General features: G+C 41.1%; 1 long non-coding RNA gene across 4 annotated transcripts; it reads left to right on the top strand.

Annotated features, from left to right (window-relative positions):
• Positions 1–39535: 39535 nt before the first annotated feature.
• LOC135180100 (uncharacterized) lies at positions 39536–71427 on the top strand. Of its 4 annotated transcripts, none has more exons than XR_010304272.1 (5): positions 39536–39600; positions 42752–42918; positions 53304–53365; positions 67656–67835; positions 70979–71427. It is a non-coding gene; the product is annotated as an uncharacterized LOC135180100 (long non-coding RNA). The 4 variants fall into 4 exon arrangements; XR_010304273.1 differs by lacking the exon at positions 70979–71427 and adding an exon at positions 68528–68616; XR_010304274.1 differs by lacking the exon at positions 67656–67835.
• Positions 71428–72089: the final 662 nt, after the last annotated feature.

Here is a 72089-nt window from a genome sequence, read left to right as displayed (position 1 = left end):
AATTAAACCATGTGAGAGTGTGGTATGACTAACCTCTTACTCACACTACCCATAGCATATAAAAGATGAATAGGGTCTCAGTGACAGATCACTGTCTTTTATGCCCCATCTGGCAAACAAGTGGTAGTTTTGCAGTTGGGTGATTGTTAACGTAGAGAAGGAAGCAGCAGCCAGCTTACAGTTAGTATTCTCTTCAGCTTTAAGAAGTGCTCAAGAAAGAGAACATTATATAAAATCTGATGACTGCTCTGGCTCCCCCTACATTTGAGGTTTGTTCCTTTCCTTATTTATTCCACCCTGCCTGTGTTGTGGATGTCTCCTTCTCTTCTGCAAGTGACAATAACATGAAGAAGGGCTAGGAATGACATGTAATACGTAGTATATAAAAAGATGAGCCCATAAGTACAGGAGCTAAAATTGTTCTTCGCTGGTGTCTTTGTTCCTTGACATACTTTATGCAGCAAATACAAGCATTTAATGTTTCTCAGCTCACAAGTAGTGAATTTAATAAAGATGCTGGAATCTGTTAACTTGATGTGCTGAGGTGCTGTGTGAAGAAGAAACACTTGGGGAAAAAAAAATCTTTTCCCTCTCTGTGCCACTTCCATAGAATCAACCAGATTGGAAGAGACCTCCAAGACCTATCACCCAACCCTATCCAATCAACTAGACCATGGCACTAAGTGCCCCATCCAGTCTTTTCTTGAACACCTCCAGGAATGGTGACTCCACCACCTCCCTGGGCAGCCCATTCCAATGCCAATCACTCTCTCTGCCAACAACTTCCTCCTAACATCCAGCCTAGACCTCCCCCAGCACAACTTGAGACTGTGTCCCCTTCTTCTGCTGCTGGTTGCCTGGGAGAAGAGACCAACCCCCACCTGGCTACAGCCTCTCTTCAGGTAGTTGTAGACAACAATGAGGTCACCCCTGAGCCTCCTCTTCTCCAGGCTAAACCACAGCTCCCTCAGCCTCTCATCCTAGCGCTTGTGCTCCAGGCTTCTCACCAGCTTCATCACCCTTCTCTGACTTTCATGTCATGTCCTTTACCTCTAAAATGTTTCAATATTCGTGTCATATTTTAATAATCAAAGTAGCTACCAATGATTTCTTATTAAGATGCAAATCAAGAATAGTCTCTGATCTTCTAGCAGAGCCTGAAAGCACTTTCTTAATTAGTCAGGCTCCATCTAACATCTGACAGGACTTCCCTCATTGTAGGGAAACTGACTTAAAAATTATCTTCTGTATTCACATTTGTGGTCAGCAATAAAAGGCTAGAATCACATATAACCCATCAAAATCATATGATGATTTTTAATTGTCACTAAAACTCAGCATGCATTCTCCTTAACAGAAAATGTAGATGTTTTGGTGTAGTTGTTTAAGCAGTATTTCATAAACTGATTCTGACACCTGAATTTCTTTAGATGCTAAAATGAAATGTCCAGCTGCTTATTAGGTGAATTTTTCTCCTTGCTTTCTCTCTCATCACATTGTAGGTTTTGCAGTGTCTCACTTCATCCTTGTGTATTTGCATTAGAAAATGTAAGGAATGCCTTACCCCAGTGGCACTTATGGACTGGAGGCAAAACAGGGATCAGACAGTGCAGTTCCTCCAGTAAAGGAAGAGAATGGTGCTTGCACCTTCCTTACACCCAGCTCCAAGTCCCACCACACCCACCAAGCACTTGCATAACTTCCGCAATCCACATCCCCACATCAGACCATGTTCTGCCCAGGTTCACCTCTCTGGTTGTTCAGCTCAAACCTTGGGCTTTGCAGTGACTGCAAAGCAGCTAAATCTTGGGGGGTTGATGGGTTTTGCTGATTTATGTTGTTGGTAGTGGGTTTGGGTTTTTTTATTCTGTTCAAGCTTCTTTATCTGTTTTTGTTCCTTGTGCTAGGAAGATTTATGCAACAACTACTTGCTATTTCTTCTCTGCCAAGTCTTGTTGAGATCCCAGTAGCCTTCAAGACAGAGTCCGACAGAGGGCTACAGGATGATGAAGGGATTGGAACACCTCTATTTTAGGAGGAAAGAGCCTGCAGTTGTTTAGTCTGGATAAAAGATATCTGAAGGGTGGGTGGGTGTCTAGAAGGGGACAGTCTCTTTTTCAGTGGTACCCTGTGATTGGACTAGGGCAATGGATACAAACCTGGAACACAGCAAGCACCAGCAACATCAGCATGAGGGAAAACTTTACTGTAAGAGTGACAGAGCACTGGGTGGGACAGGATGACCAGAAAGGTTTTGGAGTCTCCTTTTCTAGACGAAATTTCAAGAGCTATCTGGATGCACTCATGTGCGTCCTGGCCTAGGTGATCCTGCTCTGGAAAGGGAGTCGTGGATCTCCTGTCGTTCCTCCCGACACCTGCCATCCTGTGACTTTGTGGTTCAAAAATCTGCACGGACATGGAATCACAGAATGGTTTTGGCTGGAAGAGACCTTTAAGACCCTCACAAACACAGGCCACCGACAGGGCCACGCCGTGGGCACACTGACTCCTATCGCGTTGCCCCCCCCCGCCGCTATCCCGCTTACAGCCTTCTCACGACCCACCCCGCGGTGGTGCCACCTGCTGGGTCCGGCTGCAGCGCAGAGGCGCAGCCCGCGGCGTGGGGCTGGTCGGGACCGAGCTAAGAGGAGGTTGTCCACAGGAGGGCGCTGGAGTGCCTCTCCGTCGGCCGCTAGCGCTGGCGCTGCCGGGTTCAGGGGCGGGCAGCTGCCTGTGCCCGGCGGTGTCGAGCTGCGCTTGCAGCCCGTGTGGCTCCCCGGCACGCTCGGCCGAGGGAAGGGCGTCCCCACCGCCCTCCGAGTGCTCCTTCCCCCTCATTGCGAAGCCTGCCTGTCCGTGGCGGCCCGTCCGGCCCAGGGTGGCCCTGGCTGCTTGCGGCTACACGTGAGGAAATCCAGCACAGCGAAAGGGTGGCTGTTTTTTCGCAGAGCAGGGAAGCAGCCTAAGTGCCTGGTTGCATCGGTCCCTTTACGCTTTCAGTCAGGTCAAAGATACATAGGAGAGTCACTACCAGTTCAGAAGAGGCTACGGTTGGGTTTTGTTAGGAAGCATTCACCTAGCTGTTGCCATAATGTTTTCCAGGGAATGGAGACCCTCAAGAGTCAAACATGTTTATGGTTAATTCCACTGAGTGAATCCACCTATTCAAGGTTGAGGGAAAGTGCTTCCTACCACAGATTCAAGGCTTTCATAAATCAAATGGGATCTACAGATTTACAGCCAGCCTTGCAGAGTGTAAGGATGAATGTGATTGTTGATTGGTTCATCTCAGGTGAAAACATCCCGAACCTAAAGGGAAGAAGAGGGAAACACTTCTGTCCATGCCTTGCCACCCTTCCTTGGGGTTATGGTTACTAATGGCCTCCCCATGGTGCTCAGCGACAGGGGCAAGCACTGACAGCAGCTGTGCAAGGAGAGGTGACGAAAAGGCCAGTAAAGACAGAGCTGGGACTTTTTCTTCTGGCTATAGCAGTCTAGAGTTGTTCACTACACTTGTGCCCTGGCATCACATGTTAGAAATAGGAGTCTTGCCTTCATTATTGCTGCAGCACAGAGGCAAGCCACAGGTGTCCTGCCGGACCCGGTCAGTGTCCTGTGTGAGCTACCTCAAGCCACCTCTTCACGCTCCAGTGCAGCCCTGACCTTTGATCCTCTGCAGAACACACCTCTCAGGTTCTCATCCCAGTTATCTCTTCATAAAAGCACAGTTTCCATTCGAGGTAATATCCCGTATCAAAAAGGCTGAATTTCTGCTTGCTAATGGGAATCCTGAGTAAGGTGCTTTTCTTTCCATAAAGACTAGCAAAACAAACTCTTGGCTTCATTTATCTGTATGCAACTTCAGCAAAGTTTTCTCTGTGCAAGGTCAGCATATACTCAATGATAACAATTTCTCTTTCTTTCTTGGGCCTTTAGAGATCCACTGACATTCTCAGGGCTCTTCCCTGAGGCCTTCCCAAATTTTTCTGCATCTTTTCCAAAACACTAATGCTAGAATTTGGCATAGCATTCAGGAGCAATCTCATCACTGGTACAGAAAGAAAGGAAAACCAACCAAACAACACACTGCACACCACACTACACCCCCACTCCACCCATCACTTCCTGAGTAATAACCTCTTTCTTAGGACAGTGGAATGAATTTGCCTACTTCCTTACAGGACAGTTGTACTGACTATTTTCAGCTTTCTGACCAGAAGAGGACCCTTTCTCCTAACACCTTACCTATAGGCTTGGCATAGAATGTCCAGGTAATTTTTGCCACACTGACCTGTACATCAACCTTCTACTTGGATTCAGATTTGTATCCCTAACTTGCACTATTATACTGCAGTATAGTTTGCAGGTGTGCCCAAAACTCTTCAATATCTTCCTAACCCTTTTCTTCCCTGAGATGGTAGCAGTGGTGAGAGCCTTCACTCATTCTGATAGCTCTGTTTTTTGGAAAGGTAAACCAGAGTGTAGGTCTAAGATGAGCACACTGCAGCAGACCATTTTATGACTCTTTTTTTCCAGTCAAGCTGATGGCATTCTCAAAATATTACACAGTATTTGGCTGACTGGATTAAATTTGCAGGGCTAATCTAGGACTACGGTGAGCTTGTTGAGCATACGAATCTTGTAGCTCTTGTCCTCCTTCCTTAGTAAGCAATGCCTGGAGCTGTGTGATAAAACTTACCAGTCAATGTAACTCTTGTTGGGACTAACACAGACTAGCTCCTCATTTTCAGACATACAGTCAGTCACAAGAAAGAACCTAGTTCAATGCAATCATATCTAAGCAAAGAAGAAACACCAAGACTGCCTCCAAAGGCCAAGCTAGGAATATTTAATACATTGTTCTGAACAAAAACTAATGTGCCCAAGCTAGTGGGCAACAGCAGGGTATTCACATAATGAAAAAGAAGGTGACCCTATAGATCTGTGCATACACATGTGTATTGTTGCAGGCCAATGGCAAGAAAGTGTCCCCCGTGGGAAACTTTAAAGAACTGTGTCCATTTTCAGGAAGCCTAAAGTCACACCTTACAAGAGTGAATTTTCTGCTTTAACAGGAAAATAGGCTAGGGAATCCTCTCTTTCAGCTTAGTGGCAAGTATTTAGCAAGGAGCCCTTCCAGCACTTTGTATTTCTACAAACATCAAAATACAAAATGTGCTAGAAAATCCAAGGATTGCCTTGTTTATAAGCAGGAATGATCTAGCCTGAGTACTGTTTAACAAGAATCACAAGACGGAGAAAAGAAGGCAGACGAAAGAGGGTGGTAATAGTAATGAAAAATCTATAGCAAGAGGCAATACAATTCCGGTATTGGAAATATTTATTTCTTCTCTGTGTAAGAAACTGTACTATACTGTTTTATTTTTGTGTAGGAAACTATACTACACTATTTTGCTGTTCTCTTAAACTCTTTAGTAGGCACAATATTTTAAGGAAAATCTCCATCAGTTTCAATTATTTGTGAATGCTACAGGATTAAAAAAGGGCATGGAAGGCAGTCAGTAGGAACTCTAATATTTAGAGATGGGTTAGTTTTTCAGATTTTAATAAAGTATTTTCCTTGACAAATGTAAATGTATATCACTGTGCACTGGAGAGGCTAAACCAGGAACTATTAAATTCCTGATAATAAACACCACCTAAAGCAACTTCATAACAATCTTCATTTAACAACAGTCTGATTCAACTTCCTGATTGGGGAAAAAGCTAATATCAGAGCTCATATCTTTTCATTTTAATAATTTCTTTAAAGTATTTGAGAACAAGACACCTAATAAGGGCCATAAAGGTAATCTCATTTTTGTATTTTAGATAATGGTTTTTGTCATATGGGATGAGCTGTGCTGAAGGCAGCAGATTCAGGTCAGTGTTTTAACTTCCCATCCTCTTCTTCCTCTCAATGTTATTTAATAATTGTTTGCCTAGCTGATCTCTAACCTCTAGATTGAGCCAGCTTAAAAAAAACCCTTTCCCATAAACAGAGTTTTTCAGTTGAGTTGTTTCTGTGAACTGGTTTAGAACTTGCATAACTCAGCTTACTCAAAATGAAACAGACAAGTGGACTGAAACCCAATGGCAGGGATCGATGGCAGACGAGGCAGATAAAGGTGAGAACAAACAGCACTGTGTGTGTGTGTGTGGGAATGGTGCTGATTCAACTCACTGCTGACCAGAATAGTTCTTCTGACCACACCTGTACTCTGTATCTCCTATTCCATCATATTGCCTCTACATAACTGAAGTAATATGTCTTCTGGGTCACTTTTCTTATGTTGATACATGATGAAAAGCTTAACAGTCAAGTGGAGGAAGAGAAAGAAAGACACTTTGCATTCACCATACTAATACATGAGTGGAATAATCTGGAGGCATGTCTCAGGCAAACATCAAAACAGCTGTTGCACAAATATGTTAGAACATCAAAGCAAAAGCTCTCAGGTACCCGAGTTGATTTCCATTGCAAATACAAAGCTAACTCATTTACTTTCCTGTTTGTGCTCATGATTATTTTAATTTAACTTGTTTGTCCAGAGGCAGCCGTCATATAGATGCTGTGGTGCTGTGTCACACAAGCTGCAGTCCAAGACACCCCAGCTGGGCACCTCAGTATCAAGAGAATTTATTTGTGCCTCATACAAAATGTATTGTGCAGGAAAGCTTGCAGTGGTATTTTGCAAAACAGCAAATTTGTCGCTCTGGAATATTATAGATATTTTAAGAATGTCACATGGTCTTATCTGGTCTACTCTTTCTGAATATAGTCAGAATGTACCTTAGTGGCAGATAGAAGAGTGTCAAGATGCCCTTACTGGCATCACAGGTAGATTGTCTGCAGATACAGTTGTCCTGCCCTTCTGCATGATACAAGCTAAAGGGAAGCTGCTAGGTTAGTGGAACCTCCACTGGTGCCAGTGTTGACATCTACTTGCAGATTTATTATAAGATCAGTTACAGGTCTGTCACACAGCTGTAATTCCACTGAGTTTCGAAGAGGAGGTGTCAGCTGTAATTGTGAAGAGCCATACAAATATACCCTAGAGCCAAGTAGGATTTAAAAAAAGGAATTTTAGACTTGTAACCAGTGAATTTAACTTCAGGCTTTGGCTCTTGCAGGCATCTCAAGGGTTCATGGAAATTAAGGCTGGAAGGAGCCCTGAGGACAGGTTACAGTTTGGAAGTTTTCTTAATGATTATCCTGAATTTATCTTGCTGCATTTTTAGTAAGCCTTTGCTGTGTTTGTCAGGGAACAGTGACAGTGGGGCTTCAGGAGCCAAGAGTGATTCTATCACAGGCAATGCAACCTGGGTGCAGCCCTGTACATAGCACACACCCATTCAGTGGGGTCAGTTGCACTTTTGTGCTTATGGAAAGCAAAAGGAATTGTGAAAATGTACTTCAAAAAAGTCTTCCCAAAGCTACCAAATTTTCAACTTTTCCTCCAAACGTTAGCTATGAAAGGTTTAAGAGAAGATAGAGACACTCTCTAAAGGTTAAAAACTGAGTACGGAGGCACTCTCCAAAGGTTAAAAACTGAGTATGCTTGAGGCACATTGAATTGAATAGCAACATTAATAATATATTGGGTTGGGTGGGGGGTTTAAAAATCTATGTTAATTAAATGAAGGACTCCAGAGTTTCTAATTTGCAGTATGTTTTCTTGGAATTTCTGTTCCTCTTTCAAAGTGTACACAGAGCTATAGCTATACCCACTGTGGGATATTTCACACACGTTGTGTGAGCAGTGCAAACACTGAGTTATTTAAGAAAAAAGTAATTTGGCAATGAATAGCTGTGTACAGACAAAATGCACATATTTGAGAAATAGATCTATTTACAGTGCTAAAGCTTCACTTACTCGACTATTTCCCAGGTTTTCCGCTGTATGTTTTATTAAACCAGGAACTTTTGAACCTTTGTCCCTGTAGGGAATTTAATTTAATCAAGGCCCATTCACGGCAGTGACAGGTACTATATCTTGTCTCAAAGTGCAGTCTAATTCTGCCTTGATGCTGCTGCATAATGGATGCATACTTTACACTTATGTTCCAGAGTGCATAGAATCAACCAGGTTGGAAGAGACCTCCAAGATCATCCAGTCCAACCAAGCACCCAGCCCTGTCCAGTCAACTAGACCATGGCACTAAATGCCTCATCCAGTCTTTTCTTGAACACCTCCAGGAAGAGTGACTCCACCACCTCCCTGGGCAGCCCATTCCAATGGCAAATCACTCTCTCTGGCAAGAACTTCCTCCTAACATCCAGCCTATACTTCCCCCAGCACAGCTTGAGACTGTGTCCCCTTGTTCTGCTGCTGGTTGTCTGGGAGAAGAGACCAACCCCCACCTGGCTATAACTTCCCTTCAGGTAGTTGTAGACATACTCATACACTGTTCTAGAACTGTAGAAAAATCATCTGAAAATTGAAATGTGTGTCAGTCAAATGGCAGGGATTAATAAAAACTGCTGTCTGCATGGAAAAAAAATTAAACTAGCAAGAAGATATTTTATGAGTAGAAATATGTTCTTTTCTGAATTAATTCTCATATGATATATTAACTTCTCTTACAATACAGACATTAAATCATTCCAGGTTACCTTAACACTGTGTTCAATGTCCGTGTCCTTGCTGAGATTCCTTCAGTGCCCAGCAGCAGGAGCACTCGGCTAGCTGGAAATGAGAATGAGTTATTTGTGTGAAAACACTGAAAGACCTTTGAACCGATTAAAAGTCCCCCTGTACACTGACTGCATAAGGGATTGTCAGAGATTATTTGCTTTGTAAACCCCTCACCTCTCGTGCTTTCTGTCTCATAACCTTTAAGACCAATGACATTTTGCAGTGACACTTTTCAAGCCCAGATTCCTTACCTATGCATTTCATCTTTTTTTTTTCAAGACAAAGCATTTATATTTTGCCCAAAGCATTCATACCATTGAAATTTCCTTCATTTTTATAACTAAGGCAAAAAAGAAGTCAGAAAAGAAGATGATTGAATTAATCTTGCCTGCTTCAGAAGTTTCATTTTCATCAGCTGAGGGGGATAGGGAAGGGGGTGCTGGATGGGGCAGAACACATTTTGCGGAATCACAGAATGTTAAGAGTTGGAAGGGACCTCCAGAGATCATTGAGACCAACTCCCTTGCCAATGCAGGATCACCTAGGGCAGGCCACACAGGAGTGCATCCATGTGGGTTTTGAAAGTCTCCAGAGAAGGAGACTCCACAGTCTCTCTGAGGCACCTATTCCAGTGCTCCATCACCCTCACTGAAACAAAGTGTCTCCTTGTATTGAGGTGGAGCCTCCTGTGTTCTAGCTTGTACCCGTTGTTCCTTGTCCTATCACTGGGCACCACCAAAAAGAGACTGGAACCTTCATCTTGACACCTACCCCTCAGATATTTATATCTCCTCTCAACCTTCTCTTCTCAAAACAGCCCCAGCTCTCTCAGTCTCTCAGAGGAGAGATGTTCAAGTCCCACAGTCATCCTCGTGGCTCTCTGTTGGACTCTCTTCAGCAGATCCCTGTCTTGTTTCAACTGGGAAGCCCAAAACTGGACACAGTATTCCAGGTGTGGTCTCAGCAGGGCAGAGTAGAAAGGGAGGAGAACTTCCCATGCCAATGATGGACATGCTCTTTTTACTGCACCCCAGGAGACTCATTTGTTGCCAAAGAGTGAACTTTGAGTTTACTTCATTTGTCAACAAACAATCTTAGAACATTGTTATCCTGGTTTCTTTACTAAGTAATTTAGTAGTCAAACTATGGATGCTACATCTTCAGAAAACCATTCATAAGGCACTCATTTTCTTTACATATTCCAAGTAGTTGATGTACATGATACGATCTGATTATCTGTCAGATTTGCCTGATAGATGATTTTGTTTCTCGTGGTTTATACTTAATCTGGGTCAAACTGCACTGTTTGTGGATAATACCATTATACTGTGTTAGCATCCTGTTGTATACAGAGACTGGAATGCATCTTAATGAGAAGACAACTGAAAACCCCAGTATTTCATCCTCCAGTCTCAGTAGAAAAATAAATTGTAAGTGTTTATGAACAGTCAGACTAACAAGAACACAGAATGAAGACGATGCTGGTCAGCATAATTGCCAGTGGCCTGATACTTCAAGCCAGATTTGGCTGCTTTGCAAAAAAACCTCAATACTCTTAAAAGTGAGAGAAAGGTTTCTCATAACTACAACCTTCATCAGGGTTGCAAGTTTAGCCTCATCAGGGGTTGCAAGTCAAGAGGGTAAGAGCTAGCATGGGAATGACTTCCAGCCTGGTTGATTCTATTCTGTATCACAGGATCACAGGATGTTAGGGGTTGAAAGCGACCCAGAGGGATCATTCTACTTGTAATTGTTTAGAATGATCCAGCTCTGGTTTTGAAGCACAAAAATTACTGTATGGAACACCTGAGAAGCAAGTTCTCCCAGCATCAAGTATGGAAGCAAGTATTCAAATCATTCCTCGCTCTGAGCAACTCAGCTAGGACTGTCTTACGAAGAAAGATCAAAACCAACCAAAACATACATGACTGACCAAAAATGATTTGTCTACATATATAATTATGGGTTGTAAGTATTAAGGAAAGGCACTGTTTAGCCTAGCCAAAGAGGCAATGTGAGTATAGAGGTGATAACATGCTACTTAGGAGCTTTGCATTACTAATGAACTAACCTTTACCACTGTGCAATTCTTGCAAATGCTGTAACATAAAACACTATATAGTTTTAAAAATTGCATGAATATATGTGAGGTTTTATGTGCTTTATGTATTTTTTTTCTGGGTTTATGGGTCTGTTGGGATAAATAAAGTTTTATTAAGTCTCAGTGCTACATCAAGCACTTAAAGAATCTGCAGAAGTGAAGGTCATGGCAACACTAGACTACAACAGGAGTGATGAGATGTGTCACATCGTTAGCAGAGCTGCCACCAAAGCTCAGTCCTACAACTAGTTCTCCATACTGAAAATGGTTGTTTTTCCTTTCTAGGCCTCAGTCTAGGACTGCTGATAGAAAAGCTGTCATTCCAGGAGGTGATGGTGAGAGCAATCCAATGCATGAAAAGAGTGGTTTCTAGATTGGTTATCTCTGTGCTTCTAGGGCTCCAGCAGTCAAAGCTGAGGAGATAGTTGTTATTCTTCACCTCAGGAAAACCTTACTGTTAAAAAACAAAAAAAGAGGCCAGAAGTCAGCTTTTGTTTCTCAGGATGACTGTCTGCTGTGCTTCTAATGCTTTCTTTGTCAATGGTGGGTTCACAGCTCGCTCACTCTTGTCAAAACCTCTGACACCATGTAACAAGCACTCCCAGAACACCAAATGCAGGCTTCACTTTTCTGTAATCTAATTTCTCTGCTTTTTAGTGGTCAGGTCTTCAGAGAATCTGTGGGGAAAATTCTCAAAGTCTCTTAGAAGCTCAGAAAGATTCAAAATACATTTTCTACAACTTAAAGCATTTGAGATACTTTTCCCCCTCTCTGCTCATGTAAGTTAGGTGTACCTTCCATAGGTAATGAAGCATTAAGTTGGGCATAAGCTTAGTATATTAAACTACTGATGGGACAATGAAGAATTGCTGTTATTGCTGCTTTGAATGAGGAGATGAGGCCTGCTAGAGTAAAGACAGTGATTTTGGAATTGCTTGAGGAACAGAAAACTCACAAGTTGAAAACTCACTGAGAAGCCATGAGGATGATAGCGTAGATTGGTGCCAACTTAATATTTGAGAGGAATCAGGTTTCCATTCATAGAATCACAGAAACATCTAGGTTGGAAAAGACCCTCAGGATTGCCAAGTCCAACCCATGTTCCCTCATTTGATCAATTTAACCCTAGTGAAAATTCTCCTGACAACAAATGAAACTAAGCACAGGTTACTGCCAGAGCTCCATGTCTCCGCACATCCACCCAGGGATGTCATCTGCTAGAACAGAAGACTCAAAAAAAAGGATCCAAAATGTTGGGAATTGTGCTGGCTTGAGGCTAATTGGAATTTTCCTAAGATAGAAATCAGATCATTGGTTGTAAAAATAATACAAATGCTAAAGTCTGCAACATGCATTGGTTTGCTGGAAGGTACAGAAACTCAAAGTGTAAACAATTTGTTCTTTGCTCCTGAGCATTGAATCTATTCACTGCTCTCTCTAATCTCTCCCAGTAACCCCAGCTAACATTTCTAGATAACAAAATAAGCTTTGCTAGTTGTTTTATTTTTCTGTCTGGGAAAGAGAGAGGGAGAGAGAGAGTGGCTTTGAGCTCCTTCTGGGGTTCTTTGTTTGTTCAGGAGGGAATTTGGATTTCTGTATTGTTTCTCAATTGTATATAATTGTAAAAACCTGTAAATATATTCTGTGTATATGCTTGTAAATTTGGTTCTGATGTAAATACAGCTTTATCTTACTTCCAACCCATCTGAGCTGGTCTGGAAATTTTAGTACTGGGAAGGGGGGAGTTCCTTAACCCACTATAGGACTATAGTTGAAGGAAAACCATGTGAAGATTGTATTTATAATTTCATAGTTTTATATTTAACTCTTTAAAATAATCTTTAGTAGAAAATTCTGGCTTATATGTATTTTGTCTTTGTGTTTTCAGGTATTTTCGCTTGGATAAACAATTACAAAGAGCTAACCTGGAATGAAATGAAAGGGGAGATAGCACAGATACTAATACTAGAAAACAAACACATAGGAGTGCTGTTGCAGATTCTGTTCCTAGTACATCAGCATTTGAGGTGAGGAAGAAGATAAGAGTGCTGTGAGCATTACATCTTCCTACTCCTTTTTTTCTAACCAAACTGCCTTCCAACCAGTAAAACATCCTCCACACTGCAATTCAGTCCTAGTTTACTCACAAAGCATTTGAATGTAATGAATAAGGAGAGACATTTTAGTAAGTGTGATTGACGCACACAGACAGATCTTGCTGCCTGCCAAATTCACTTTGTGCCCTGTAACTCAGCTGGTCAGAGCTACATAGTGGAGAGAGAAGTCTCTGCATAAGACATTTTCACAGGCACAGAACTGCCAGCTCCATACATTCAGACATCACAGCTCAGGCCTCAAAAGAGTGCCATGAGGCTTTAAAAAGTATGAGTAGAGTAATACATTCTGGATTTCTGCATTTATGCTCTGGATTTGGAGACTTCCCCTTGGTTTTTGTTCCTATTTTTGTTTCTTTCTTATTTTTCCTTAAACAAAAGTTGATAGTCTCTTGAAATTTTACAGTCCAGCAGCTGTTCATTATGAATACTTCCATAAATTGCAAAGCTTGGGATAAAGTTGCAAGAGCTGGCAGTATGTCTGGCACAATAAAGACTGCATCCTGCACAGGAAATTCCCTATCACATGTAGAAGACTGGTAACAGGAATATCGGAACCCAGTGAAATATGTCAGAGAAGAATAAGGCAGTAGGTGAACTGAGCTACTTTGGCTCCTCTTATTGACATGAGCATGGGTTCTGTCTCTCAACCCTTATAACTCTCAGAGGGTTTTCACAGGGGGAGAGCCTTTCTCCACCCTATCAGGATCTTGCCATCTGTCTTGAGCTCTCTTTTCTCCATCTCTGTGCAGTCCAAATAGGAAAGAGGAACGTAAAAGCCCCTGGCATGTTATTAAATGAAAAATGTTCAGGAGAGGTCAGGAACAAAATCTCAGGGCTGTTTAAAGTTGCTTGATTGCTGCCTGTGTAGCAAATATGGCAACCATACAAAGGTCACTGTGTCTCATCCTATTACATCAGTGCCCTTTCAAAGTACATTGTGTCCCTTCAAGTTGTGTCACATCAAGAGCTGCTTGAGTGCTTCGTTGTGATTGATATTCCTTGCTAATTTAACTTTCTGCTCCTGGTACATTATTTGTGAGCTGATTCTTGTTCCTGGAAGCACATTTGCTATATGCAAGAGTATTTGAACAATTTGTAGATGCTCCATTTGATAGTTGTTAGGAGAGTCACATAGCAGAAGTGATTCTTTGTCTTTCTTGATCAGATAATACTTGATTTTAACAGCAGGATAAGATAACCGAAGTATGCATATATTTGTTCATTCCTAAATAGCTGTAGTCTTCTTAAAACAAACAAACAAAAGATAAATATGTGTGAGTAGAAAAGGCAAAAAGCTTTGTCAAAGAAGCTGACAATGAGCATGAACGCGGAGGATTTCAAATGCTGACTATGCTTTCAGTACAAGCCTGTAAGCTGAGGAATTCGTATTACAAAACCAGTTAAAAGTGGAATCCCTTGAAATGTTGCACTAAGAGTACAACTCAGAATTGTCCGCTAGAGGGCGCCCTCCTCTCTTAAATGACCCGCTCAGCTCTCGCGTAAGGAACGCAGGACACTGTCCCTTGGTCCTAGACACCGAGCGGTTAGTTTATCAAAATGTGTGAATGAGGTCAGTGCTGAGGGACTTGTGTGAAGTTCCAAATGTTCTGCCTTTAGCTTAAAACGGAAAAAGGGATTTTGAAAGCAGCATCCAAATCAGTTAGCCAAGCCGAGAGGGAGCTGAAGAGCGTCGAGGATCTCATTCTGTTTCGACACATGCGTAATGCTTTATACATACTGGTGTGCTCTCAAAAATATCTGCACCTTTTTCTATCATTCACACTCAAAAACTTATCAAACATGAGTCTCACCCATGACCAGGACACTTTGCTTCATCTTGACTGTAGGGAGTGTGGGAATATCACAGGCTCACAGGATGTTAGGGGTTGGAAGGGACCCAAGGAGATCATCCAGTCCAATCCCCTGCCAGAGCAGGACGATACTATCTAACACAGATCACAGAGGAACACATCCAGACAGGCCCTGAAAGTCTCCAGAGAAGGAGACTCCACAACCTCTCTGGGGAGCCTGTTCCAGTGCTCTGTGACCCTTACAGTAAAGAAATTCCCCTTGTGTTGAGACAGAACCTCTTGTGCTGCAACTTACACCCATTGCTCCTTGTTCTATCACAGGGAGCAAGTGAGCAGAGCCTGTCCCCCCTCTCCTGACCAGCCCTCAGATGTTTATAAACATTTATTAAATACCCTCTCCGGCTTATCTTCTCCAGACTGAAAAGTCCCAGGTCTCTCAGCCTCTGCTCATAAGCCATGCTCCCCCAGTCCCCTAATCATCCTAGCCCTCCCCTGGACCCTCTCCAGCAGATCCCTGTCCCTCTCAAACTGGGGAGCCCAAAACTGAACACAGTATTCAAGATGAGATCTCACCACGGCAGAGTAGAGGGGGAGGAGAACCTCCCTTGATCTGCTGGGCACACTCCTCCTAATGCACCCCAGAATCCCATTGGCCTTCTTGGTCACCAGGGCACATTGCTGTCCCATGGATAACTTGTTACCCACCAGGACTCCCATATGCTAATGCTTAATATAACCTATTGAAAGACCAGAGAAATAAAGTGTTGTTTTTTTCTTAGCATCCATTTTCATGTTAAGCCTGCCCCATATAATGGAAAAATGCTAATGAAAAGGGCTGAAGCCCCTAATCGATCTGCTTGTACCTGGCTGTGTGTGCCCTCTGCCTTTCCTCTAGCAGACCCGGTGATTGTGCAGCTGCAGGGTGAGCTGAATTAGTCGTCTGGCTCGACAGAAACAAACCCACTAAAACAGTCTGCTGGCCAAAGGAGGGCAGAGCACCAGGCCCTCGGCCAGGGAGCTGGAGGTATGGCACCGCTGTCAGAGGGCTGGCCCAGAGGGAAAGGCAAGAGCAGGAATTGCTTTCAACAGCAGTTTGCAGTCGCACCAGATGAGGTGCAACATGATACTCTACATTTTTCAGGCCACAAAAAATGTCATACAAACACCACTTTGTTTTTCATTTGTTTTCTTTCTGAAGCTGAAGTTAGGTCACATCCAGGCTTCTGATCTGTAATGTTAGATTCATGTACTTTCTTGGAGTTCACTGGGTTCACAGCTGCTTAGCTTTATGCAGCTACAGAACAGGTGGCCTGGCAAAATTAGACCAATAAAAGTTAAGTCAACCCAAGTAACCTGGGGTTTGCTTTTCTTTAATTCCTCCTCATGTGGCTGTTGTCTGTGACACTACAAAGTATAGTACTCAAGGGATGCAGTTAGTGAAAATTATGAAGACATTATATTGTGAGTGTGGTGTCTTGTGAAAACAGTCTCTATAGTGCTTATGGAATTCCACAGAGGTTTACTTGGACAATGTCTACTATATGCATTCAAGTTATAACTCATTCATATATACATATATGGTAGGCAAAGGCCAATGGGATGAGATTTAACAAGGCCAAGCGCAGGGTTGTACACTTTGGCCGCAACAACCCCAAGCAATGCTACAGGCTGGGGACAGAGTGGCTGGAGAGTAGTCAGGAAGAAAAGGACCTTGGAGTACTGGTAGATAATAGCTGAACATGAGCCAGCAGTGTGCCCAGGTGGCCAGGAGAGCCAATGGCATCCTGGCCTGTATCAGAACAGTGTGGCCAGTAGGACAAGGGAGGTTATTCTTCCCCTGTACTCAGCAGCGGTCAGGCCACATCTTGAGTGCTGTGTCCAGGTCTGGGCTCTTCAATTCAAGAGAGATGTTGAGATACAGTCTCAAGTTGTGCTGGGGGAAGTACAGGCTGGATGTTAGGAGGAAGTTCTTCACAGAGAGAGTGATTTGCTGCCCAGGGAGGTGGTGGAGTCGCCATCCCTGAAAATTTTCAAGAAGAGCCTGGATGAGGCACTTAGTGCCATAGTCTGGTTGATTGGCTAGGGCTGGGTGATAGGTTGGACTGGATGATCTTGGAGGTCTCTTCCAACCTGGTTGATTCTATGATTGTATGATTTATGGTAAAAGCCAGACCCTCTCTCAATAAGAATATGTGTGGAAGACACAAAACATGCTGCAATGATTTGATTATTTTCCTCTAACACATTTGTTACCATGCTCTAACCAAAATAAATAAGAGAGGAATAATAATTGCTGAAATAAAACAAATGAAGCAGTCACAGAAAACCTGATGGTTTAACATTCTCAATGTTGTTTTGTTGTTTGGGGTTTTGGTTTTGTCCTTTTTTTTTTTTTTCTGTCTTTCAGGGGTAATATTTTATATTAGCAAGCAACAACTTTACAGATGTTTGTGCCTTCACTAGCATAAAGAAATATGTTAACTATTTACTACTAAACATCATTTTCTGGCTCTTTTGTACTTGCCTTTGAAACATGCTGATAAAAAGTGAACAGACTTTCAGTATGCAGACCAGTATGCAGAGGAAGCAAAGTAGTAGCTACACCTTGTCTTCCCTTTCTTTTTGAGGGACTTAAGAGGATAGGTACCATATTAAAAATGTAGACTCACTATCTTAGTGTTAGTTACTTGATGCTGGATGACATGAATGGTTTACACAATAAGCACAGCTTTGTACAGGTAAAGTCTATCAAATCATGGAGTAAAAGAATGCACATTTCCACAGAACAATGCAGTCCAGCTGCAAGACTCTTTGAGATTAAAACCTGAAGAACTACAGGTAAGAAAACACAGTTCTCTTATCTCCCTACTTTGGTATCAGCAGGTAATTGTGTTATCTGAATTCAACACTCTCCATTTCTTTTCAAGACAGATGTCTCAAGGACCTAAACTATGACATGGGCCATGTTCTGTGCAAGGGTGTGGAAACTCTTTTATTTGTACTGGAGATGGCTGTCATGAACTTTAATCTGGACTGTTTGCTAGTTTGTGTGCTGCATGAGGAAGAAAAGGAGAAGGGGTTTGTGTGCTTCATGAGGAAGAAAAGGAGAAGGGTTTTGTGTGCTGCATGAGGAAGAAAAGGAGAAGGGAAAATCTGTGCTGTAAAATTCCATTTGCTCATGGACACAACTAATGCAGGGAAAGATTTTGGTGTACTGCTAATATAGGCCCACTGCAGGGGTATATCTGGATCTATTCTTGCTATGTGACTCAAGGCAAAGTTTAATTAATACTTCTTTACCTAGTGCCCTTCACCCTTCTTCTAGTTTTGAAGATTCAGACTTTGCTGTGGTAATCTGAAATTCTGAAAAAAATACCCAACCCCCCAGCCAAAACATTTCTGGTAGCAATTTTAGGTGGAATACTGGTGGAAATGTCCAAAGTTCCTGAAGACTAGATTAAGATAGCAACAATGAAAACAGATTAATATAGAGCAGGCTATAAAGACATAAGAAGCCATTCAGTGTTGTGAAGATACACTTTAATACTAGCTAGATAGCTTATACACAGATTCTCAGAGTCTCCTCAGGCAATTTCTGCCAGGTATGGATGGTAATTTTATTATGGAATAGAGATCAAATGGTTCAGCAAGTATAAAGGAATGACTGAAGTAAGAGAAGCAGGAGTAACTGCCAGTGGCTTAAGAGGAACCTCAAAAACTATGCATAGTCACAAAAAGACTTAAGTAGAGCTTAATGGCAGTATTTTGGAAGAAAGTGCATATTTTCAGACAAACTGATGAAGTTGGATAAAATGAAGATGCTTTCAGTCTTGGCATCCATTAATGCCAAATCCAAAAGCATAAAGCTTTCTCCAGTATATTAGCTGACTTAATCAATGATAGATTCTCTCTTTCCTCATTTAGATCATCATGGTTGTAAACAACAGTGGTTCTGTTTTGGCAAAATATTACAGAGCAGAAGAAAGTTGCTTTCTACAGTGACATGTAGCAGAATGTAAATGAGACTACACAGTCCTGTAACAAATAGTTCAGTCATGAAAATTTTAATTCATTGCCTGCAACTCCTTTCCTCTTACTTCTTGTGATGAAGGCATCTGTCTTTCTGCCAGGCAGGTGCCAATTGAAGTTCTTTCCTGATTGTGGTCAGTGGAAAGGTTTCAGTTTCTAGGTGAAAGTTTCAAATCTTCATTTTCCTTTGGAATCAAAGGTCAGTGTCTAGTCTCCCCTGTCTTAAGGTCTGTGCAAGTTAAATAACAAAACAATGGAAAGGCACAATTATGTACTCTAACAAGTTACCTACACAGGGTCATCTTGGTGCTCTTGGTGCTGACTTCTGCTTGTATTTCGTGTATCAAATACAAAATCATGATGTTTCTTTCTGATAGCTGACCAGGCATTATCTCATGATATATAAACAGTAACCCAATATACCAGGGCTCTGGTTGACACATTCAAATCCCTGGCACAATGGTGATCAGAGCAAAGCTTTCCAGCAAAGCACACAACCCCCATCAAATGAAATTCCTCAGAGTCTGCAATCCATCGTATGCCAACATCTCCTTCAGCTCCAAGCACATTTCTTTGACCAATTTTCATCCTGCCACATATATAATCACAATAATGTGCACACTAATAAACAACTTTAAAAGCAATCCTCCTTCCCTATCTTGCTGTCGTAAAAATACCCCTCTACCATAGGTTTTTCTCCATGCAGTCTCCTCTCTCTGGGGGCAGGATGAAAGGACAAAGCAGTGGCAGATGTTTGCTGGTTTGGTTAATACGCTATTAGAAAACACGCAGGCACTATGGTGATGAGGGCACTACAAAAGTCTGTGTGGAAGAGAATAGAAAAGGCGCATCACTTGCAGCATCAGAGGCACAACCAGTGAGATGGCTGCATACAGCTCGTTTGCTGCACCTTGCTAAATCATCTTGACCGCTTGCCAAGCCACACTATTTGTCCTGGCCCACTGTTGACAATGGGATGGAGAAACATACCGGGTGAGCACTTTCAGAGAATGTATACTCCGTCTTGCGTGTCCTAAAGCACTCAAGGGATTAAACAACAGGAATCACAGGCAGAATTAGCATTTTAATGGGGAACAATGAGTTTGAAAATTCCCATAATTTGGCCTTTGAGCACCATTGAAAAAAAAAACCTGCAGGCTCAGAGGGATGGAGACAGAGAGACTAAGAATGTGCTCTGAGCAGACACAGGAGAAATTTAGCCTGTGTTTTAATGAGAGATGGGCTAAAGTAAGTCACTGCAGCTGACCTTGCTGGAGACACATTTTCCACACGCCAAATCCTGACATTTCAGACGTGCTTTCACACATTCCATGAATAGATGTCATTAGTCATTATCACATATATCATTACAAGTCTAAAACAATGAGGTGTCAACGAGAAGGATTAAAATAGGCTTTAGAACTCCCCCCCCCCCCCCCGCGCCCCCGCCCCGACCTTCCAAGAAACCACCTGTCCTAGGGTACTACGTGGCAACATATTTGAAGAGGGGAAAAAGAAGTCAAGCTCCCAACACTAAGATGTCCTTTACAGAGGTGTTCTTCTACTGAATCAAAACCTTTCCATTATGCTGTGTCCTCCTAGATTAACATGAAATGTTGAGTTGAGCTCGGAGAGCCAGTTCTCCCCTGTACTGGGTGGTGGTGGTGGTGATGGTAGTGTTTATTCTCCACTGCAGGCAACATCAGGCATACACTGCAAATCTTTCAGCTTCTTTTGGAAGAAAGTGAATGCGGTTTTCATGCGTGGAAATAAAGTATATTACAAAGAGTGATCTGACAGTCAATTTCTGAATCTATTTGTGGCAAACTGTCATGGGATAGCTAAGGTGAATGGAAAAATGGCATGGTTACTGGGGTGTAGAGGAGTGACTACCTGGCATGCAAAACCAGAGAAGCTGAAATCGTCTCCCTGCAGGTGTCTCTCACTAAGCCTAAAGAGAGCCTAGTCATCTTGTTTCCAGATGGGGGATGAGATGCTCAGAGCAGGTCACAAGATTCCTGCTCACGCTGCCCGTGTGGTGCATTGCTCTGCTGCATCAGAATGGCTCAATCCATTGCCCTGCTAGTGACCAGATGCTGGAGTTTTGAAAAGAACTCTTTGTGTGTGTCTGTGTGGGTAGTCTGTGGATTGAGGTTGCTTCTGTCAGTTCTTGGGGCTGTTTCCCAACGTGTGCAGACACACAGCAGTACCACCACACAGGAAGGAGGCAAAACACCATGGCACAAGGCAGAAATGAGCAGAAACTACGAGGGAGAAAAAAAAAAAAGATGGCTAAGAAAATGTTTTCATTGCTGTCATATAGCTTGTGTAGTGCCTCCTATACCTATTCCACAATCCTAGTGCTGGTTTTAAATGCTGTGCGCTAGGCAGTGGAACCATGCCTTTATAACTGCTTTGATGATCTTCTTTAATAGAAAGAATCCTGGCATTCCACAAACAGTAAATCCTGCTCTTTGCAAATCAACTTCTTCTTCTTCTTCTTCTTTTTTAATGCATCAGTTAATAGAATCCTCTGTCACTTAGCCAAATGCAAACTCAGGTGAATAAGATTGCCAATTAGCCACATAACTTTGAAAGAAAGGTATTCAGAACTAATTGTATGCTTCACTTGGAAAGCCATTCTCTGTCATTTTGTGTTTGCAGGGCCATCTCCTATCCAACTGACAGTATTATGTTTGTTTGGGTTTTTGCTGGGTTTTGGGGATTTTTTTTTTTTTGGGTGGAATTTTGTCATTTGAAAAAGAAAAATTAAAGCCTTAATAAAAGAAAATCCACCCTCCTCAAATTAAATGCCAGTTACTTTTTGATGTCACTCCATTTGGTAACCAGCAGAAGTCAGGACTGGAATAATTAACAGAACCTTGTTGAGGAGATTTGGAAAATTGCTAGTTCTGTACACGTGTCTTGAGGGGAAACTGCTTATATTTTATTTTGGTGATGCAAAGATCATGCATACATCAGAGTGAGTGCTGTGTGAGAGCTGATTAATCATGCCTGTACTGATGTACTCGTCAAGTGCAAGCCCAGAATCCACAGAGCACTGAGAGATCTATTTTGCTTTCTCTAGCATTTGTGTTACTCAAGTAATAAAGTGCTGTATGCCATGCTGTCAGTGAAAGGGTGTCTGAAATGGCTTATGCCATACAGCCTGTGATGCAAAAAGCTTACTAAGGGAATGGATAATGCCCACGTGTGCAGAATGTCATTTTAACCTCTGTGTATTTTACAGTGTAGACTCTCAAATGCAGAAAGTGGAATCATAGAATCAACCAGGTTGGAAGAGACCTCCAAGATCATCCAGTCCAACCTAGCACCCAGCCCTAGCCAATCAACTAGACCATGGCACTAAGTGCCTCAGACAGGCTTTTCTTGAACACCTCCAGAGATGGCAGCTCCACCTCCTCCCTGGGCAGTCCATTCCAATGCCAATCACATTCTTTGGGAAGAACTTCCTCCTAACATCCAGCCTTGACCTCCCCTGGCACAACTTGAGACTGCATCCCCTTTTCTGTTGCTGGTTGCCTGGCAGAAGAGACCAACCCCCACCTGGCTACAGCCTCCCTTCAGGTAGTTGTAGACAGCAGTAAGGTCACCCCTGAGCTTCCTCTTCTCCAGGCTGAACAACCCCAGCTCCCTCAGCCTCTCCTCACAGGGCTGTGTTCCAAGCCTCTCACCAGCTTTGTTGCCCTTCTCTGGACACATTCCAGTATTTCAACATCTCTGTTGAATTGAGGGGCCCAGACCTGGACATTCAAGGTGTGGCCTGACCAATGTTGAGTACAAGGGTAGTCCAAACTCAAAGGACTGGTCACACAGGCCAGAGAACTTCACCCATTCCTTTCTGCCCTAAGACAATAACTCCTACTTGTGTGAATATGATTCTTTTAGACAGATGTTTTTGAATGACTTCCAGTAAACAAGAACTAGGTACTTTTGTGCAAAGTCTCTAACTGTCTAGTGGTGTGTATATATGTTTACATCTGGCTTTAGATCTAGATAGAGAGATAGATAAAGACACAACTTTTTTTTCCCCCTGGTCTTTTCTGAAACTTCTTAATGTTTTTGCCATCATCTCTGACAAATGAAGTTCTGCACTTAGTCTGTCAGCAGTTAAAAGCACAGCAGTGCTTGTTTCTACAGTACCTGTCTAACCTTTGGCCTCTGCCAATGAAGGTGCCAGGTTTGGTGGCAGTTTCCATAATGTGGAGAGTTTTCAGGTCCACACTGGAGAGACAAGTTAATTCACTTCACATGGTCCACTGAACAGCCATCAGGTGGTTATAAATTTCAGCTGCTGTTCACCTGCAGTGGGTTCACTTTTGTAATTGTGACTGAAATATTGTAATGTTCTACTCTGAGCTTTATGATTAGTATTTTCTAACCATTCATTTCTTATTTTTAAACTGTGCAGTATCATTTACCATGCCACATATTTGTTAAAACAGAATGATGTAACTTAGATTATGTCATTATATACTTATTTCACAGAAGTATCAAGAATACTTAGACCCTGTCTTTAAAAGTTCAAATCTCTAAACTGCATAGAATATGCTGTGGTAAAGATCTTGTGGTGTGTGATCCAAAATAACTCTTAAGATAACTCCTGTCACTATGCTTTGATACCTTCCTTGCATTTCCTGTAAATTAATCTTTAGTTTCCAACTGTTAATCTATGGAGCTGCAACGTACAATATAAATGGGACCTTTTTAAAATAGCACAGTAATATAATGAATTAAAATGACAGTAAAGGGAAAAAAAAATCTTAACTGTTGTGCCAGAAATCAGTTCAATATGCTGGCTTAGTCTTTTTTAAATGAAATTGAATTGATGAAGTTAAATGCAGTTCTTGCACAGAAAACGACGTATGATAAATATTTATGCAGTCAGCACTTTAAAAGTAACATATATTCACCATATATATCCATATGATCAAAACTTGGAATGTCTTTATTATTTTAAGCAGGATGCAAACAAGAATGAGATTGCAGTGATGAAAAATAGAAAGCTTTTCTCTCATATCAACACATATTTATTAGAAGGTACCAGTGTGCTGTTAACACCTTTTGTCTGAAGGTTTAATCTTCAAAGAGGTTCATTGCAACTGGAAAGACTCAGTAGAGTTGTTATCTTTGCTGGAGTTTATTGTTTGTGTACTTCATACAAAAAAATGCACCATATCCATATATTTGCACACAGGATGATTCAAAGAGGTGATATTTCTTTATGTTCTCAGTCCTCTGCTACTTAGTTTTAAGCCCAGAAATCTCTCTGAGAACTTTTCCCAGGGCCATGTTCCCAGTGCTTCTTTAAGCTGTCTCTGTGTTTCCCTGTTCACAAGAAGCAAGCCCAGTCATTGGAATATGCTGCCCAGGGAGGTGATTGAGTCACCATCCCTGGATGTGTTTAAAGATCTCTGGATGGGGTGCTTGGGGATATGATAGTGAATTTCATACAGTAGGATCGGTGGTTGCACTTGATTATCCCAGGGGTTTTAATCAACACAAATGGTTCTATGATTCTATTTTCTGATGCTTCTTTTTCGGGCTCCTCTTCCTCTCTTTCACTAAGTGTTACTCAGCAAGATCTTCCTGATTTTTGATTTGAGGAGCAATAGGCTGTAGTGTTTTGCTTAACTATCTTATATTTCAGTATTTTATTTCCATGCTGAAATGCAAAGACTTTTTTTCAACTGCTGTAAGCAACAGCAGTGCTGCAGCCTAACATTTTCAATGAAGCATGAGAGACTCTGTATTACTTTTTAACCTTTGTTCACCACTTTTATATTGAGCTCATGAAAGACATTAGAAAAAAAAAAAAGAAATAAGAAACGGGTCTAGAAAATATGGCACAAAACTAATATCATACACAACTTCCTTTCAGTTAATGGCTTTATTTTATTCCTCGCTGCTCCAAATTAATCATTAGCTGAACAACATTAGCCAAAGGGGAAAAAAATGCTCAGCATCTTCTAATATCAATCCTCCCAGACAAAGTTACTAGCCCTTACCGATCCTGATGACTTCATGCACAATAAAAGGCCATAGGGTGGAGCCTTTAACTGTGGGTGCTGTTTATATGCTTAGCTGGGTTTCATTATTGCTATAATCCTCCAAAGGATTTTGTTGCATTTATGGCATGGATGTCTTCTCCAGATGCAGATACTGTATTTGGGCTCTGATGCTGAAGTGAGTTTGAGTCCACAAGCTCTGGCAGAATCAGTAAAGAGTACATGTGTGGGATGACCCTTCTTTGTTTCTGTGAATGGTTTCAGGGATCTGCCTGTGGTGGGTGAAGAGGGGATCCATTGCAGGTATTAGGATGCATTCCAAAAGTGATGTTAATGATCTCATTTTGTCTTGTAATCTTCCATATTTACAAAAGTGTCATCTTGGATCAGCGATGCAGTAGTAGCTAAATAACTGCTTCTCAGTCAGTGTGGGATGAATAAATCTAAGTTTAACTGTTTAAACTATCTGTTCTATACTTGGGCTCAACAGAATGGTAAGCTTCCTCAACAATGATACATCTCATTGGACATGGTGCCTGTGATACTCTCTTAGAGATCAGACTTTTATAAGCTAGATTCTTACATTCAAGAAGAGAAGGTGAGTTGTATCCCTGTGTTTCCATATATTTACATAGCAGTTGCAGAAACAAGCTTGCTTGGGTACAATGAGCAGTCTGTCAGCAGTGTACTTATGATCATAGAATTATAGACTCAACCAGGTTGGAGGAGAACTCCAAGATCATCCACTTCAACCTGTCATCCAGCCCTATCCAGTCAACTAGACCATGGCACTAAGTGCCTCATCCAGTCTTTTCTTGAACACCTTCAGGGATGGTGATTCCACCACCTCCCTGGGCAGCCCATTCCAATGGCAAATCACTCTCTCTGTCAAGAACTTCCTCCTAACATCCAGCCTAGACCTCCCTTGGCACAACTTGAGACTGTGCCCCCTTGTTCTATTATCCCTTTCTGATTTTGAACATTCAAATGTGAATATTTAAAGGTGTAAAGCACTACTTAGTTTGGATTTGAGACTTCAGACAGGAGTATAGTGGCTCAAACTGTTCATTGCAATTGGAGGGAATAGTTCTGTAATCCATATCAATTTGAAAACATCGCTTTTGGTTTTGGTGGTTAGTTGCAGTATCTGACGCAATGACTAACTTAGGAATATCAGACAACTGCAGGCAAGAGCTAGGGGGAATACTTTACAGTAAAGTATTTATTATTATTTTTGTAGTGTTTCATGTGACTAGATTTGCCAGTGTTTTAGAGTTAGCATGTTCTTATAAAAGCTATGACATTGTTGGGTTTTAATCTCAAGATATTTTAGAAGCAAAAGGGCAGCAAGCATCAGAGCTGGTATGTGAAGTGTCAGTCAGCTTTTGGATCACCATTTACTATGGCAGCAGTCAGAAGGAGGAAGAATGGCAGTCACAAATTTATTTTAATGGGTCCTGCAACCTTGTGATTGATTAGAGGAAAAACAGATTGTTTCATCCTTTTTCCGCAATTGAATTTTCTGGTCAAATTCAGAACTGACAAAGTGCAATAAAACACTCTTGTGAAAGCAGTAATCTCCCTAAATCTTCACGTTCCCTCCACCCCCACCCACCTCATTTCATACACAAACACGGAACAAAATGATGCATAAAAGCAGCAAAACTGATTACCATCAGCAGAGTTTCCTTTATAATGTATTAGACCTTTAATCTTTTCTTAAGTGTTGTCCATTAAAATTATTAAACTGCTTCCCCTCCTCCTGCTAATGTATATTTTTTGAATGAATTGACTAAGGTATTTAAAAAATGTTACTGCATTATTTCCATAGCTCTCCTGGTGTGTTTTCTAGCATACATTTTGCATAGTTTAATCAAGTCATCTCATCCCTTTCTGCAAAGCCAGTGGCTCCTGTAAACTGCAGGAACTGTTTCTGCCCTCAGTGCTTACCAGGAGCCTGGGACAAGGAGCAGGTTAAAAGACCCCTCTGAGGCCATCTGGCAGGAATGGATATGCAGGCTTTTCAGAGCTGGAGGATTTCCTATTGAGAGTTGTGATTAATTTGACTTTTCTGATTGAAAAAATGTAATGTGGAACAAACCATTCATTTCCACTTGTGCTCTCACCTGTAACTTTAATTTACATCTCTGAAGGCATGGCACTGTGCTGCTACTCAAATAGCAGTCTCTCGTGTAGCTCAAAAGCACAATTTACCCTAACCTCACCTTATCTGCAGGCTATCCAATACCTCTTACCATTACCTTACTCTCTCAGAAAGTGGCTGCAAGTCAAGAAGGCCGAGCGAAACCAGCATATTGCTTCCTGCTGATCAGATCTCAGTAAGAATTAACAGACCTTAGAAGAATTTCCCAGCAGACTTCAGAAGAAATTAATTAAGTACCCCTTCTCCACTGGATTAACAGAAACATACTGTTTCATTTAGTAATGAAAACTTCTTCTATATGCAGACCAGGTGCTGCGACCCTGTCATTGCCTGGCCCTGGGTCCCACTGCACAGAGCACCACCCTGACCCTGCTCATCCCCATCCTGTCCCTATCTCACCCACTCCCTTTCCTGGGGATGTCTTCCTGGCTGGGCCCCACAGTGCCTGAGGATAGCTGGGCTGTGGCCAGTCCTGGTTACCATCCCCAGGCTGGCCCAGCTTGCTGGGATCGGCCAGATGCAGCTGGTCAAGGAGTGAGGGCACTGTAGCACCCTGGCAGCCCTGCAGTCATTAGGCTTGCCCAGGTGCCCTGGTGCTACCTCTTGGTCCAGCTCCACAGGCCCAGGACAAAGCCTCCACCAGAACAAGCACTCTTATGTCTGATTTCATTAAAAAGCTCATCAATTTTGCTGTAAGGACAAGCTGAAGCTGAAGCTTTAAGCACATCAGTACTGTCCCTCCCAGTTCAAGAGGGACATAGAACTGCTTGAGAGAGTCCAGCGCAGAGCCACAAAGATGATGAAGGGAATGGAACATCTCTCTTAGAAGAAGAGACTGAGGGAGCTGGGGCTCTTCAGCTTGGAGAAGAGGAGACTGAGAGGTGACCTCATCAATGTTTATAAAGATGTAAAGGGTGAGTGCCAGGAGGATGGAGCCAGGCTCTTCTTAGTGATGCCCAGCCACAGGACAAGGGGCAATGGGTGAAGGCTGAGGCATAGGAAGTTTCATATAAACATGAGGAGGATTTTTTTTGCCTGTCAGTGTGACAGAACACTGGAACAGGCTGCCCAGGGGGGTTGTGGAGTTTCAGTCTCTGGAGATACTCAGAACCCGCCTGGATGTATTTCTGTGTGATCTGGTATAGGTGATCCTGCTCTGGCAGGAAAGGTTGGACTGGAGGATCTTCTGAGGTCCCTTCCAGCCCCTGACATTCTGTGATTAGCTTCTCAAAAATCCATACAGATTCCCTGGGAATATTTTTTCCCCTTAAAAATGGGCACAGAGTTAAAAATGTCTGACTTCAGAATCTGTGAAGGAGTCTCAGCATGTGGTGAAAACAGTGAGCAGCTGTCACTTCTGCAGGTGACCCTTGCTATCCTTTGGAAGGCAGCAAAAAGCATTTGGCCTTAGGACTTGCTAGAATCATGGGAACTTCCTAGGAGCTGCACAGGTATCCTATTGAGGCCACAGACATCAGTCTTCTCCTTGATTCCCAGTACCACAGCCACACCATCACATCTCCCAGTTCTCCCTTGTCTCCCCTGGGTGGAAGCCAGAAGAGAAAGCAAACGTGAGGAACAACACTGACATTGCCTCCATCTTCTACTGGGTTCCCAGGAGGGAGCCATGCATTACAAAATAATTTCATGTTAAACTTAGCTAACTCTTTCTAGACAGGTCTGAAATACACAGTGTTTCTACCAGGAGACATTAATGAGGAGGTGAAAAGAGGGCAGATGGCTTCTCTTGGAGGTTTTGCCTTTCCTTCTGGCACCTGTCTTACAACATAGAGGAATGCAGAGGTCTCTGAACAGCCTACTTAGAATGCTCACTGTTGTGAGCTGGAAACTGGAAAAAAGAGTGCCTGATTCATGACCATGCTGCTGCTAGGCTGAGGGCAATATAACACCATGGAAATCAGCTGAGATGTAGCTGGAATAGAGCTACAGAGGATCAACATAGAGGATAAACAGTCACATCTTTCTATTTATGCTTGAGGCCCTTGCACACTGAAAAAGCAGCTTGCCCTGCAAAGCAGCAGCAGCACACTTGTAAGTACCAACAAAACACATCCCTTTGCACAGCATGAGAGCAAAAAAGTACAGCACAGCAGTCCAGATTTGTGTAAACAGCCTCCTTTACAGGGCTGCAAGCTTGGACTATATCACTGCTGATTTTCTTTACTCAACAAGAGTAATGTCAAATGCTCCTCTGGCAGAAAAAATGCAGACTTTGACCAGACATTAACCCCATTAGTATGGTGTTAACTTTTGACTTTAATTCTAGCACAGTGTTAGGGATATTTAAAAGCAGAACAAAATGAAGGGAAGTGTTAAACACATTCCTCTCTCTCTCTTGCAAACTGGAACAATAATTTAATGCTAATGTCGTGAGATGGCCAAAAGGGTTTCATGTCTCTGGGTCTTGTGTTGAGTGTTACTGGAGGTAACTTGGGCAGCTTGCAAACAACAGCTGAGAAAAAGGAACATGTAACACAGCTTTAAAAAGGACTTCCATATGCACTTTACCCCATGAAGTAATTTCAGAGGCATGTCTTAGGAGGAGTAACGCTTCAGTAGCACATTCATTAGTTGATGAAAACGTAGTGGTGATGGAAAGAATACAACAGAAATAAGTCATTCATTATTAAATTTCCTATATTGCAATTTACACCAGCACTTTATATTCAAATATGTCTTCCTAAGAAAAACAGGGGCTGAGGTGGGGTGGGGTGGTCTCAAACTCCTAAAGAGATCTAAATTTGGGTTTTGAATCACCACATACTTTGCTTCCAGAGGTTTGATATTTGGCATAATGTAATTTGCAGCTTCAGCTGCAAAATGTTTCTGAGAAAATTAGGGGCCATAAATTACTAATTACATAAAACTTAGAATAGCCAAATGGTGGTTGCGTCCAACAGTCAGGTTACTATAACAAAGCCAGCACTCTGATTTCCCAAGATTGCAAGGCTGTAGATGGATAAACAGGAGGCATACAAAGGGAGTACTCTCTTCAGGTACACCTGAATTTTATTTTTCAATGGATGCATATATTTACTGAAGGAGAAATGTGGAGTCAGCTGCAATTGTATGGAGAAACTGTTATATCCTATGGGTAGTAAACTCCACATATCACCCAGGGGACTGATTGGAAGTTACCTGCAGTTTTCTCATTATCACAGCACTTTGTGTCTCTGGTGACTTTTGTCATGGTAAGCAGATTGCAGAGGAGTGAGTGCAAAAGGAGGATGAAAAAATCAAACTACGCAAACATTTTTTTTATGAGATCCCCACACTTCATCTACTTTGACAGAGCATGAGAACAAATGCTCTTAATTTTTCTGTAGCTCTAGTTATTTCTTCTTCCTGCTCTGGTGAGACCTAGTTTTGGCAGGATTACCTCACTGTGTCTATTTATAATTACTATTAAAATGCAAAAGGCAAGATGATCCACACAGGACTTTCTTATTTCCCTTAGTAACTGAATGGGCAGAGGGCAAGCTTGAATTCTTCAACTAATGTACACATGGCCAACACATCCAGTAAAGGGACAGGTCAGGCAGTTCAGCTCTCTCAGTCCTTTGCAGAGATGTGAGCATGTTTCCATTAACTATCGAGCTAATGGCCTTGGTCAGACTTCCTAGTCTGTTCTGAAGGCTCTGCAGAGAGCATGTCCACATTGCAGTGTGCTGAGGCACTGATGGCTTGCCTCTTTGTGTGTGGCTGAAGGCTGAGGCCAGCTGCTTCTACTGGAAGGGCAAGTGGTCAGCATGGACATCCTAAGAGTGAAGTTGTTTCGATCAGGACAAGGAGCAATGGGTGTAAGTTGCAGCACAAGAGGTTCCACCTCAACACAAGGGGGAACTTCTTTACTGTAAGGGTCACAAGAGCAGTGGTACAGGCTCCCCAGAGAGGTTGTGGGGCCTCCTTCTCTGGAGACTTTCAAGGCCTGTCTGGATGTGTTCCTCTGTGACCTGTGTTAGATTGTGTGGTCCTGCTCCAGCAGGGCAGTTGGACTCGATTATCATCTTGGGTCCCTTCCAACCCCTAACATCCTGTGATCAGCAGGCTTTTCCTCTTGTCAAAGAACATTTATTTACTTAATTGTATGAAGAGGTGCAATTGGTTGAGCTTTATGTGCATTAGGAGCAGATTATGTTATTTAGATGTTAAAATTAACGCAGGCTTTTGCTGTCAGCCAACATAAAATGCATTGCTTGGGACTTCTCTGAAGTTTCACAGCACATTTTTTGTAAATGGCTTTAAATAACAGAGATGAGAAATGTGTAATGCAACACAAGCATTTTTAGTTGAGATAACAGGGAAAAGATGGATCATAGAATTTGTTGTGTGATTTATTCTTTATTACATGAATTATTAGGTTATGTGCATAATATCACTATATTAGACATTGTAGAGCTATACTGTAACTGATTGTCTGTGTCTCAGAGATGTAATCTAACTGGTTTACCAGAAAAAATAGTAGGAGGGAGAAAAGGGTGATAAGAATATCTCTGCAATTCAAGTTTTGTTCTTAGCCAAGTATTAAAAACAAGTATCTCACCATTTCTGGTATTGTCTTCTCTTTGTGAGACAACCATCAAACAATGATGTTGGCTAAAAATTCCCCATGCTCCCTTTCCAGAACCACATCAGGCACTACCCACCTAAGAAAGACTGTGGCCATCTCACCATTCAGCTAAACACATGAAGCAGCCTGGATGAATGCTGAGAATGCTTACTAAGTGCAGAAGAGCAAGGCTCATTTTAGGGTCTTTTACTGTCAACAACTTCTGCTGCAGTTACTTTCAAAGACCAAATACCCAAATCTATTGCTTAATGTTCAAAACATCACAAAAAATATTTAGAAGTTAAACCAGTGCATATAGTTTTTTTAATTGGTTTAGAAATGCAGCTAGTCCAGCTTCTCAGTTCTTCCCTGGAAATCTCTAAGAAGCAAATATTGACTAGAGAAGAAACTCTGGGCAAGTAGTTAATCCCTAACATGGGCACCTCTCTTAGCAGCTAAGGAAAATGACTGTAGTAATTGGACATGGTAAAATCAGTAACCATGGTGTAAGTTGTGGCTACCTTTCCTGAAGTTATGTGTTTCTGGTTTATTTTCCCCAACTTTTCTGTTACTTTCTTGAATTTAGAGGATGAACAACTAAATGTTATTTAGGATTCATGTAATAAATAAAAAGCATTGCAGTTATAATCTCTAGAAACAAGCTCCCACAGAAAAGCAGGCATTTTGTACATATATTTCTTATGATTTTTTAACCCTGATATTTTTTCTCTCTGAGGTCAACATTTTATTACATTTTGCTTCTCATAAATTCTTGAATAGCACACTATAAAAAGTGATGAGACATACCCAGTTTTCTACTAATAAGTCAAGGAAGTCATTGCAGGTATATTGAGTTAGCTTCCATGCACTGATTTTCTAATCATGCTTTGAAGCATATCTTCATTCTCTTCATTAGTGTGGGTAATTAGTAATTAATAGGACATTGCAGCCTCAAAGAAGACAGTGCAGAGGACTAAGCTTTCTAGCCTTGGTTCTCCTCAGTGCAAACAGAAATACTGATTAATGCAGTCTCCCTTCTGATTCTCCTCTGCCCTCTTTTCTACAAGTGCTTTTCATATGACTGTGCTCTGAATCCACAGCTTTACTGGCTAATAATAACCATGCCTGTTCTCCATCCAAAATGTTACTCACATTGAACATATGTCAATCCTCTTGCAATACATTTGCCACAACCTGCCTTTGGGAGCCTTATTCACTCTAACACAGAGCCTTTCCTGGTCCCAGGACCTCCCAAGGAGCCCCAGGCTGTGACATGGTACAGAGTGTGGTCATTATGACATTTATGCCTTCACAATGAGATGCAGCTTAGCAGAGATGCTGCTGATTCCTCTCCTCAGTGTGCTTTTAATCTCAACACTTAGGTCCATTTTCCTCCAAAATACCAATGGTATAACACAAATAAATGTAATTCATTAAGAAATACATTAAGTATAGCATTTGACACCATCTCCTACAGCATCCCTGCAGCTAAACTGAGGAAATGTCATCTGGATGACTGGGTAGTGAGGTTGATTGGGAACTGGTTGAAGGGAGGAAGTCAGAGAGTTGTGGTCAGTGGGACAGAGTCTAGTTGGAGGCCTGTTACTACTACTATTGGTACTGGGACCAGTGATCAGTATATTCATCAGTGACCTGGATGAAGGAACAGAGGGCACAGTCAGCAAGTTGCTGGCAGGAGTGGCTGACGCACTGAAAGGTTGTGATGTCATTCAATGAGACTTAGACAGGCTGGAGAGTTGAGCAGGGAGAAATTTAATGCAATTCAACAAGGGAAAGTGTGGAGTCTTGTACCTGGAAAAGAACAACCCCATGAACCTAGGTTAGGGGCTGACCTGTTGGAGAGCAGCGCAGAGGAGAGGGACCTAGGGGTCCTGGTAGATAGAAGGATGACCATGAGCTGACAATGTGCTCTTGTGGCCAAGGCAGCAAATGATATCCTGAGGTGTATTAGAAGGGGAGTGGTTAGTATGTCAAGAGAGGTTCTCCTCCCCCTCTATTCTGCCCTGGTGAGGCCACATTTGGAATATTGTGTCCAGTTCTGGGCCCCTCAGTTCTAGAAGGACAGGGAACTGTTTGAAGGAGTCTGGACATATTCCTGTGTGACCTACTCCAGATGATCCTACCCTGGCAGGGGGGTTGGACTAGATGATCTTTGGAGGTCCCTTCCAAGTGCTAATATTCTGTGATTCTGTGAAACAGTAATTATTTTCTCTATTTTTAAAATATTTTTCTTGATTTTATTAATTCTCACCAGGTACTCCCTGTTCCCTCTCTAACTGAATGCTTTTTCATCTACTTACTTGGTGATTTCTCCCTCAAAGATGTCTATTTTGTTCAAAATACTGCCATGAAAATGTGCAGACTCAGAAACAATTCAGGGGATCTTGCTGCTGGTCTGTGAATAAGTTTTCAGGGAGCTTTGTTTATGTGTCAAAACTGATCAGAAGTCAGCAATACTAATAAGAAAAAGAGGGTGGCAGCCATCAAAGAAACTCTGAGAAGCCATTTTAGAGAGCTAAAGAAGAAATAACAACAAACTGGTTTCCTGAACAACAGGAGATTCCACAGGCTGGAGCAGAGCCACATGCAAGAGGGAGAGAAGAAAGGAACAAACCTGGGAAATGTGAGCCTCATCTTAAAGAGTTCTCTCTCAAAAATGTGGAAATGGAGGATTTGGCATAAACAGAGGACTTGCATTATTTTATCTACATTTAGTGTCTGTCTGTCATTGGTACTAAAAGAAAGAACAATTAATCTAGAACCTCATTTGAAAGGCCTTTGTGTTATGAGCTTTAAGTGCTATGTAGCCAGAGACACTAAAGCAAACTCAAATTGCTTGTATGGCTAGAGATTTGAGAAACAGATGTCCTAGGTTTAGCACTGCTTCAGGAGACTCTTCTCATGCAAAGTACCTGGACTAAGGTACCTCATACTTAGGTTTAGCACTGCTTCATGAGACTCTTATGCAAAGTACCTGGACTAAGGTACCTCGTACTTAGGTTTAGCACTGCTTCATGAGACTCTTCTCGTGCAAGGTACCTGTACTAAGGCACCTCGTACTTAGGTTTAGCACTGCTTCATGAGACTCTTCTCGTGCAAGGTACCTGTACTAAGGCACCTCGTACTTAGGTTTAGCACTGCTTCATGAGACTCTTCTCATGCAAGGTACCTGTACTAAGGTACCTTGTACTTAGGTTTAGCATTGCTTCATGAGACTCTTCTCGTGCAAAGTACCTGGACTAAGGTACCTTGTACTTAGGTTTAGCACTGCTTCATGAGACTCTTCTCATGCAAAGAACCTGTACTAAGGCACCTCGTACTTAGGTTTAGCACTGCTTCATGAGACTCTTCTCATGCAAAGTACCTGGACTAAGGTACCTTGTATTTAGGTTTAGCATTGCTTCATGAGACTCTTCTCGTGCAAGGTACCTGTACTAAGGCACCTCGTACTTAGGTTTAGCACTGCTTCATGAGACTCTTCTCATGCAAGGTACCTGTACTAAGGCACCTCGTACTTAGGTTTAGCACTGCTTCATGAGACTCTTCTCGTGCAAAGTACCTGGACTAAGGTACCTTGTACTTAGGTTTAGCATTGCTTCATGAGACTCTTCTCATGCAAAGAACCTGTACTAAAAAGCTGCACATTGGAGAAGGCAAGAAAAGGATGGGCATTGTTGAAGTATGCTGGTCCAACACATGAAACCAAAACACAGACATCTAACTACAGCTCCTCTTTTTTTCTTCTTTTTTTTTTTAATTCCATAACCAGGCTTGTCTAACTTGAGGAAGAAATTAATTGGTTATTCACAATTACTGTCCTTTTCTGCAGCTGGATCGCATACGTCTAGGTTTATAGGCTGCATGTGAATGTTCCTGTTACTGAGTTGCTCTCTCTTTCCTGTTAATTTGAGTCTGTAGTGAAACCTGTTTCAGTAGAAGTTCAGAGTAGCTGAGGTGCACTCAGATCCACTCGTATGGAAGTGGTTCTTGGCCCTGATACAGCCAGAAACAAAAAATAGGCCAGGACCTGATACCAAACTAGGAGTCTTGGCTGACACACCTGAAGGCCAGAAATAGGATAGAAAGCCAAACTCTTTAAGCTCAAGAGAGGTCTTGCATGAGTTAGAAGAGGGTTGTGCTTCTGACTTGTCCTTCATTACTAGTAGGCCAAGTTGATCTAGCTGATCAAAACTTTGCAACTCCTCTGCTTAGAATCTTTATGAATGTAGTTTTTTCCGACTTAACATTTGGTCTAGTTGATTGGATAGGGTTGGGTGATAGGTTGGACTGGATGATCTTGGAGGTCTCTTCCAGCCTGGTTGATTCATTGATTCTATGATTCTACCAGATTTGTCTTCATATGATCATATTTCATGCCAATGTGAGTTACTGTGTTGAGAATTCATAAATACTGCAGCCAATGCATTCCTAAATCCAGCCACGTTCCTTCTATAATTCTTGTTTATTTAATACCCACTGTTGTACTTCTTATCTGTATCTAAGCTCTCTTATGCCATTAATGTTAACTTTACACTCATTAGATTATTAATATACTATGACCATAGCTGAGCATGATTTCCTTGTTCTCTCTTACCTCTATATGTTATCTGCTGTCAGAGACTTGCCATAAGATTTTTACCTCATAGAGTGTATTTTCGCCTGAGTTTTTTGGCCACTAAGCCTAGGGAAACAGTCCTTCATACCCATAGCATTAGCAAAATCAGTTAGCACATCAGCACCAGTTCTGGTGTGGATTTTTTGTTGCTGCTGTCTTGATGCTTGTTGGAAACTCAGGTGAAGGGATTCAGATGCTAAGTAATATTTGATAGCGATTAGAGAAAGTAAAGATTTTCCCATTTGGACTAGTGATCAGATTTCCTCAATATTCTTGCATATCATCTTTCATAATAAAGCTATCTTTGCTACATTGCATTTGGCCAACAATTTCTAAAGCATTCTGATCTTTTTTTCTATTCATTGCTCACCACTTTATTTTCACTCTGATAATATTTGTTTTTAATTCCTGGACACAGACAGGCTTAAAATTTGACAGACAAATTTGTTCCCACCTTTAGAGTCAGAATGGTAGGGCTTGGAAAGGACCTCTGCAGACCATCTAGTTCAACCTCCCTACTACAGGAAGTTTCTCTAGATCAGATTGCACAGGAACATGTGCAGGAGGGTTTTGAAAGTCTCCAGAGAAGAAGACTCCTCCACCTCTCTGGGCAGCCTGTTCTGGTGCTCTGTCACCTTCACAGTGTAGGAGTTTTTCCTAAAGTTCAAGTGAAACCTCCTTTGTTGTTGTTTGTACCCACTGCCTCTTGTCCTATCACTGGCCACCACTGAGAACAGTGCAGCCCCATTCTCATGACCTCCACCCTTTAGATATTTATTTACATGCATTGAGAAGATTTGCCCTCTTAGTGTTCTCTTATCTAGGCTGAGTAGCCCCAGACCTCTCTTAATTCTTAAGTACTTTGGTGTCTTAGTGTTCTGGGTGTCTACCTGTCTCAATTATGCTAAGGCTTTCACTTATTTGTTTTTTTCTGACCACTTTTCTATCTAAAAGGATTTTAACCTTTATGGAACCAGCCCCTTGAGAATAGCTGCTGCGTGTGAGCAGCACAAAAGCCCTAACTCCCTGTCCTTGCTGTCAAAGGAGGAAATAAGAAGACAGGAATTTGTTGTGCTGTACAAGTTCTTTGCTTTGCATGACTGTTAGTAGGTCATGGGAATCAGAGCCCTCGAGTGCCTCAGATTCATGGCACAGGCATATCCAGTGAGTGCAGAAAGTACAAGTGTTTCAGATTGAGAAACATGCACGTGTTGCTGTCAGGTCCAAACTTAGCTGCTGCAGACATAATAATAATAATAATAATTATTATTATTATTATTGGTGCTATTATTGATATTATTTTATTATTGTGTTTTATTGTTTTGGGGGTTGGTGGTATGCTTTTGTTTTGTTTTGGTTTAGTTTGTTTTTTGTTTGCTTTGTTTGGTTTTTATTTAAAAGCTGTCATTTGCAGAGTAATTTTCATGTGCCTGAAACTGTCCACACAGATGTACCTGGTTTCAGTATTCTGACAACATGACAAAGCCTGTGTTTGTTTTTCACGTTGACTTGGTGGGTGCAATGCATCCCAGCCATTCAGAATGCATTCAGTACACCATGATTCTCTAATAAGCAATCATAGTCTTTAATATTTAATGAGAAATGGAAGACATATGATTTCAGGTATGCTCAGGTTTGTTTCTATGACTGCAGCTATTTTAAGGATCTGATTGTGATATGCATTTGTGTTTTATTTACTTCAAACTCTGTAATTTGAAAACTATTTTTTTGGGGCCAGGCTTTACAATTTATATGGCTATTGCACATTTTGCCAGCAAGCTTGGCTTAAAAGGTCATCACCTTGAACAAAAAAAAAAGAAAAATCTATGAAAGTAACAAATCTAAACCATTGGAATTTGTCTTGGCTGCTCCATCACACTCCCTTGGGTTCTGTTTGGATTATTTTGTAGCTGAGAATAGTACTGTCGTGCATCTAAATGCCATGAGGGTAGGTGCACAAAAATCTTTTAAATGAAAAGAACCAATACATGTAGTCAGTGGTGAAAAAATATTAAGTGAAGATGATATATTTTGGCCAAAGTTCACAGCCAAATTTCCAATGAAGTGTTATGTGTTTTTCAAGATCAGCAGAAAACCTGGCTAGGGGTTCAAATTTGGGGATTTTTGTTTGTTTGTTTGTATAAAATTTTGCCTGAAAGATGGGCATGCAGCTGGCAAGACAGAGCTTACAGTCTGTGAGCAAACAGAATCACACAGAATCACAGAATGTTAGAGGTTGGAAAAGACCTCCAGAGATCATCAAGTCCAACCCCCCTGCCACAAGCAGGATTACCTAGGGTAGTCTGCACAGGAATGCATCCAGGCAGGTTTTGAAAGTCTCCAGAGAAGGAGACTCCACAGCTTCTCTTGGCAGCCTGTTCCAGTGCTCTGTCATCCTCACTATAAGGAAATGTCTCTTCATGTTGAGGTGAAAACTTCTTTGTTGTAGTTTGTATCCATTGTTCCTTACCTTATTACTGTTCACCATCGAAAAGAGATTGGCCCCATCCGCTTGATACCCACCCCTCAGATGTTTCTAGACATTGATCAGATCTCCTCTTGGTGCCTCCAAACTAAACAGCCCCAGGCCTCTCAATCTTTCTTCATAGGGGAGATGCTCAAGGCCCCTAATCATCCTTGTGGCTCTCTGCTGACTCTCTCCAGCAGGTCCCTGTCTCTCCCAAATTGGGGAGCCCAAAATTGGACACAGTATTCCAGGTGTGGTCCCACCAGGGCAGAGTAAAAGGGGACAAGAACTTCCCTAGATCTGCTGGCCACACTTTTTTTGATGCACCCTAGGATGCCATTGACCTTCTTGACCACAAGAGCACATTGCTGTCCCATGGAGAACTTGCTGAAAAACCTCACACTTTGCATATATATTTATTTATAATTTGTATTTGTTTTTCCATTTAATTTTTATTTCTTAGTTTTTCCCTTTTACCTTCTCATTTTTAATTCTTAGCCAGGTGAGACTTGCTCTTCTTCAGCCAACATAGTGAACTGCTGAAGATGCCTGGTCAGTATTCCAAGCAGAAATTACAAAGGGTACCAACCCATGAAAAGGTTGGTTTCAGTGCAAACACTACAGCCCAGTTTTCATTTTTATGATTGTTTTTTAATCTCGCTTCTCCCCTGTCTTCCTCCTTTCCTTTCCATCTCTTTCCTTTCCCCCCCCAATTTTCCTCCTTTTCTCTCCATCCCCTTTTCCTCTCTATCTTCCTCTTTCACCCCATCTTCCTCCTTTCCTCTCCATCTCTTTCCTCCCCCCCATCTTCCTCTTTACATCTCCATAATTTTCCTCTCCACCTCCCTCCTTTCAACACCACTGCCCCTTTTCCCCCAAACCCAGAGCACCTGGGTTCTGTTGGAGTCTCCTCCCACCCCAGGTGTGACCACTTTGCCCTCCCTGCCCACTCCCCTTTATAATGAGCCCCAGGGAAGGCAGAAGCTCCAAGCTTGCCCATTTTGGGCAGAGGGATCCTCCTCGCATCATCACCACTGGTGAGTTCCCCCGTGGTGCACACTGGGTGAGTGGTGGAGGGGATTCAAAGGCCGGGGGGCCTGGTGTGGCCCCCCGGTTAGGTAGGCTAGGAACTCCATGACCGCTCTAACGTCACCCACGGGTGCTGGTTCGACCTCCTTACTCAAGCTGAGCTAGTCTCTGTTTAGCTGCTTCTTTCTGCTCATTTGCAAAACAGTATGGCTGAGTCTAGGGGGAATGGAGCAAAGCTGGAAGTGGGTAGGTTCAGACTGGACTTGAGGAGGAAGTTTTTCACCAAGGTAGTGGTGAGAGCCTGGAATGGGTGGCCCAGGGAGGTGGTTGAGGCTCCATCCCTGGAGGTGTTTAAGGCCAGGCTGGGTGAGGCTGTGGGCAGCTTGATCTAGGGTAGGGTGTCCCTGCCCATGGCAGGAGGTTTGGAACTGGATGGTGCTTGTGGTCCCTTCCAACCCTGACTGATTCTATTATTCTATGAGATTGGAAACTGTTGGTCCATGGCACTGGCATGTTTGAAAGCAATATTATTCTATCCCTCAATAGAGTAATTAATATTGCATGTAAAACAAGCAAATATCCAAACCCTACTTTATTTAAAGTGCCCTTTTTCCCCTCCTCAATCCTATGGAGCCAGACTTGAACATTACAAGATGATAGATTCACTATTTTCCAGTCAAATTCTGTTTGGATCTTTGAGCTACCTGATGCAGAGGATCCTGCTGTCAGAAGAAATGTCAACAATCTTACATAGCTTTTGGGTATTTTTTTCAAACAGTACCAGAATTCATATGCACTGGAGGCAAACTGTGCCTGCACAGCCAACTTTGATTGTGTTATTTTTCAGCTTTTGAGCACTTTGCAGCTTCAGTTTTAATTATAATGAAATTATATAATTTGGGTGAGTTATTTTTTAGGAATATTTTAAGGTAAGGTTAAAACCAATTTGTATATGTGTATGTGATCTATATGCACAAGAGAAGAAAATGGGTTGATTCTTTAATAGTGTCAGCTCAGCTGTGTCAGAGGAGAGTTTTAGACAAAAAAACCTTGACACTTCTGAAGATTAAGAGTGTTTCTTTTGTGGTATATGCCTTACAGCAAACAGTGAGGCTGTGAGACTTTTGTAATGGAAAAAAAAAAATCACAAGACTCCTTTATCATGGAGAATATTAAGTAACCTAAGTACTGGGGAGGACACCAGTTCTGTGAAAGGTGTTACTAGCAGTCTAGTACATGTACTACATGAAATAATTACTGAAAGCTTCTAAAAGTCAGAGTGACAGTTCTGCTGGATGGAGGAACCCCTGGAAGCTCTTATATCAGCCCTGACCAGCCATGGCTCCATGATACGGGTATCAGAGTCTTAACTTGCTGGTTCACCAGGCAAGGCAGATTTAAGCCAGTTTAGCAATCAGTATGAGGCATAGCCAAAATAGCAAAAGCATGCAGTGGTGACTTTCTGCCAGCACGTGTCACTGGCATCCTAGACAGCTCCCTGCTTGTCTGTCCTGTGCATATGAGGACACCAGCCCTGCCGCACAGCAGGAATATTTTGGGGCAGTTCACTTAGACAGGGCCAGATTTCCATTTCCAAGGTCAACTGGTGACCCAGGAAATAGCTTCATAAAAAGTACCATGCCACTGGCAGGCCAAAATGCCCCAGGAATCTTGGCATTACAAGTACCATGTGCTATTTTTGCTGCTCCCCTGAGCAACAGAAATAGCAGCAGCAGCATGTAACCATGCCTGGCAGGACCGGGCAAATGATGCGGCTGCATCAGGGCTTGGCATCAACTTTCTGTGCACCATGGACTGCATAGAAAAGGCAGAAAGCAAAAGGAAATGGAAGGCACAAACTAGCAGAAAAGGTTGCAGCATAAACAGGTGTGCTCTGCAAGAACTTCTGTGAGGCAAGGGAGATTAGTGTTAAGCTTTTCCCAGCAGAGTGTTATATATAGGTCCCCAATACAGCTAGTTTTGGCCTGGAGCTTAGTTCTGGCTAGACTGCAAAGGCATCTGCTGTAATTGCTCCATGTAGACATAATGGCCAAGGTCTGATGCTACTGTCCAGAAAGAAAGAGATGCTACAGGGCTCTGGAGCCCTCGCTGAAGAGTAGGAAAGAATTTTGGGTTAAAAATGGAGGGGCAAAAAAGCCTTTGACCTTGTTGTGATCACACTGATAGAGAAAGATAGCATCCCCCTGTCTTTTCAGCACACCAGTCCTTCCAGAATGAGTTTGAACTGGGTAAGTCCGTCCTTTTGTGCTTTTGATATGGTTGTAGGAAACCTAATACAGAATCTGTGGCTTAGGGAAACGATAGCTGTCATTGAGCTGTCAATGCTCAAAGCCACTTGCCTCCTGTGAACTGCTGCCAATGGAGAACTTGCAAATATTTGCTTTTGCATCCATTGCCGTAAGTGATAATTCATCTGCAGGCTGTAGCAGGTACAACTGGCCTGCTGTGTCTTGGATCACTGCTGCTAGACTTGACAGAGGCCACCTGTCTGACTTCTGCTCAAGTAATATAATTTTTTAAGGTATCATTTGTGTGGATTTATTTCCATGAGTATGAAAACCTAGAAAAAAAGAGAACTAAGTACTGCTCCAAATAAACTGCTCCCCTTGAAGTGTAACCAGTTCACAAATCCTGACTGTAGGATCCAAGATATGCACATAAACAATAGCAATATAAGTATGTGATTATTGCTGAAAACAAGCAGAGACAGTTTCTCCCAGATTTACAGAACAGAGAAGCTTAATTCTCAACTTTCTGGAGTCAAAATGTATGGAAATTCCAAAATTAGAGATATGAAAGTGGTAAGCAAAATATTTAGAGGTGCCGTATGAATACCAGTGTTTGCACATCTTATCTGTGGAGGTGTTCAGTAGGTGGCAAGATGTGGTTCTGAGGGATATGGTTTAGTATCAGACTTGGTAGAGTTAGATAATGGATTGACTTGATGATCTCAAATGTCTTTTCCAACCAAAATAATTCCATGATCCTATGATTTCTGATCTAAATAATACTTAACCATTAATTAGGGAAGCACAGAACAGAACTAGGGAGATTGTTCTGGGCCATGATGTGTTTTGGTCTTGTAACAAAGAGACAATGTGAAATGCTAACCTCTGCTTTATGTGTTATGACTTGTAGAAAGCCTGAGATGCTACAAAACAGTTAGTGACCTGTCAAAGCTTTCAGGAAGGAGTTAAGAACTATTTTTGGATGTCACAGAGCCAGCAGGAGACTTGAAGACACTCACTTTCATCAAGAGTTATGGAAATCAAAGGAGTTAAGAAAATCCCTGACCAGGTGGACAGGTGATTTTCTTTGTTGTTCTTGCTGTTGCTCAGAGCTGTCTGGATTGTTGACAGATTTTGTTTGCTTCATGGTCACTTTCATTTTAAGCTTTCCACAGTTCTACAATTATTAATTTCCAGTCAAATGATGTATTTTTAAAGCTTGAAATTATTATTATTATTATTATTATTATTACATTTCTGACTTTTTTACCAAAATAATCTCACAAAAGTAAAAAAACAAACAAAACAAAACCCAAACATCACACTGGAAAAAAAATATAATTCTGTAAGAAAAATAAGAAAGCAGTAGTGATCTTTGTAACTACTTACTATAGTTATAATAAGGATATGTTTCATGTTTCTAACCATGTACACATGCATTTAGGGTAGAGTTGTGATGCTAGAGGTGGATGTGTGGCTAGTAGGACGAGGGAAGTTATTCTTCCCCTGTACTCAGCACTAGTCAGGCCACACCTTGAGTGCTGTGTCCAGTTCTGGGCCCTTCAATTCAAGAGAAATGTTGAGATACTGGAACATGTTCAGAGAAGGGTGACAAAGCTGGTGAGGGGCCTGGAACACAAACCCTATGAGGAGAGGCTGAGGGAGCTGGGGTTGTTTAGCCTGGAGAAGGCTCAGGGGGGACCTCATTGCTGTCTACAACTACCTGAAGGGAGGCTGTAGCCAGGTGGAGGTTGGTCTCTTCTGCCAGACAACCAGCAACAGAACAAGGGGACACAATCTCAAGCTGTGCCAGGGGGGAGGTCTAGGCTGGATGTTAGGAGGAAGTTCTTGACAGAGAGAGTGATTGACATTGGAATGGGCTGCCCAGGGAGGTGGTGGAGTCACCGTCCCTGGAGGTGTTCAAGCAAAGCCTGGATGAGGCACTTAGTGCCATGGTCTAGTTAATGGGACAGGGCTGGGTGCTAGGTTGGACTGAATGATCTTGGAGGTCTCTTCCAACCTGGTTGATTCTATGAGTCTATGATTCTATGATGCAGGTTGAGACTCCTTTGCAAACACACAGAACTATAGTCTTCTGAACAAGATTTTTTTAAGCAGGAGTATGTAGAGTGGGTTTCTCTCAGTCTACTCTTCAAACCTTTCCATTTCACATGCAAAACATAGATAATTTTTTGCCAAGCTACTCGTTCTTCATCTTGTTTTTTTGTGTTACTCAAGTGAGATCACACACTGAAGTTTTAGCCATGACTGAATTTCCCTCAGCACCAACTTTCTAGATCTGGGACCTGACTTGAGTAAGCTGATCCCTCGTACAGCATATGCATGTTAGGGAGTTTCTTTCCTATTGGCATCAGGCCATGGAGGCAACGGCTGGAAGCAAATGCTAAGTATTTGCTCTCAGTACTTGGAACATGGCTGCAATGTGTGCCCGGAGCTGGGAAATATTTCTGAAAACCTCTGGGCTCTCTGAGCCCATTCCTGCACCTAATCTCATTCCTGAAACCTGTAGACAGCAGGAGCTGATAGGACTGTTTCAATGGCAGACACTACCAGATCTGAACTGGACATCTAAGTCCTGGATCACAGCTCCCTCCCCAGAGTTTGGGCCACTCTTGCCTCTTCATGAGCAGGACAACCAAGACCTAGTAGCAGGCATCCCCATTCCTGTTTCTAGTATGGGGATGGATCTCAGAGCAAGGAGTGGAGCAGGGCAAAGGGGGAACTGGAAGGAAGAGAAGAAGGTCATGTCCCTCATGGCGTTCATGCTAAATCCACACCTGAATTTCATTACGTTATTGCCCTATAGGTGACATCTAATTACATAAGTTCACAGAAGGCTTGGACTTTTGAACTGAAGAGTAAAGGTCAATTTTCACCATTAAGTCAAGGTGGCAGAGGAAACACATGCTCCATGTGTGATCCCTCCTCCCTGTCCCAATATATTAGAACCCAAGAACTGAGTTTTGGGAACAACTGTCTTTGCATTTATTTTCTCTGTATTTGAAATAAATTCAGTGTCTCAAGAAAACCTCAATGTCTCATAAAAAATCCCAGCAAACCTTTATATGCTGGTTTCTATTTCAGAAGTTGATAGTCTTTTTCACTTCAGAGAACACTCTAAGCTGCAGTCTCTGACACTGCCTTCTGTTAAACTCTGCAACTCTCCTTCCTTGCAATTCCTCTCGAATTTAGTAAATTATCATCCTCTATCCATATGCCATTGTGCCTGCTTTTGGTTCACATCCTGTGCTAACGTGGTCAAGAAATGGAAACATGAAAGGAGGAAAAAAAACCTTGGGTGAGGTCTCAGTTCTTTTCTAGATAATTTGTGTCCTCTTTCCAGCTGCCTGTAGTAGCATCAAATGGAAGCGGTAAGGATACCACTAAGCTTACTTTAATTAATGTTATTTTGCAGTCATAAATCATTACTAATTTAATTTTTGGATTTTTTTTGGCCACTGTCTCGTTTTGGAAATTCTCCCATCCGCAGACCTTTGTCCATTCTTCTTATTGCTGTTCTAATGTTTTCTGTGGCAAGTTGAACTATCTGCTTTGAAGGCACGCACAAGTTTACTCACACCTCTTTAACAGTGATCTAACTTCACTTCTGTCTGTGCCTGTCCTTTTTCTAATTCCAAAGCTAGATGAGATGTTAGAAGTGGTTGCAGAACTGCCTTTCAAGAGGCAATATCGTGGATCGGCAGTTGTCCAATTATTAGGGCATTATTGCAATTCAACAATACTACTGATGTCTATTGGGAAAGGCTGAGCACACCTACATCTGCATAGCTGAAAGTGGTCCTTTGAAATGAAATACAGCCACTGGTTTCATTGAGACTTCCTGCTTCCAGAACTATTAACAAAGGTGGACAAAACATTGAAATGACTTAACAGCTCATATATTTTGCTAGATGTTGGCTTTGCAGTGACTATTTATCAGGCCTTTCTTTAATTCCATTTGGGAGCTTGGACTGGGTCATGTTTGCTGGTTTTTATGCATTGACAAAATCCACTTCTGCTGGAGGGAATTCATTCTTTAGGAAGGCTGTGTTTCTCTTATAGGTTCAATTTTGATTCATACACTTCCCTTTAGTTAACATTATTCACCCACCCTGTTTGCTGTGTCATTTGTATGCAGACGATACTCGGATATCCTCTCAGTCCCTGCAGAGTCTACAGAGAAGTTTGATGTTTTGTGTAATTGCCTCTGTGATATTTAATCACGGGTAACTTCAAATTTTGTTAAACTTAACACAGACAAAACCGAGTTGCTATTGATTAGTTCACTGGCTCAGAGGTCTCAGGTGTCATCTGTGGTAGTTTCCATTTGTGGTAGTTCTTTTATCCTTCGGATAATGCTTGTGACCTTGGGGTCATCGTGGATTCGGTGTTTTCTTTTGAAGCCCACATCAATCATGTAATTAAAGTGTCTTACTACTGTCTTTGGAATCTAGCTAGGCTGAGACCTATGCTCTTTCTAGCCCACTTGCTGAAACTTTAATTCATATTTTGTTTGTCTGGCTTGACTACTGCAGCTCTTCCCTATGCCCTTCACTGTTTGCATTAGGGACACAATCAAGCTATTTAAGAATATGAAGTGCAGCACTCATGAATTAATGGCAGTCACAGATTTTGCATTCTAAGTACAGGATGTGTTTTTAAAACATGGTTAGACATCAGTACCACTTGTCTGCTTCTTAGCTTGGGGTTTCTAATGATAGTTCATTTAACAGGTTACTCTTTCTAGACAGACCAGTAAAATTTTACACAAATAATATAAATTCATGCTGTTTTTTTTTTGATAGTTTGGGTGTTACCTGTCCCACCATACTTAAGAAAATCACCCAGACTAGACTCAGCCAAGCTGGAAATTAGAATGGAGCTTTATATTTACAGCTTAGCACAATATACATGCAGATAATTACAATATATACAGCTACATACAGAAATATACAAGTTAAAAAAAGAAATACAGAAACACAACAGCCCTCCCAGAAACCAGAGTCCCCAGGAGAGGCTCCCAACCACCCTTCCACCCCTCTACCTTATCCCAGACTTTGCCTTGCATTCAAGGTGAGTTTGGAGAATTGGCCGGGGGGTTAGGAAAAAGATGTATTAGTTACACAGACAGCAGGTTAGGGAGAGAAGGGAGGCAGCCAGAGACACAGAGTAACTCTGATACCTATGTTTGTGTTCTTGTTTTTATACATCTCAGCAAGCCCATGAGTGAAATAGACATCACCACTGTTTCCCTTTCACAGTCTGTAATCTAATTCCTCTCCCTAAAATATCCTAGCTAGGCTCAAACTAGCACATGTTTTTCAACCTGTTTCTGAGTGTGGATGACCTTAAAGCACTAGAATTTCAAGACTGCTATCATTTCTTAGTATTAAATGTTATGTAATAATACAATACTATATAATGCAAGTTGCAGCAGCATTGATTATGATTCTTCTAGAATTCTGTCTTTACTTACTCATCACTTTCGGGGCTAACATTTTCTGAAAGAGTGTTTACTGAAAGATAAGTTGTTTCAGTTTCAGTAGCATTTATTTGAAAACAATCCTTTTTCTCCAAGAGATGTTTTCACCAATGCTATGTCATAGGTCATATTCTGCTCTCATTTATGTGTTCAGAGTTCAGTGGGATTGTCTAAGATTAACAGAAGCTTTGACCATGGCGGAGAGTTGTAAGACTTTTAAACAGTCCAGAGAAACCAATACAAGTATTTATGTAAATACTTATTTAAGCTTAACGTTTGTTTAACTTTATTCAGTTTAGACTTATTTCTGGTAGTCTTAAGCTGCACTGAAACAAATAAATTAGTGATGGAGCCTACAAATAAAATAGTGATGCAGCCTATTGCTCTGGTATAAAAATCATGTTACACTTTTGTGGTTTTGAAAGTTTAATGTGTAAACATAGCTTAACAGCAGGTGACCGTCACATACATCTAATTATGGTTCATACCTTTTCCAAAATGCAAAGTTCTTGAGGTGAGGTGAAATATGCTCTGATGTACAATGGGTAAAGGTAAAAGCTATAAAAGATAATCCATAGAGAAGCAAGACAACTGTTTACTGTATCTGTAATTACTCCCCTTAAAATTTCTTGAAATGAAAGAGTAACGTGGAACACCAAGTGGACTACCAACACGGGACATGCCGCAATGCACTCCTGCCTCTATTCCTTGATGCTAAGACACTTCTGAGACTACAGGAGAGGGGAATCTGTCTAGAAATCAAATACATCAAATAAACCCCAATTATACAAAGTTGGGGGTTTTTCCCCTTTTTTTCAATTAGGCTTGGTAAATAGGTGTATGAAATGATATATTAATTAGCATTGCTGCATGCGGTCTTGTTGTTTATAGGACAGCCAAATAGGTGAATTTCACTGCAGCATACTGCTACAGGGAAGACTCATTTACACAGTTAAGTGGAGTTGTCTGATGTCTGCTTTTGCTGTGATGATTTGTATCTACATGCCCAACTGTAACCAAAGGCTGTGTCAAGTATAGCTAGAAGTGAAAAAATCACATATATGGGATAAACCTAATGTTTTATTTATGGCAAGAATATTGCTGTACAACACACTGTGAACTATGTGCAAGGATGGTCTAATGGCACTCTGAGCAACTTGTTCCTAGCTGAAAGGTGAACTTTCATCCCTGACAAGAAATACTGGGACACTACAGATTCCTCTGAAGTTGGATGCTCTTCCTGAATCATTAGAAAAATATCTGGTAATTATTACAAGTGCTAATTGCTGAAATGAGAAGATAACTTGCCTCTCTAATTAGAGAAAGCATGCTGGCCTAGGCAAGGGAAATGTCTGAAGCTTTGCCTAGGCGTCTAAAATGGATCCCCAAAATGAACAGATTAAATTTTCAGTACTTGATCAGCACTGCCTGCTTTGCTTCTGTCTGCAGCCTCTGTCTGGAGGCTACTGGACTTGGAGAAAGGAAAAGGAGTCCTCAAAGTGTGAGGAATAGAAGAAATCTGAAATTAAGGAAGAAACTTTCCAGACAAGAACTTTCATGAGAAGATTATTACAAAGTCTCTAAAGAAGTGCAGTCCTTTAAAGTTTGTGTGATCCACCTTTTTGTTTTTTCATTTACCACAAGTGCAGCTAATTTAATTTGCCATATATTTGCTCCAGGTTATATATCAAAAAAAGCATTATTGTAAAGATACTACTCACTTTGAGAAGTGCTGCAAAGTCCAATTTCTTCCCCTTCCTTCAGCTCAAAAAGTTTGTGGAAGCTATCTGAAAAACAAGAGAAGAAGTTATAAGCTTTTCCCCACCACATAATGCAAGGGTCAAACACAAAAATAAAGGGGATATAATATGAAGAAGTATTTGTTCTGCATTATGATGTGCTGATTTTTGGCAGCAGTTGAAGTTCAAAGAGAATTACTTTATCTCTAATATAGACATGAGTAATAGATGGCAGAATGTACTGAGACATATAGGCAGATTTATGAGGCATGCCAGAAAACAGTGGCCCGACGAGTTTATTTAAAGCCATAGATTCTGAGCAAGTCTGGAGCAAGGACTACAGCATTCATTGCCCTCCTTGCAGTAAAACTGTCACAAGCTTGCAAAGGTGAGCGTAGCACCACTGCCTCCTACCCAGAAGAAATCAGAGGTATTCAATAGTCTCAAAGGCTTCAGCAGCTGTATTAAAGTTCTTTCTTATCAAGTTAAGCAGCAAAATTCTCTGTAAGTCTGCTTGACTTGGTTGAGTGTGTAGTGAAACAGCTCTACATAAACACAAATTTCATTACAATAGATTTTTAAAATGGTTTGCTCACTTAGGTCAAATTTAGTTACTTGGCATTTAGTTTGTTGGCACCTTGATGTTTATATCCTCTAGTTAGTAAAAAAACACCCAACAGTATGACCCAGGAAAACGTGACCTAACAAAGTATGAGAAAACTTCAGCATCTCTGAGGAGGAATGTAATGTTCAGCTGCAGTAGAATGAAGAGAGGTGGAACTAGCAGTGGCGTTAGTGTGCAGTAAAATATTCAGAACTCATAATGTTTCATGGGGCCAATGCCCCTGAGAAGAGAAATAAACTCTTTTTCTATGGCAGAGCAATAAATATTTATATATTGTATTGCCCAAAGACCTTCATCAGAAGGGACAGAGAGGGAGCTGAGTTTGCAGAAAAGAAAAAGGTGCAATCCTGGTCTTGCACTTACAACCTGAAGATACAAACACACAGAGAAGAGCTTAGAAATTGGCACATTGAAGAATTTGCAGAGAGTCTGCTAACTAGAAGTATGCTTTTTCCTAGTCTCTATCTTCCTACTGTTTAAGACTGAATCAGATACAATCTTTGAATCCACACAACTGATAGACAGAGATTAGCAAATTTTGCTTTTTTGGTGAAGGCAAAATTGATTGTAACAGAGGTCTTTTGCTGTAGAATCTAGGTTATCTGACTAACCACTTAACCCTTAAGGACTGAAGAGAAGGAATCACATCCCTCTTGAGCACAGAACATTAACCTTCTCAAATGCCCATTGACACAATTTTGTCTCAGAAGACCATAACTGGTTGAGAAAAAGAAGGGAATCAAAGATTGCAGGGAAATCATTCTCATCCACACAGACTGTGTTAAAGGCATTTTCCAAAAGTAGAAGCCTCGTATACTTAAATGTAATTCTCACAGAACCTATTCATAAGATACCACATGAAAGGAATAAGTTTCAACTTGATTTTCTGCTTTGGGGAGTTTAAGCTATCTCTCAAAGACATCAAAGCAACCCAACTGCAGTCTTAAGTCAGACAAAGTGAGGTTTGGAGATTCACAGAGCATCACAAACAACACATCTCCCATTGCGGGCATGAGAAGAGACATTCTTTGCACATCTAGTGATTCTCAAGTGCTCCTCAAATATTAATGAGATCAAGAGTTGCAATGTTCACCTAAGGAAATTTATTCACAGTTTACAGATGGGGAAAATGAGGCTTTATTACCATGAGCAAGATTTCAAAAATTAGTCTCTGATTTTGCAGACATTGATAGTTTCCATTCTGAGCCAGGCAATGTGTAAAGATATCTGGGAGTTTCCAAACAAAATCAGGTTTGCTTTCCTCTTCTTTTAAGTGTGAAAAACTGTCAATAGCAGAATGTTTCACAGAAATAGATGAATTTAGATGAACCTTTGATAAAAAAAGAAGTGCTCGCTGTAGCCACTTTGCTTTCTACCTACAGACTTTTAAAGTCAAGATTTCTGGGGTGGTGCCTCTGTATGGAGTACCACAGACTTAGCAGGTTCCTGTAGCATGGTGAGGAGCCCAGAAATCCAGGGTGTAGCAGATGTTTTTCATTACCTCAATGCCTCACTTTTCCAGAAGTTTGGAGGCATCTAGCTAGCATCTAGAAGAATAAAAAGGCTCAGACTAAATATGAAAGGCTTCTGGTCTTCCAGGAGCAGCTCAATAAACTGCAATGAAAACGAATGCTAGCAAATATGTAGTTAGCTAGTTAGGAAACATATACTTTTGCTTTTATTTGTCTTTGTAGGGAGAAGAGAAACATTTTCTGTGGAGGAGTTCAGTATATGTAAGATTTTTTTTTTTCAGTGATGGACAAAAGATTTTAAAATACCAAACAGAAATGTTCCTTTTCAGTATTCTCTTCCCTGTTGTTTTTCAGCCTTTTGGGAAATCTTAACTCTGTGCTTTCTTTCTCTGTGCAATGGCTGACCTTTGAAAACACAGGACACTGAAATTGCTGGACACAAAATGTACCAAGTGAAATCACTGAGAGTTTGTGTTTCACCTCTCAGAGATGCGAATGACTGATACAACAGAAAAGGCTGAAAGGCCAGAAAAGACCCAGAGCTACACTAGCAACACGAGTGCTGAGACTGAGAGAACTGAAGGCAAAAGCAGGGACCTTGATTAGCTTCCCTAGTTGGCATCAGCCTTCTCTGTTTCTAGACGAGAGACTCAAGATGGGATAATCCTCAGATCTGAGCAGGAAGAAAGCAGGGACTGGCTTTGAAAGATACCAAAGTTTACAGATGCCACAAGAAATAGCCAGATGGCCCCCAGTTCCAGGGATGTGAGGGGTGCACCACCTGGCAAGACTATAGAAGGAGAGACCATCCATCACCTTGGGTGGCCTAGGGTTGCTTGAGGCAACAGAAAAGAGAAGCCATCTCTGGCATTTGGGGCTTTATTATAAGCATGTGAATATTTATTACTTTGAGCAAAACATTATCCACATTTCTTCCTGGCAAGATGCTATCCTTTTCTGAAGTGTAAGAGAGAGGCTTTCAGCTGGGAGGGTTTAATAAAAAGCAAGTGCAATTCAAAGAATTGTAAATTGAAGTCTACTCCAAAACACTTCTTAAAACCCTGAGTCATTAGAGGCTGAATCACATTATTCCTGTCAGCAAGATCTCTTCTCTAGCATCATCCTCTATTTACTTTACATTACCTCATGGTCTTGGTCAAATTGTGCATCTTTTACATGAACAGGAAGAATCCTAGTCATTAGGATGTGTTTGATGTGATGCTAGTTATATTTTCTGCTGCTACTTAGAGAACAACAGTTCCAATTAAGGATTCACTTAGGCTCAGTCTGTACACAATAGAAGCTTTTGCTAACAAGCAGGTCAAATAGTAAGCTTTGCTTTCTGGTTTTCACATTTCATTTATTTGCTGAAGCTCATAGCTGCCTGTTACAAGGGCAATTCTGAAAGTCAAAAGGTCACAGAATAAAGCATCACCCTTAAAAATTCATCATTTATCTGTCGAACAGTGACCTCGTGGTGACACTCTCTCAGCCTCAAAGCCATTGATTGCATGGCCCTTCATTCTTCTTCTGTAAATCCTATAAACAAGCCCCTCTGAAATGCTGGTAGCAAATCTAACATGCAACTCTTGTCACATTTTAAAATAATGATGAAATATTGGATTAGATATTAGACTAATTACCACATATTTAGCTCTTCCCAATAGTTAATAGTATAAGATTAGGTGATAAATTATCAGAAAAGTATATTACTTGATTAACTTTCAAATGTTTTATAATGTGTCTACAAAATGCATACTTATCTAAGTACATATAACTTCAGGCTTCCTTGTCTGGTGTTATGTTAAGGAGATAAACTGCTTTAATCTAGATATGTCTATGGATTTTAGTTCCTTTTGGTATAGAGCTGTGGATATTGGAAGGGCACAGGATTAGAAAGTTTAAGCAAGCTAAAAAATAAAGATCCTAATTACATCAAAAGTTATTTTGCTCCATTTGTTTTGGAGAGACTGTATTATTAAAATGGTGAGACAGTTGTCTAGTGCTGTGTATGACACAACTGCTTTAAGGGCAGCATTAATGATAAAGAGTTTAGAAATTAGAACTGAGGTCCTTGCTGGAAGAAAATGTTCAAACCTGCAATCAAACTATTATATTTGCAGCCTGGATGATGACAATCCTCACTGATGAGATGTATCTCCTCCACAGTACTCCCGAGGGACATGTAAGTCAAGCTAGGCTCTTTTCTTCTCAGACATCACCTTCTGCAGAGGAAGTCCTTTAATCAGAACAGACCTCTACATTACAGAGTTGCAGCCTTGTTATCATTACTGCACCCTCTATATTCTGTTATTTTGGGGATGATGAATAAGAGGAAGGGTTTGGGACTGATTTCCAGACTCTGATTCAAGTTCATAGGGTGTTTGCTAATAATAGCATACCATTGATAGCATCAACTGAAATGAAGCCTACATCCCAAGCCAGTTTGCAACCGCATTGCAGAGAGACCCTTACTCTAGCCAGACTCTTAACCAAGAAAGTTATTATTGGAATTGAACTTTTCCCTGACTGCAGTTAAAATCCTCCTGAGGCACTGGGAGATAAAACTGTGAAGAGTAGTCTTGCTGGATCTACAGTTTGGAAATTAGAGTGTTGGAGCTACTCTATCAATTCAGACAGCAGCTGGCCTCTGGCAAGATTTTTTTCCTTTGCATTAATTAACATTTCCCCTCAGCCTCTTGGTTACAGGCATGATCATAAAATCTGTGCCTATTAGCAGCAGTTGCATCAGATACTGTTCACCTAGGCAGCTGTGCAGCAGTGATTTTCTACCTCGGCACAATGTCTCCTGGAGTTCTGGGAGGTGGGACATGTCAATACAGAACATGAAAATGGCCAGATCTCAAATGACTGGGATGAAAGTATGTCAAATCTTTCCATTCACCTAAAAATTCATCCTTACTGGGCTAATTATGCTTTCATAAGAAGCTCTCATCCTATCCTATACAGAGTCAAGTTTTCATATTCAGAAGTCAGTAAGAGCCTCCTATCAAAGATACCAGGTCAGGATTTCACAAGTTCCTTCAGGGAAAGCTCACCTGTTTTCCCATCTCATTGCTAATATATATCTCAGCTTTTCAGACTGACAGAAAAAAATTCCTTAAGGAAATCTTGCTTCAATAAGGCTTTGTTGGGCTATAGTCTCACCGCTCTTCAAGATTAACTTTTGTTATATAAAGATTTTATTCCTATATTACTAAGAAACACTCCTTCAAAGAGGTATGGCATCATGATGCAAATAAATAAGCTATGGGGCCATTTTCTGAGGACCTTTCAACCATCAGCTTGATAATATTAAATAGTTTCAGCAGAAATAATGGATGTGAACAAAGTTTGCTGTGATTAAGGTTTGTAAATAGCAAAACTGCTGCAAAAGTACCCAGCTTGCTCGTCGAATTTCTACAGAATGGCTTCTCTTTATTGCTTTCAACACAATTTTAACTCATTCTCATAAATGCTAAATGACAAAAGCCATAGTCAAAAGCGGTGACTAAAAAAAGGATCACAGGCAGTGATCCACAGAGCTCAGTTTTGACATCAGTCTTGTTTGATACTTTTATCAATGGTCTATACGAGGCAATTGAGTGCACTCTCAATAACTTTGCAGATGACACCAAACTGGGCTGGAGTGTTGATCTGCTCAAAGGTAGGAAGGCTCTGCAGTGGCATTTGGACAAGCTGGATCAATGGGCCAAGATTTACTGTTTTAACAAAGCCAACAGGTGCATCCTTCACTTGGGTCACAACAATTCTGAGAAAATAAAGGCTTCAGGAACAGTGGCTGGAAAGCTACACAGAAGAAAAGGACTTGGGGATTCTGCTTGGCAGGCAGCTGAACATGAGCCAGCAGTATGCTCAGGTGGCCAAGAAGGCTAGCAGCATCCTAGCCTGTATCAACAACAGTGTGACCAGCAGGAGTAGGGATGTGATTGTTCCCCTGTACTAGGCACTGGTGAGGTTGCACCTTGAGTACTCTGTTCAGTTTTGGGGCCTTCACTAGGACATTGAAGGACATTGAAGTGCTGAAGCACTTGAGTCCAGAGAAGGGCAAAAAGCTGGTGAAGGGCTAGAAAATAAGTCTTATGAGGATCATCTGAGGGAACTGGGATTGTTTAGTCTGGAGAAGGGGCTGAGGAGAGAACTTATTGCTTTCTACAGCTACCAGAAAAGAGGTTGTAGAGGTGGACATTGGTCTCTTCTCCCTGTATCAAGTGATAGAATCAGATGATATGAGGTTTAGATTGGATATTAAAAAAAAATATTTACTGAAAGAGTGGTCTGGCATTGGAGGAAGCTTCTCAGGAAGGTGGTGGAGTCATCGTCCCTGGAAGCATTCAAAAAAGTATGTAGACACAGCATTTTGGGACATAGTTTAATGGCCCTGGTCTATAACAGATATTTGTCACAGTTTGGACTTTAAACCATTGTACTAATTGAAGCTGATGAGGACCTTGAACATAAACTATTTGTGGCAAAGCAGGGACTAGATCTTGGACATAATGCTTGAATGCATTGTTTCAATTGTGTGATGATGTTCAGTATGCCCCTAGCATTGTATAACTACCAATGATTTGTTCTTTACATTAAGGCAACATCTCCTCCTTCCTATGACTCTTCTGGGACTTGTGGGTGCATTGCTCTGGCTCTTGAAGCAAAAAGGGCAATTGAAATTAGTATAAAAACCTGCAGAATAGCAGTCAGGGTGTAAAATCCGGGTACATGCATATTCTAGATGACTTGCAGAGATAAATTAGAAAGTCTCTTAGAGGCCCTTTATAAATAACAACTGGGGGGTTTTCATAGAGAAGATGAAATCATGAGACAAAGCCCATCTCTTATATCTTAATGAAATACATATACTATTTGTCTGCACTAAAAACAAACCCCAACAACAATAGAGCACTGAAGGCAACATAAACCCTATATTCATGAATAGGTCAATATCAAAGATCATCTGTAGATCAAAACCTGGGAAGTGTAGCATGCTCAGATTAGTATGCAAAATAAAACATCAATGTAGAGAGTGGATTTATATGATTACACTATGAATAATTCATTAGCATAAGAAATACAATTAGCTTTTAAAAATGATCTGACTGCTGTGCTCGTGTTTAGCAAATCTAACATACAGTAACATTAAGAGGTAAAAGTCCATAATGCAGAAGAAATTAAAACAAATTCCTTTAGGAGTCCAGTTGCCTTATTACTAAGGGGGGAAAGGGCAGTGGATTAGATGGGTTAGATCATGGCCAGCAAGGTTAACTTGCCTGTTGTCAATACCCTTGCATTTTCAGGTGTGCCCTCAGTTGACCTTATTAATATGTGCAATCCTGGCTGGAAACCTTATTTCTGACCAATTAAGCTCTGGCTGCTTAAAGTGGCTCTTGCTATGGTGAAGCATCCCTTAAATTTGTAGTGAGATTAGTTGATGGAAGGATGCAGAAGACACACATTTTTTTCATGAGAGAGGCCTTTCTGCACTTCCAGTAGATAGAAATCAGAGGGCTGAATCAGACAGAAGATAATCGATGCTATAGCTGGCGTACTAAATCAATACATTACTGGCAACCGTAGCTAGTTTTAGCTGAACCTTTGCTTTCCAGAGCAATCACTCCAAGTCCTGACTTAGTCATTTTCAAGATGAAATTGCATCAGGCTCTTAATCTGTATTGTAGCAGTTTGATGCTAGCCAGCCTGATACCGATAGTAATTTTCTAGGAGGCTGACTTCTGTCAACTGATGCTACTCAAGAAGCGAGCTGAGCAGGTGAAAATGGACAAGAGCTTGCTGTGGAGAAGCCTTCTGATTGGTCTTTTGCTTTTCCCCTGTATCCTGTTTCTGCAGATACTTTGTGTGAGAGAACAGAGACAGTGCTTACTTATCCTTTGGTATTTAAACGTATTGTGTATTTGTAACAGTTGTTCTTTCAAGAACGAAGAGTGCCACCACTAAGTGACATTATGAACAAGAAGCCAAAAGCTGATACAACAATTCAAAAGCGTACAAATTAAAGTTGATTGTCAAATGGATTTTCCATTCCATTAAAAATGTCAGGATTGAAATGTTTCGACATGTAAAAGATCATATTAAGTACTCACATTAAATTAAGTGGAGACAACCACCCCAAAAAAATAGTCCAAACATTGTGCAAAATTAAATTCTGAAAATAATTAGTTTGCCCAAAATGCCTAAATCCAAATATCTTGTTTACATTTGCATCCTTCCTTTTTACCTTAAATTTCAAATAGCAGTTGTTTTTTAACTAGAGCAAATTCATTCCATAATGTGTGCATATGGTGCTTTATTTCTTTTCAACTGTTATTGTTACCATTGCTATTTAGTCAAATAACTTCATTTATTTTTATTACATTATAATATATAAACATTATCTAGCCATATAATTTGTCATAATTAAATTTGCCAATGTAAAATAGCCTAAATGAAAACTTCCATCCTAGTCTTACATTACTGTACATTAACCATTACAGTTATACTCTCTGGCTTAGGAATAGGAGTAACAATTCTTACATTATGATTCTGTTTTTATCTTTAAAAATGTTCTTGCCATCAGGTGAGCATTTAACCCCTGGATGTATTCATTTAACACAGACCTTCTCACTGGGTAGCAGTGGATTTTTGAGTTTGGCCTTCAGTTTGGATGCTTCTGCACATCCCAGTAAAGGAGAGCCAGCGGACAGTACCTGGCACAAAAGGTTGAGTGGCACCAACTATCTCCCTACCAGAGGGACTGGCCTACCAGAGCAGATTGGCTATTCCATCCCTACACAGTGCTTGGTCTTCTGTCTCCTGTCCTGTGAGGTGCTTCTCATGCCTATTACTATCTGGGGTTGAGGACTCTAGTTCAAAGCATATTAGACAGTGCTTCAGACTACCAGAGTGCTGTCTTCAGCTTGGAGCTAGGAAGGTGCTGTGCATGCCACGTGACTGTTGTATGGCACTCTGTGAAGATACAGAAGAGGACTGTGTAAGATGGAAGAAGTCAGACTGAGTGCACGTGTGGTCCTTGCTGTTTGTCAGCTGAGACTTCTAGTGTGAACTACCTCCCAAAGCAAGTCAAAACTATCCCCCAGGAAGAGCTTATTGGAGAAGTCTCAGATAGAGATGGATGTGAACTAACAGTTCAGCAATGTCACCAGTCTGGAGACTTGTGCTTAGCAGCAAACTTGTCCTCTTTTACTCAGCAATACAAACCCTGTAGTCTGGCCAAGGTCTCAGGGATTTAGTTAGTAGGAAGAAATGTCTAAATTTCTCCCTTTTCATGCTGCGCCTCTATTTCCCAAATTTGAATGTTCTGTATCGAAAGCTCTGTCAACAGAAAGACAGCCACCATGGTGTTAGTGGCAGTATTTGTTTTGCACACAATGTTCACTGTTGCCTGTTTGTGTTGGTGTTTTTGTTCTCACTCAGCCATGGAAAGATGTCTCCATGTTTGTTGCACTTTTGTCCCATGCTGAGTATTTTTGTGTGCTCAGCGCTGTAAACATCTTTTTACACTCTTTTCTCAAATAACAGAAACATTTCCAAAACACATTGACAATAGCTCCATCTTTTTCATACCATCAGCTACTCCTTCTCACAAGATTTTCACTCTGCTGCAAGCATATAGTGCTGTTCAGCAATTGCTCACCTGCCCAATTTATAGAATGCTGCATAGCAAATATACTTGATTAAAAAACACACAACCAAACAACAACCACCCAAACCCAAGTTAAACTCCACAAGCAGGATGTTTTTTCTAATTCTTCACACACTCCAGTATGTGCAACCCATACCTGTACACTACAGCTGTGACCTTATCCTCTGCAAACTCATCCTAGCAATCCATTTGCAGAAGAAGGAGTTGTAGGTGTCTGTGAACTCACTTAAAGTGTGTTTTAAGATGAAAAAGGCATTATTCATAAAGTTTTACTAGAGCTACTGATGTAGCAACTTTGGAAAAGCAGCTAAAGACACAGGGTAGAGCTATCCTTAAACACTGCATAAAAACTAAAGTTACTGCTTTAAGACTGAAAGAAGGACACAAGTGCTATGACCCAGATTTTTAGTTTAAAGTACCAAAGACATAAAGACAGCCAGGTAATGGAGATGTAATGAAGAGAATGCAGAGCAAGGCGAATTAAGGCAATTTGATCATAATTCACAGTCACCTGCATGAGGAAGAGATTTCTGGTAGCAGAAGCTCATTTATCTAGTAGGAAAGAAATCATCAAGACATGCAGTCACTGGAAGCTGAAGCTAGGTAAACAGGGGCTCTAAGTAAGAGACATTTCTTTTATTTATTTTATTGTATTGTAACAGGTCATTAATCATTAGCAGAGTTTGCATAGGGACACTATGTTACAAACGGATTGTTTGGTGAGTCTATCCTGGCAGTGACTCATACCATGATCCTTTCCTCAACATAATTTTCCACATCTAAACTCCTGCCTTCAGCACACTCTGATATGTAAGCAACAACTCAACATTTATCCGATAACTCTGCTGCACATTTATGAATTTTAATCAAGCATTGACACACTTACATGAAGTGAAACAAATGAGCAGAGTTGACAAATGAGATTTTTGCTTAGAAAGGATTTCAGATTCATATTAATATTCAGTTCCTCTCTAGAACTCTCGACATCAACTATATTTTGGTGCTTACATGGCTGTCTTGAACTTACATCATTATTTTCTATAGCCCAAACAGGGAGCCTATTGTGCTAAGCATATAATAAAAAGACAGCTGCCATTTCTGAGAGTTCACAGTCTAATACAGAGAGAATAAATGGCTGGTAGAGGAGTATAAAGTAAGTCTGAACTACATTCAACAAGGTAAAGAGCACTGTTGATGTATCAGTTAACTAGCTGTTGAAGCCACATTATTGGAATCTGTTCCAAATATGCTGCATGCAACTGTAGATATTCTTCAAAATAGGGATCTGATTTTTCTTCCCTTTTCTTTCTTTTTAAAAGCTGTTCCTGGTTTCTCAGCTAATGCAATCTTCCTTCTTTTCCCTCTGCTACCCTGATTCAGTCTCTGACCAAGCTCCCCTCAGGTAAAGGTCTTTGTGCCTTTGATTATTTTATGGCATTAGCTGCAGCCTAGTTTTCATCAGAGGTCTTTCTCAGCAGACTAACAGCCCCATGAATGAAATCAGCAGGGAGGCTCTTCATTATCACAGTTCTGGCAGTGAAGTCTCTGTACTTTTATCACTGTACTGGTATCAATTATTTGGAGCCACATTAAATAAATGAAGTCAGTAACATGAATATGTCATGCTCAATTCATACAGAGGCTCATGAACTCTCTCAGAAAACCCCAACAAACCTCTCTTTTATGCCTGCTGCTTCTCTTATGAATTTTTTGTGAGCTCTGACCTTAGACATTTCTCAATCATTGCAAGCATGCTTAGTTCAAGATTGAATACACATCCATTTTATATGGGTTGGGGGGGGGGGGGCCCAAAAATCATGAGAAAAGCAGATGGTATTAGAAAAAAAAAGACTTTTCAAAAGAGGTTCAGTGACCTCCATATAGATATGACATGTTAAAGTCACTGACTTCTTTTAAACTCAGCACTTGTGTATATATATATATTTAGTATTATATAATGTACTTGTAAGGGCAAAGCCTCTTCAGCATTTGATCTACACTATTTATTGTAAAGTCCTGATTCACCTTCCTTGGGTGTAGCCCAGTGACCATAATACCAGCGATGACAATGAAATGGGACTGAATTGGCCAATGCCCTTTGGTTGTTTGATGGGTCACAGCAGCATACTGATTGCAACTTAAAGACAGTTTTATTTGTTTATTGCTTCTACTGAATCAGAATTAGGCTTTGCAAAGCCTACTCTCGAAAAACAGGGAATTAAGAACTCTCTGGGATTTGGAGACCATTCTAAAACACTTCTAACAAAAATTAACATAATTTGGTCTAAAGTAATAAAACTTTTAAAACCTAATGCATGGACTATTAACTTCAGAAACCCTAAAGCAAGTTCATTCTGCTTGTAATTTAACTGACCTCTTTAAACAGAATAGGTAAAACACAGAACTATGATGGGAAAGGCGATTTCTTGAGCATTGCTTTGCATATGTTCAGAATAAAAAATATCTAGAACTTCTGAGCTTACTGAGAGTAGAATTACTTGCAGATGGAAGGAGTAATGGGTAGGTGTTTTATGGGAATGTTTGTTAACTCTGAAACTTCATTCAGCCACCACTGAACATGTTTCAGCCTCTTTTCTGCTAACATTAATCAGCGTGGCTTTTGTTTAAAAGAATGTTGGAGAAAGGGTATTTTCAGCTCAAATACTCTCGCAAACAGACTTCATTCAAGCCTGCCTGAGAAATGCTTTCTCTGCTTACAATTCAGTCAGTCAACCTGGCAGCCAAAAGAATGGCATGTTGCTTAGGTAGCCAATTACACAACCCAAATAACGAAGAAGGAAGAGGTAGAAAACATAATTAAAATAAATACATCTTGTAAATGAGCCCAATCAGGACACACTCTGATGAAATGACTATGCAGCCTGTGTCCTGTTATGGTGTGTGTTGATGCTTAGTCCTTATGGATGCCTGCTGAAATTTACAGGGAAAAATCCTGTCCTTTTATAGAGACAAAAGCATTGACCTCAGAATTTTGAAGGGAGTGCATCAAATTAGATCTGTGGGTTCATTAGGAGCCAGTGTTGTGCATATCTGAGCAGGGGTTTGCTTCTTTGAAAAACCAAAGGTGACCTCACAAGAAAAACTAAAACTTCACCGTTTTTGTGAAGTTTTCCCTCAAAGGGGAAATGAGTGGTGGCGTTCAGAGCAGAATTATGCAGCCAATAATTAGTAAAAATAAAGAAAGCAGTTCCATCTTGGAACCTTTCAGTTTAGATGCATTCTTGGTTTATTTTTAAGCAATTTCTTAGACATGAAGTGAATTAGGAGACTGATTATTCAGCCATCTCCCCTTGAAAAAAAAACAAACAAAACAACACAACTTGACCACCAAACCAGCAACAGGAATGATTCTTACCTGAGGATTTCCAAATAGACCATACTAAATGATGGTGTTGTCTGTTCAGGAAGTCAAACAAAGCACAGAAAGCATCTTTCTCTCAGTCTCATGTCATGTGATAACAAACTGGAAGAGTTTAAAATAAGAGGCAAGGGTCCTGTATTCCAGTTTACTCTTCCCTTAGCCCTGTTTTCTGTAGTGTAAATTACAGAATACTTTAGCAGTGGACATTTCATCCTGAGTTAAGCCATTTTTCATAGCACTCATCTCACAAAGTTGCTCAACGACAATGGAGATATCAGTGTAAAGATATTTTGGAGTTCCCTTCAAGTCTCTTTGCATGTATTGTTCAGTAAGACAGGTATGAGAGATGTAGCAGTTCTTCATCTAATGCTCATTCCTGGCAGTGTCATGCTATTCCCTGAAGTAAGACTGTCAGGCAAAAAAAATACGGGATTGTGCTGCTCTTCAGGGGAGAAAGCAAAAGACAAATGAGTCAAGCACACAGCTCACTCATCAGGAACTGCAGGTATCTCTTCGTTTGGATATATTTCCACATGTCCCTAAACTGTTCTTTATAATTTTGCTATATGATTGCCCTGCAAGTGCTTGTCATCACTGCAAGGGCAGTCCTGAAACCAGCCTGTCTGAAATCCACAAATTAGAAGACGCGATCAGATAGTTACAATGCTATGTATTAAACATGAGATGACAGATCTGACTGTCTTTAAAGGCAAAAAGAATTTCCAAAAGACCTTACTGTGATGCATGCTACCACCTCCTTTTTTTTTCTGATTGCTATCACACTACACAGATGCAATGACTGAGAGAGAAACTTGAATTTGTTGCTGGAAGCCCACTGTAACATCAATCACTTGAAATAAAAATGTCATGCTTATGATTCTTTGGAAAATGCTGCACTTAACTTCCAAACTGTTGCTTTCAGAAAAGGCTAATTCGAGGTTGGGTACATTAATGTCAATGTCCTATAAAAGTGCCAGCTTAAAAAAAAAATGTCAGCAAAGACATTTTTTAAGCCGGTGTCAGCACAAAAGGGTGCCTCAGTTGTTTCATCTCACAACAGCTGCATGCTTTCATTGACATTTGTTGCCCTTTCTTTGTGCACTCATCCTAACCTCATAGGTTATTTCCTGGCCTCCCTTCCGTGACCTATGACCAGTGATGACCTTTAGCTAGAGAATGTGACATTTTGTTCTCCTCTGGCTGACATGTGATGCCCTCATTATTCAGAGGTATGTGAAAATAATGACCTGCACTGACCTCTCAGTTTCCTTTTGCTTATTGGTCTACACTAGGTGCTTGTTCAGCAGATTGCTATGACTAGGTGGTGGGGTGTACAATTTCTTTTGAAGAAGGAAGCTCATGAATTGCACCATCATTTTAGCTCTTTGTGTCTTGCTCCATTAAAGGAGTGGGACATGAGGTAGTGCAGCTGGTGGGAAAAGTTTAGGATTAACAGTTCAGTTAAGTTTGGGTGTTAGGAGCATCATAAGATTCCTTTAGGTGAAAAAGAACTTAAAGTTCATTGAGTCCAGCCATTATCTAAATGATAGCAAGTCTGATGATAACAATATCTCTCAACACCACAGCTATGCAACTTTCAAATGTCTCCAGGGATAGGGATTCAACCACCTTCTCAGGGAACCAATTACAGTGTTTTATAACCCTTTCAGCAAAAAGGTTTCTTCTAATGTCCAGTCTAAACCTCTCCTGGTACCACTTGAGGCTGTTTCCTCTTGTTCTATTACTTTTTATTAGGGAGAAGAGACCAACACTCACCTCACTACAACCTCTTCTCAGGTAGTTACAAAGAACAATGAGGTCCCTCCTCAGCCCCCCTTTTTTTTCAGATTAAACAACCCCAGTTCTCTCAGCCACTTCTCAAAAGACTTGTTCTATAGACCTTTCACCATCTTCACTGACCTTCTCTGGACACACTCCAGCAATTCAATATCTTTCTTGTAGTGAAGACACCCAAACTGAGCATAGCATTCAAGATCTGGCCTCATCAGTACTGAGTACAGGAGCACAAGTATTTCACTGGCTCTGCTTGTCACACCTAATAGAGGCCAGGATGCTGTTGGCCTTCTTGGCCACCTGAACACACTTCTGGTTCATGTTCAGCTGGCTATCAACCAGAACCCCCAGGTTCTTCTTCTTCTGGGCAGGTTTCCAGCAACTCTTCCTGAAGCCCGTAGTGTTGGTTGAGGTTGTGGTGACTCAGGTGAAGAATCCAGCATGGAGCCTTATAAAATCTCATAAAAATGGCCTTGACCCATTTATCCAGTCTGTCACAGGTCCTTCTGTAGAGCCTTTCTACCCTAAAGCAGATCAACACTTTCTCTCACTTTTCTCTGGAAACTTACTGAGTCTGCACTTCACCCCCTCCTCCAGATCTGTGACAAAGACATTCAAAAGAACTGACTCCAGTACTGCACTTTAGAGAACACCACTTCACTAACTTCACAAGGCTAGTAGATACAGTCAACATCTTGTGACCTTATGGAGCAGCACTTGAGTCCCAGGCTGGCTACCTAACTTAAGGTGCTTCAAATGGTACAGGATGCCAGTACATGACCTACTGATTCAAGTCCTCAGTTCTCAGTCACCTGAAAGAATGGATGACTAAGTAGCCTTAAGAATTCAATACAGGAATTTAAATGAGTAGCTTTCCCATCACCAAGATTTCTACACCTTCCCTGTGGTGACTGTGGTGGAAACAGAGTCAGAGTTGCAAGAAGTACATGCTAACAGTGCTTTCTAAGGTAAGTCATTTCCTGCATTTCAAGTGGTGGAAGTTTCAGTATTATTCAGAAGTGCAAGCCTGAACACATGATATTATTTTCAAGAAGTAGATTTTTTTCTCCTTTGAGGTTTGATGAGCCCTCATTGATTATAGTAAGTATTTCAAATGTTGAAAGTATAAAGGAGTAACAAACTCTTTATGTGGGAGATTGTAATACAATTGAGCATTTATTCAAGACCTAGCCAGTATGACTATTTAAACCTCCCTTCGTTGAATCGAAGATGGTTACTTCATTTCAGAGATGCAAGCATGTATGGAGCAGCATAAGGAACAGGTGGGTGCTAAAGAGAATTCCTGACTATAAACAGCCCCTGTTATGACTATGGAAATTAATCAATTGAGGACTAAGCTCTACTTCTAGTTGCACAAGAACAGAGCAGCAGAAGGAGATGTTAAGATATATGTCAGTGTGTATTTCTGTCTGAGAAAGAGACACTGAAAGGTGGGAAGCTTCTCTGGGTCTGAAGATGGAATATCATCAGATGCATTTTGGAAAAGATTTTAGTTATTTGCTATGTAGATCAGGAAAAGTATTAAAAAGGATCAAGATTTTGACCTCGCCTCAGCACATTGTGCAAACTAATGCAGAAACTAGGAGCAAAGTCCTAGTAACAGCCTTTATTGGTAGAGTATTCCCTAGCACCTGGAGGTTGTAAAGAAGTTCATGTTGGAACATGTCCACTAAAGATGTAAAAGGTGCTATTAAGTGACGCCTGGACATGAACTTGCAAACTTTGAGGTCTGACCTGGACATCTGGGCCTTCCAGACAGACATTAACCCTAAACTGTAATCCAGTTAAATAGCCCGTTAAAAGTTCAGGCTGAGACTTAGAAGCCTGCAGAGCAGTGGAAAAGGGATTCCATGTTTGAATTCCAGGAAGCCTGGTTTTGGGTTGAAAAGAAGAGTTAGCATAATCTGATGAAGAAAAGTATTCTACATATCTTAGAAGAAAATGTTACCAATATCTGCTTCTACATAAGCTGCCTAACTATAGATACCACTAACCAGCCATAGGTGTATGTCTTCATCAAAAGGAAATACAGTTGAACATTTTTGAGAATACTGTTCCCTGTCTACTAAGATCAGCCTTGTTCTACTTGTAGTCAAGATTTGCTGCATCAGTCCCAGCAGCTGGTCTGGGCAGCAGGCTGAAACCCAAGAATGGCAGCAAGACTTTGCATCTGTGATATATAGCATCTATTCTGTCGATCATTTCACAAATGTCTCTGGTATTAAATTTCTGAGGACTAGCTACTGATGGATTAATTGAAGAGAAAATAAGAGCATAGAAGTGGATCCTAGCTGGTGCCAGGCAGTCCTCTTGTCGCAGTCCTGTCATCAAGCGGGGCTGTTACATGAATCCTGTAGTTTGCCTGTGGCTGATAGCAATTTTCATGTAAGTCGTACATGGAATGCTTTTAAGAGGATTCAGCTAAGGAACAGAGACACGCTTTTATGTGAGATTCAAGCCTAGATCAGATGTCAGATTACTTATGACCAATTATATAAATGAGCTAACCCACCATGGCAACATAACTCTGGAAGGTCTTGAAGAAACCTTCTAGAAATATATTTATCAAGTGCCAAAAAGATTGTGACACATGAAATCATAAGTTGATTTTCATTGTTTTAAGCAAGAAAGACAAATTATTTGTATGTTGAGAACGTGAGTTTAAGAGGATAGCATTAAAGTACGTTTTAAACCCAAGAATATGTTTAGACTTTATTGTCTTTATTTTTCCCTAGAAGTACAGTCTTGGAAATATTCTATTTTTCTTCCCCTCTGTCTCATTTGCCTCTCCTTCTTCAAGAGCTCCTCCCAAGACCCATAAATCAGTTGATTAACTTTCAGTCCAAGACTGTTTTATATGAGCAGAAGAAATCTAATTGGAATACAATCACCCTCCCACTGCTTTTCACAGCTTTCTTTGCATCTCAATGTGATCTGACTTTCAGATATCTCTTTCTGTGAGATATTTATTTTTTCCCATCATGCCCTGAACCCAATTGTGCTGCTATCTTTTTCTGCCCTTTTAAGCTCTGGCTGTAAATTAACCATTACCCAACTGAAAGAAGTTCCTTTAGAGTTCATAAGCAGTATTTCAACATGATAGCTTCCAGACTAGTTGCACAGAAACAAACTGCCTAATCCCCTGAATATGAGAGGTTAACACTAGTTTCATTTCCCCCTCTCTCATCCTGGGTGCTTAGGGGAGAAGCTCTCTTGTATGGTTACCTTTTGTTAATTTATGCTGATAGAGATTTAGTACAACTGAAAAACCCTACTGGTTATAGGCCAATTATTGCCCTGCAATTTATTATCTGATATTATTATTAGAAAAAGAAAGTAGGAATCTATTCTTACTAACTTAGAAATTGAGGGTGCAGCTCACAAACAGCACAGTTCTCTTTAGTTTCTCCCTTCCTGCACTCCAGGCCTTCTCCAGACTAAACAGAGCATGTCTGTGGGAGAAGTTAATACTCATGACTAATTAAATACTTGTATCTCTTCTCAAATGCTGCTTCTGCAGTGATTATTTATATATGTGCTAAAGATACTAGCCTATCTGAGAGAAAAAAAAAGAAATTGTATCCACTTCTACATATTCAGATATCAAATGGAAACAACTTCATTATTGCCACATGACCATGGACAGAGGCCAAACACAACAAATATAATTTCTACAGCTCTATGAAACCTGCAAGGTTATGCATCTTCCTGTTTGCATCCCAAGTCATTTACACCAGAGACCTGTCAGAAGAATCTCCATGTCCAGACTGGAGCAGAAAGGTATTGTAGTGGTTTGGGTGTTCCCCACCCCCCCACACCCCGCTCCCCCCTCCACTTTGGAAATCACCCAGACTAGACTCAGCCAGCTCTGGAAATTTGAATGAAGCTTATATTTACAGCTTAGCTCAATATGCAAGCAGATATTTACAGTATATACATTTATATACAGAAATATATAAGGTAAAAGGTAATACAGAAACACAACAGCCCTCCCAGAAACCTGAGTACTCAAGAGGGGCTCCCAACTGCCCTTCCACCTTCTCCCACCCCTCTCAACCTTACCCCAGTTCCAAGGAAGAATGGAGGTTTGGCCAGGGGGATAGGAAGCAAAGTGGATTAATCAGAGAGATGGCAGAGAGGCTAGAGAGAAATGCAGCTCAGAGCTCCCAAGCAGAAGAAGTGCCTTATCTATGTTTGGATTCTTGTTCTTATGCCTGTCAGCAAGCCTATAAGTGAAGTAGACATCACCCTTGTTTCCTAGCCTGTAATCTAATCCTTCTCACCAAAACATTCTAGCTATTCTCAAAGTAGCACAGGTACATTTCTAGATTTCATCCTGATGTGGTGTCCAGACAGGGCAAGATGCCAGCTCCATGTCCCACAGTCTAGATGTGGCCTATCAATTTGTTAAGCAACTGAATGCCATTTAAATAACTACATACCAAGCACAGCTTTGCTTTTTGTATTTTCAGCAGTCTGTCCTGCCTCAAGAGAGCTACTTGTCCTAACATCTCATGGAATCTGACCTCTCAAGTGTTGAAACAAAACCTTGCAACCAGTTATTGCTGAGTTTGAAGTGTAACATGGACATTGAATTGGATTTTTAATCTAAAGTAAAATTAATGATTAAAATGATTAAGCCATTAAACAAATACATCTCAATTCACAGGTGCTTGTGAATCAGTGACAGGCCAATTAATCAAAAAGGAATAGACATCTCATTTTCTGGGCCATCACATGAATCGTTTTACAGCAGTGTAACTTTTCTCACTTTAGTTTTCATCAGTCTGAGGGAAAGGAAGATCTAACTCAGTGCAGCGATTCCACTGACGTGATACGGGTTTTGTGCTTGTTTTTGTTCAGAGCAGCTTCTTTGTCTCTGAATGTTTGGGTAGTTATTTCTTCAATAGAGTAGAGACTATACAGTGAAGTCTAAGACAGTGTTTGTCTCAATGTACTTTAGATATTTCTAGGGAAAATGTTTAAATCTGAATCAACCACTAAAAGGTCCCCTTGCAATTTTCCTCTTGAAATGTATCTGGCCAAGTGAAGACTCATGTGTTTGCCACTGCTACATGGAGCCAAAGTTGATTTACTCAGAGGTCAAGATCTATTCTTATCCAAACTGATGCCATGCATGGGTCTATCTTCAAATCTTTCTTCCTTGTTGCAGTGCTAAAAAGATAATGTCCACGTTGGTGCTCTACTAGCCATCCTGGAAGGGACTTTTTTTCAATATTCTCTTCATTCTTAGTAATTTATTAAATGGAGTTGTCATGGGGATACTGTCTCAGGGTGCTCTCACTTTCTCTCATCCACTTATACACAGCATGCACTCTACAATACTTTATGCAAATAAGTTCCAAGCAGAGTTGCTTGCCATTAGCACAGACAACTCCAGAGGAAAACAAACGAAATTTGGTAGTGAGAAGTCTTCCTGTATCCCTGCAGTGATTCATAGTGCACTTGACTGGTTTTGCCTGTCTCTTAGGTATAATCAACATGTTAGTTCTGAGTTTGAAGTGTAACATGGACATTGCATTGGGTACAATCAACATTGCTTCACCGGGGCAAATTGTGTCTGACAAAGCTGGTGGCCTTTTATGAAAAGGTCACAACATTAATAGATGAGGGTCAAGCAGCTGACATGATTTATCTTAACCTGAGCAAAGATTTTGACACTGTCCCACATGATATCCTGGTCTCCAAGCTGGTAAAATATGGGTTCAATGGATGGACCAGTCAGTCAATAAAGAAGTGGCTCGATGGCCGCACCCAAAGAGTGGCTGCCAATTGGTCCATGTCCAAGTGGAGGCCAGTGACAAATGGAGTCCCTCAAGGATCAGTACTGGGACCAGCCTTGTTTAACATCTTCATTAGAAACATGGACAGTGGCATTGAGTGCATCCTCAGCAAGTCTGCTGATGACACCAAGCTCTGTGGTGCAGCTGACATGCTGGAGGGAAGGGATCCATCCAGAGGCACCTTGACAGGATGGAGAGGTTCAACAAGACCAAGTGCAAGGTCCTGCATCTAGGTCACGGAAATGCTAAACACTGATACAGGCTGGGCAATGACTGGGCTGTAGAGCAGCCCTGAGGAGAAGGACTTTAGGGTACTGGTGGATGAGAAGCTCAACATGAGCCACCAGTGTGCACTTGCAGTCCAGAAAGACAAGCATATCCTGTGCTGCATCAAGAAAAGCATGGTCAGCAGGTCAAGGGAAGTGATTCCCCCCTCTGCTCCACTCTGGTGAGACCCCACCTTCAGTACTGCATCCAGTTCTGGAGCCCCTCTTACAGGAAAGATATGGACTTGCTGGAAGGTGTCCAGAGAAGGGTCACAAGGATGATCAGAGGGCTGGAGCACCTCTTCTATGAAGACAGACTAAGAGTTGTGGCCATTCAGACTGAAGAGAAGGCTCCGAGGAGACCTTATCATGGCCTTTCAGTATCTGAAGAGGGCCTTCAAGAAAGCTGGTGAGGGACTTTTTAGGGTGTCAGGTAGTGATAGGACTAGGGGAAATGAAGCAAAACTAGAAGTGGGTAGATTCAGAGTGGATGTTAGGAAGAAGTTCTTCCCTATGAGGGTGGTGAGACACTGGAACAGGTCGCCCAGGGAAGTGGTGGAAGCCCCATCCTTGGAGGTCTTTAAGGCCAGGCTGCATGGGGGTCTGAGCAACTTGATTTAGTGTAAGGTGTCCCTGTCCATGGCATGGGGGTTGGAGCCAGATGACTGCTGAAAGTCTCCTGCAGCCCTGACAATTCTATGATTCTATGATCTGGTTTATTTTTCGGTTGGGGTGGGGGGTTTTTTGGTTTGTTTTGTTTTGGAGTTTTAGATTTTTTTTGCCTTTTTAAAGTTGTTTTTCTGTTCACAAAGTGAAAAAAATGTAATTTTGGGTGCCTTTTCTCAAATTGCAGGTTTTACTGATATCATACGAGAAAGCTGCTGGCCAACTGGTAGCACAAGAGAAGAATTACCTGGATATCACCTTTATTCAAACACAGATAAAGTGCAACCAAAGCAGGGAAGACAAACAAAAGATTTAAGGCATTTATGGAGAAGAACTAGACAAGAAACCACAGCCTGGTTGTAATGAAGAAGTCAAACTGGACAACTATCAACATTTATGCTTTGTTCCTACAGTGAAAACATGTATACATGCATATAGCCTGACTTTGCTGAGTATGTCCTGCTTGAACCTGAGGTTGGCTTTATGACACAGTGTGTAGACACCTGAGTTACTGTGGACACCTTGGACATCTTAGCTGAATGTTACCCCAGAAACAGCAGGAGACCATTGTATTTGTACTTTCCTGGTACATGAACTACCCTATATATCTTTATATTAAACTTTTGCATGCCACTACACACACTGTGATTGTCTCTTAGGTCTCACTATCTTTGCTGAAACTGAGGCCTGCTTAATAATTCACTGGGCAAAGCACTGACCACCCAGCCAATGTCAACTCAAACAAAGCCACCAGTAAAGCTTCCATTAGACCCAGGCCCTGTCACATCTGCTGCCTGAAATGGCAAAATTTTAAATGGTGAGCAGCACAAAATCTTTGGTTTACTTTCAGCTCCTGAAGGAAAGAAAATAACCTATCATCCATGAAAAATTCAAACACAGCTTTAAAAGCATTAGCCACACAGAAATACTTAGGTTACATAAAGTGTTCCTTATGAAACAGTGGGAGATCTGTCTGACATTATCAAGAATTACAAAACCTCCCACTCTGAAGGTGAAAGGAGAAGCAAGGTTATAATTATATAAATGACTATGGGGGAAACAGTTGCTCTGTATAGAGTGTGGGATCCAAGCAGTGTCAAAGTGTTCTACAACATGAAAGTGTTAAGAGACAGCTTTCATGAAGCTAGGGATTTGTTGGTGTTTGTTTGGGGTTTTTTTCCCTTTTCTTTTCTTTTCTTTTCTTTTCTTTTCTTTTCTTTTCTTTTCTTTTCTTTTCTTTTCTTTTCTCCTTTTCATTTTCCTTCTCTTTTCATCTTTTCTTTTCTTTTCTTTTACCT

This window comes from Pogoniulus pusillus, chromosome 12, assembly GCF_015220805.1.
Source record: "Pogoniulus pusillus isolate bPogPus1 chromosome 12, bPogPus1.pri, whole genome shotgun sequence".
Taxonomy (NCBI): domain Eukaryota; kingdom Metazoa; phylum Chordata; class Aves; order Piciformes; family Lybiidae; genus Pogoniulus; species Pogoniulus pusillus.
Note: the sequence above shows the minus strand (reverse complement) of the source record. Positions and strands in the feature narration are given on the sequence as shown.